At 40.0% G+C, this 72089-nt stretch overlaps 1 protein-coding gene and 1 non-coding gene across 3 annotated transcripts; both read left to right on the plus strand.

The window, feature by feature from the left end:
* Positions 1-882: 882 nt before the first annotated feature.
* Positions 883-46650, plus strand: olfm2a (olfactomedin 2a). Of its 2 annotated transcripts, XM_088007623.1 has the most exons (7): positions 24765-25294; positions 28690-28692; positions 34546-34695; positions 39930-40085; positions 42660-42879; positions 43865-43971; positions 45648-46650. In XM_088007623.1, exons 1-7 carry the CDS (start codon positions 25151-25153, stop codon positions 46320-46322), a joined length of 1455 nt encoding a protein of 484 aa, XP_087863749.1. In that variant the 5' UTR covers positions 24765-25150; the 3' UTR covers positions 46323-46650. The 2 variants fall into 2 exon arrangements, with proteins under 2 accessions (XP_014838879.1, XP_087863749.1); XM_014983393.2 differs by lacking the exons at positions 24765-25294; positions 28690-28692 and adding an exon at positions 883-1362.
* A 9440-nt stretch (positions 46651-56090) lies between these two features.
* trnav-uac (transfer RNA valine (anticodon UAC)) lies at positions 56091-56163 on the plus strand. The gene has a single exon. It is a non-coding gene; the product is annotated as a tRNA-Val (tRNA).
* The last annotated feature ends 15926 nt before the right edge of the window (positions 56164-72089 follow it).

Consider the following 72089-nt stretch of genomic DNA (forward strand, 5'->3'; position numbering starts at 1 on the left):
ATTTCACGTTTTTGAGCGTGAAACGGCTTAACACTCTTAAGTTGTCGGCCAGAAAACAGTTGTGAAATTAGGACAATCTGTTATTTATTATATTAATATAACGTGTTCGACAAATGCAAACTCTTTCAAGTTGGGAAGTTCATTGAAATTGTATGTACTAGTCCAACGGGAACTATAAAAAAAAAAAATACCACTGAGCTTAAAAGTCTCTTTTGCAAGAGAATCCTTGCCAAGACTTGCAGAAGCACAGACGGATTAGAAATGCATAAGTGTGAAGTAAAAGGGAAAGGATGGATGCTTTAAATTTATTTCACAAAAAAAAAACTGAAAAGTGTGGCTTGCTTATGCATCCATTGCCCCTCATTATGAAAATCTACTGCAACCAGCTGCCTTAAGAAATCCAAAGAGGTGGTGATAGCTTTATATACTCAAGAAGCTGCAGGAACAACCTGTAAAATATTCACGTAATTTGCCCACATAATAGGCTACTTATCAGAGCGCCGACTCTTTGTTTAATCAATTCTGATGGCCAGAAAGAGTTATTCTCCACTTAATCAACCCAAGGATAATTTTTGTAGTTTTAAGTTGTGGAGAATCTATCTTGGCATATTATACTTGGAAATGAGTCCTTGCTGAATTAGTTGTATTAATGCAAATGTGAGAGATGCAGTCACGATGCTTTTGAATTGGTATAATCCATTCTTGAGGTGTACCATTTTATGGAGCAAAAACGTCTATCTATCTATCTATCTATCTATCTATCTATCTATCTATATTTGTGTTTCTTTCTTTCTCTTTTCTCTAACTCTCTTGCACAAAGCTCGTCTGCATCAAACACCAGGACTTCTTTGAATCGGCTCTCTTGGCACATAGACGTGCTGCTCCTAGCGTCCGCACCTTGAAAGCACAGCAGTCACCTTTCAACCTCTGCGACTCTCCCCTCCTCTCCTTTTCTCTCTTCTCCTTTCTCAGTCGCAGTTATTCTGCGGGTCGGAGGGGACGGCTGTCTCTGCACAGATTACACCATTTTAATGAGTTCCCTCCCCTCCACACCCCCACACTCTGAGAGACAGGACCTTTTTGTATTTCGCCTATTTGCTTCCACAGTAGACCGACGGCTGAGATCGCTTCACCAAGCCACGGAGGGCTGCCTCGGCGTCCTGGTGATGAGGCTAGTGGCGCACAGCCGACACAGCTTTGAAGGAAACCCGTCGGGTCTGGAGAAACCGCCCCATTAAGGGACGACAAAAGACGGGAAGAGCTGCCGGAACTACTGCACGTTGGGACGCTATCATTTCTCCGACAATGCATCTCTTCAGTGCCATGTTTCTACTTGTGATGTTAGCTGGCATGCCCAGCGAGGTAAGGACGCCTGCATGCCTTGAAAAGGCACCGCGCAAAAGTTGCTGTAGTGGTAACTGCGTGTACATTCTTTGAGAAAACGTAAAGTGGAGGCGAAGGTTTTATAACAATTGTTGTCATTTATCATTTCGAAGTCGTGGTGCTTTGTGTCGCTTGGCGCGTTATAAAATAGGTTCTTCGGTATTGTATTATGATTATCGCCACTTACTGGGAAGAAAGTAAGTAGGAACTTTAAAAAAAAGAAAAAGAAAAAAAAAACAGCATGCGGAATAGACCACTCTAAATAGACAGATGAGACACCTTGTATGTTCAGAAAAGTAGAATAACTTTTTTTGATATATAATGTATGAGATAAACTAAATGTTTTAAGATGTTTGGTGGCTTTTGTGACCTACCAGTTATTGTTGTTGTTGTCGAGATCGTCCTGTCTACCTGCTGAACCTCACCTACAGAGAGGTCCAGGAGGCATCGCTGAGAATCACTGCGACTGCTTGTGCTAATTGATGAAAGAAGCTGGCAACCATGTGGGATTTATAGCTGTGAATAGAAACCGTGAGTAATTAGCGTGGAGTGGCAGACCAGCGCCAATGAGACGGCAGCGGGTCCCGGCGACGTGTGATGTGTCTCTGCATGGGTGGCGTGCTCCTGTGCATGACACTCCAGGAAAAGCCGTGTCCGTTTGGTGAAAGCTGACGAGCTTTGATGTGACAGTTGCAAATTGAAGTGAAGGACGGTAAATTATTTGACCCAGAAAAGCTTTTAGTCAGGGCAGGAGCATTTGGATTTGCAGAGTTCAGCTGGTCAGCAAATTCCCACTGTTGAGCATAACTAATGGCGGATTAGAAGGTGTAAGAAAGCCTCGGAAATTCGTCTGTTATTTAACAGTTTGCAGTATAATAAATAAATAAATAAAATACCCATTTGGCACTTTTATCTCCGTGCCGTAATTCATCCAGCACCGTGGAGAGCGCCGTGTCGCGCCTTTTGGTTAAAAGCAGCAATCCGATTTTATTTAGCACCACAGACAGCGCCTCCTTTTACGGAGGCGGTATCACTATATGTTGTAAAGAGCACCGGCCGTGGGGCTTTAAAAGCTCTGCAGCAACATCTTTGAAAAGCATAGCGCACTGTATTATGACACTTTCCACATTAAATACATTAAATATGAAAACAAACGTCAGGGGGATGTCGAGTGGCCTCTAACGAGCAATAAAATCACATCAAGATATATTATTTATTTTTCTTTTGGGATGTTCCCCTGAAGCCCCCCGAACAAAGCAATTTGTCACAGCTAATGAGCCTGGTAGACTTTTCGCACACTGGTGGTTTCACGGAGACATGGACGAATTTATTGGAACCCTGGGAAAAGATACATCAAAAGCCTTACAAAAGTACTTTTTTTGTGTGTTGCAGGGGAATAATCAGAAAATATTGAACAAACCAAACCTTACCTCGTGAATGTTTTTCCAATCAGGAAAAAAAACAAATGAGTTGTTGGGTAATAATTGCGTTTAACAAACATCCTTTTGCATTAAAATTTTGCGCCTGATTTCAATAATTCATAAACCCACAGTAGTAAAGAGGACGAGGTTGATTTGGAGTTTGGTGAACCATTTGATCACCTTTGAAAGATACTCTAATGCCTCGTTTAAATTTGTTGGCTACGTCCACTATAGTTTTAGTTAAAACATTCCAGTGTCACAATGAATTGTGGGCATTATTTTTGGAATATTTGAAATTAATTTTAACAAACATACTGAGGCACTCAGAAAGAAGATTAAAGCACCTTAAGAGCCTCATAGAGACTTCAATGCGATCTCAAATCTGACCAGTTTGCCTTCAAAGACTTCATCATAAATATCACTTTGTAATAGTGTGCTCTACAAAAATCTAATCTAAATAAAGCAGAAGTAAAACTAAACTTTGCTGCAAGCCAGTGAGCCACACATACAGGCAAATCCACCAAGGACAGACTAAGACTTTACAAATTGTATACATTTCCTCAGACTGATTTCCAAGACTGGTAGATGACTACAAGAAACAAATCACTAAACTTATGTCAGGCAAATAAAGCATGGCATTACTTTTTGGCCACTACCATCAGTTCACTGCGCCTGCTGAATACCTAGTTGCCTAAGGGAAACATTAACAGGGCCTCTGTGCCACATCGTGTTTCTACTCCAGGAAATCAGAAGGTCTTGGATCAAATTAAACGTTTCTAAAAACTCCGATCAACTTTAAAAGTAAAGCATAAACCCGAAAACAAAAAATAAAGCATAACTATACGTCTATTAGAAAAGAACTGCTGAAATTACCAATAACTGCGCCTCTGGTAATTTGGTTGCACAGTTAAAGCATCACACAATATTTGATAAAATACGAAGAGATTACTTGGTGCAAATGTGTTGCTTAAAAGGAAATTCACTCATGTCTAACATGTATAAATAGCAAAGGTCACATGTCACTGCATACATCCGTGCCTTCGAGGTCACAGCTACAACATGGGTAAACACTGTTGGTGACCTTTAAAAGGAGTACAAGATGTTTGTTTTACTGAACCAAATCCAGGCTCTATTGTAGAGAAAAATCTGCTGAGTTTTTTGTAACTTGAATGAAGCACGGCATAGGACCCGCTCACAGCCTCGTAGATCTGTGTTACATCAAATCACTCGGGTTCCACGATGCCCAACTGTAAATTAATCCACAAACCAAATCCAAATCCACCACGGATGTGCTCCAGCAAACGTTAAACGCCAACAATGTAGCTGGTGATGTACTACCGAGCAGTATCTTAACCACAGCTTCTGTGAATTCATGCAGTAACTGGCCTTAGGGGACAATTTGTTGTAAGTGTTTGCCATTAAATATTGAAAGGTCTGAAAGAAAATATGACACCATCCGTCTTTCTAAGGCTGCATGCAAACATAAAGAATTAATGAATTCTTGTAAATCAGCCTGTGAGAGTAGCTCTGCGATATCCGCATGCATTTTGTAAGTCACGGTTTTAGCAAATGCCACCGTGAAATTATGTAGAGGCCTTTATTGAGGCACTTGTTCATTAACAGCATGTTTTTGTTAAGTAACCATGAAGCCCTGGGCCGTTGGTGACACAGAGGATACCTGCTTGATTTTGGCAATGTGTTTCTTATTCATCAGTCCAGGTGAACCGGATGCAATGGCACAAGGGATGATAATTGTTTGTGTTTATTTACAATGCACGGTTTGAAGGAACTTGTGAAAGAATGGAGATATTTTCACATCAAACACCAGGACTTCTTTTTTTTTGTTTGTTTCAGATATCAAACTGATAGCTATGAAAGTATTTTGACTTAGACTCTCTCTGCCAGGCTCCAGACTCTGCTTCCCAGTGTTTTGGTCTCTTGTGTTACCTATGTGGTTCCTGTTATTAAGTAACAAATCCCTCGGGAAATTACAAAAGTTGGTTTACAGTTTGCCTGAAGTTTATACATTCATCCCCTATACGTCGCACTCAGCCTGTCACACCCTGTTGGCAACAGCTACAGGTGGACATTTTTGAGCAGATTTATCTTAAGGAGAGAGAGAAAGTTTATTCACTTTTTGAAAACTGGGAATTTAATGGAATGATTAACAATCATGGTTTAGGAAAGGGTTAGACAATAACACTGAGTTTTGTTGGCTGCTCTTGTCCTGAATCTCAAGGTTTAATACAGATCTCAGATCTGACCAGATCTGAGATCTGATCATTTGTGACCATGATATGTTCATGGTCACAAATGTAGTAGTGACCATGAACATATCAAATCTAAGCCTTCACATGCATTTCACTTTAAAAATGAATCTGCATCAAGGTCTTGATGCTCAGCTGTACTCTTAAGAGTTCATCATGACTTCAAATATGGTAAAGATGATCTCTTACTTCAAGCAGATTGAATCCCCGAGTCTTCAAGAATTTTTTATTTTTTTATAAACTTGCTATGCTTTTAAGATTTAAAGCTGATTTTATGCTTGTCAAAATAGGTCATTGTTTATATTAAGTTGTTTTAGAATTGAGAAACCCAGAAATACTTTAAACATGTTTCTCTCTGAATTCTCTCTGAGTTTTCTCTGAGACGAGCCTTTGAGCACTTAATGATACCTGAGATGCTCAACAACTTTAGCCAGAATAATCAACTGGTTTTTCCACATTTCTTCTCTCTGACAGTGAGTTTAAGCAAAGTGGTGAAAAATGCATATTGTGATGCAAGTTTCTCAAAGTCTACATCTGGTTTAGGTGAGCTCCTTGTAACTAGAGGGATAAGAAAAACAGATAGAAAGACAGAAGCAAGAAGAACCCTATCGATTTGCAGCAAGTCTGATCACCGTGGCAGATTTCTGTTGCAATATTAGGGGCGTTGAATGTTTTGTTACCTTAGTTTTGTCTAAAGTTTCCCACACGTCTTGATGTGCTCAACATCACTCGGTGACTTTTTCAAGAATTTTGTTTTCATCCGATTTGGAGTGATGCAATAACCTGGGACATTTAAGTGTGCTGCCACAGGACGGTCTGCAGGCCCATACAGCATCTGTTCTGAAGATATACCACTCTGAGCTGATCAGAGGAGCAGGGTGGCAAGAACCACGGGGTCAAACTACAGCGTGATGAGAGGTAATGCAACAAGATTAAATTTTCCTGAGGAGGTAGTCTCGAGCTGACAAACCGATGTGTCGAGGAGGACTTAAAATCCCTCTTCATTTTTCTTCAAAAAAAAAAACTTTTCCCCACAATTTCAGCTGGATGCCATAACTTAAAATTTGCCTGTGGATTTGAATTTCAAGAAAAAGGTATAAAGGTACATTTTTAATATTCTTAGATAATATTTTTAATCAGTAAATTCTCCCTTCTCAGAAGTGGTAGTAAGTTAATTTAGTGTCAGTGTTTTGCGTGTTTACCAATGCTTCTTTTTATTTAATAAATCATTAGCAATTAAACCTCAGTGTGACTGCTAATAAATATGATCCTAAGATGTTTTTTTTTCTTTTCGTAATACAGAAAATCTTTTCATTCCTGCTTTAAAATATGTCGTAAGATTCCTGATTAAGAAACATTTTCTCCTTCTGATTAATTTTAGACATCTCATTCTCAAACTGGATAATTTCTAATATAATTTCACACTGCTATTAATACTACAAAAATATTTCCATGTTTTATTTTAGCTGCACAAAGCAAAGGCTTTGTGGTAACTTTTAAAAATGGTGGCTGCTATCCTTGTGCAGCCCTAAAATAATGACCGATTCTACTATTTGGTTTAAGAGGTTTGATCTCAAATACTCCCAACCTTTCTTTGGTTGAGGATGATGAAACTGAACCTCTTCTGGTATTCTTCAGCTCAAACGTAAAGTGTTGTAAGAGAGAAAGTCTGATTGATTGACAGAAAACTCTTCTGTACTTTATACGAGTCTCATCAGGCATCCTGATCAACCAGGATGGATGTATAATTTTACTTTCAACCTTTTTCAATTGAATCCACTTGAAAATGTTAACTTAGCCATCCTGAATCATTTTATATCTGCTCTGCAAGCTCAGAAAACTAGAATTTGTAAAATCACGATGCACATAAAAGAAAACATTTAGCATATTTGCCTGCAGGAGTTTGTTTACACTATGCTACACTATTGTAAATCATATACAGCAAATTGCAGAACAAACAATGCGACAGACTAGCCATGGAGAACAACAGCTTTTTCATCCAGTCTGATATCAACAAATTCATCATATATGAGGTTTCAATGCTCTCTTTGTATGTTTGGTTTTCTTAAAGAGTAACTTTTCCTGGGCAAGGTGCTAATCAGCAGCTGGGATAAGCTCTAGTCTCCACATGCAGCTGAACACAAACTTAGAAAATAACTGAATTGATTTTCTTCTTCGAAGGACGTTTCTTACACCTACTGCTGTCCATAAACTTGGACTTTTCACTGTGAGGTGTGTGGAAAAGATTGATCGATATTGTTTTCAGAACACATGCAATTTATTCCTTAAGAATAAATCACATTGTCACAATCCTTTCATGAGGAGGGGCGAAAAACATTGCGCTCCAACTGCAGAAGCAAAAGTGTGCATGCGCTTTTACAAGCTCGATAAGTGATGTAAAGCTACACATTCATAAACGAGATTAGAGGAGACATTTGATGTTGCTGGACAAACAGCTGGAAAGATTAATGTCCAGCTGACACAGCTTTAAACCCTCCACTGCTGTGACCCTTTGGCCAAGAAATGTCTCCTCTTGGTGCCAGCTTCTTGAAAGCAAAGCAGTGCAATTTAAATAGCAATCTTGCCTCAAACATGAGTGAAACCAAACCCCCTCATTTTTGAATTTTTGACACTACAATGCCAAAATATACTCCTTCTGCTGAGATTGCCAGTGAGTCAAATGGATAAAAAAATAGTTCAAGTCCTACCTGGATGCTACGGAAGGAGACTTTGTAGTTTAATACTGTGAATCTATGTTTAACAACAACAACAACAAAAACAATAAGACAGTAGACTCAGCAGAGTTTGGTCTTTCAATCAATGCGCTTACCTCTACTCAGAGAATTAGACAAATGAAAAGCTGCATGAGCATGGCTGTAAATCTGTCTGTGAGGGCCGAACACACAACTCCTAAAATAACCTTGCCATGCCGTACAATGTCAGCACTTTGCAGAAGATCATTCTGTATGAAGTAAACACAGAATTAGTTATTTCTGCATGAATAAAGAGAATGTTTTCTTATACAGAAAAAAATATATATATATAAATCTATCATGTGAAATCTCACTGTAAAGTTTGTGCATCTCTGTCCTTGTAAATACAGTTCCACATAGACGCTCAAATACTCTTTATTCTGTTACGTCTCATTTAGTAACAATCCTGGAGCTCTACGGCATGTGGGCGAGTAAATGATGAGGCGGGGGGAGATGAGACACAATGCCTCCATCCACCTTCATGCATTCCCCATCAATATACAAAGGTGCCGCTTCACAATCAGCCGCAGATAATGAGGTTGCATTATGTTTGATTCTCTGCTGCTTGGAGAGATTGAATAGTATGTGCTAGTGTCATGGCAGATTAGAGTGGGGCTTGTACAAATGCACGATAATGACACCCCGTTGTGTGAGTGAGCCACTGTTGTGAAGATTTGTTTTATAGAAGAGGGGCTGCTTAAGAAAGAGGCTGCACCGGCGAGAGCTGCTGAGCCTTTGTGCTGTTCACTGTTCGCTCCCTCCCTCTTTAATGTTTGATGTGCTTTCATGTTGCCCGCCGCTGCATCTGGAGAGGTGCTTGTATATTTGTGTGTGTTTTTAGGAACAAATAACCCTCTAAACATGCAGGAGGCTCACATAATGGGGACGCATCTGTGATCTGAGAACTAAAAGAGAACACTGTTTTGTTTTTTCTTAATTTGCTTCAAAGTAAAAGTTAGAGTAATTGTGAAGCAAGAGGTTGACATGTATGATCATGCACGAACTACGTATTCTTGCTAGCCGCTTGGATTTTGATGAAAATCAATATACAAATCCCCTTCTCATCATTACCCCTGCCATATATTTTTCATCTTTCATCCTGGACTGAGGACAGCATGATGGCAGCAATCTTTTTAAGATGCACGTTAGTGGCAAATTGAAGTGCTTTATTGCTTTGGCTCTATGTTGCCAAAATTATAGGGTCCTTTGCCTTTGGACACGCACATTTTGATTACATTTAATTTGTAGTAGAAACGTTTTAATACAGGATTGGTCTACCCACCTGATTGTGGGCAGGAGTCTGTGCAGACGAGGCAAGTTGTTTTACACTGAACTGACTCATCCACATTTTTAAGGACCTTCTTTTAAGATCTGGTGCCTGGTCACTTTGGAAGGAAGGTCAGAGACTTTCAGTTCAAAGTTAGTAACATGAAATTGTCTAAATTGTCCCCTGTAGTCAACCCCATGTCCTGAGCGTCACACCTTAATGCCCCATGCACCGAACTTTACACCCGGCACAATGCAGTCACTCAACCAAACTTGGTTTGCCAGATAGAGAAGCGTAATTGTTCATTCCAGAGAGCATGTCTCACATCAGTCAATCAAATCAATCAATTCACTGGATTTAACAAATAGCATGATCAATTTAGAAACATTCTCTTACAATACTTACTCCACACAAGTGAAAAGGGAGCAAGAAGAACATTTTTGTAGAAATCTGACCCCCTCTCATGACTACGTACATGAAATTAATAATATAAATTGCAAACAGTATATCATCCTCCTCATTGTTAACTCAAAAGAGTACAAGACATAATCATTATTTACTTATAAAGTGTTGAATTGATTTAAAGTAGAACACTTGTTCAAATCCTCATCCAACCCACTCCATAATTTTACTCCATGAACCAAAGTGCACTCATGCACTAGAGTCCAACAGGGACACGTTTTACACCCCTGACTCCGCCACTTTACATTGCCCTTTGTGATGTAAGACTTGGATATAGCTGCTTGACTGTGGAAACCCTTTCTATGAATCTCTCTACACACTTTTTCTTCGGCTAATCTGAAGGTCAACTTTGGAGGCCTGTAGATATTGATTCTGGAGAAAGTTGGCAGACTTTGGAAACTGTTTGCATCAGCATGCGCTGAACCTGCTCTGTGGTTTGTGGCCCACCGCGATGCGAATGAGTTACTGTTATTCCCAGTCTCTTCAACTTGGTTATAATATCACTAGATGCTGGATTTTATATCGCTTCCGTCATGCAATGAATTTAGTGATTTGGAATTTAAATCATTGAATTCCAATGACCTAATTATTCTTTTTGCTGTGTAGTGTAACTATGGAGTGCAGTGATAGCTCGGATTAGAGCTTCTCTGGTTTGCGTGTATACTGGATACTTTCATTTGGATGGTTTTGGGTCACATCCCAATTGGGATGAGCCTGCTGGTGGGACTGTACATCCCCTCTTGGGATGCAGACAAATGAATTAGACAGGGTTGCTGAAGATGGGTATGTCTGACTATTCCTTGTAGACAAATCAAATGTAACCTTCTTTCAAATTGCTTAAAGAGATTTTTTTTTTCAAGCGATCAGGTGTTGATAATTTTGACCTAGTTCACAATTTCTCTCTTTTTTGGTTTCTGGTGCTTATAACCTGATTTTCAGTCATGAAACAGAGCTTTCAGACACAGAACTTTTTATACGGGCCAATATTCATTGTTTTCTTTTGGGGACATTTTGTAAAACCTATTCCCTAAGGAAATGTGCAAATGAATAAGTATTGATCTGGTACGATGGTTGTTCTTCTGGCTCACACAGAGTCAGAAGAATCCGACTTGGAGAAAATGAACTAAATAATAATATAAGTAATCATGCAAGAATAAGCAATAAAATTAAACTTTAGGAGACATATAAGCATGTTTTCAGATTTCTTCCAGTGAATCATCAAAATAGTGAACCACCAAAAGAATTAAAATGATATGCGTTGGTTAACTAAAAGGTTCATGCAGTGGATTGGGTATTTTTGACTATACACTAAAGTAATCCTGATGTCTTTTTCTGAAAGGATTTATATGACACTAAAAATTCCCTTAGGGTTTGGCTGAAAAGTGGGCAGACAAAATGTTGTCGTCGTTTACGACTCTTTTATCTATCTGAAGACACTAAAGATGGTGAGCCAAATGGCAAACCAAAGCATTAAAGCATTTGGTACATCCATCTTTTATGAGACTCAGCTCCTCTGATTTTCAAGCCAATGGATGGAGGTGCAAAAATCTCCACTTTCAGAACCTGACTCATTAGGGAGTAATTAGAGGCTTTATCCAACATGTTCGTTTTGTTGCTTTGTTTGATAGAGACTGCAGGGAGGAAACTCTCTCCCCACACACATGTAAATAGGAGCAAAGAGATTGTAACTTTTAATAAAAGATTAAGAAATCAAAAAAGGATAAATAAAAAAAACATTAAACTCCACAGATTTTTCATAGTGGACAGCAATTATTATGTGTAACAATCACATCTGTCCTAATGGATGGATTTGCTATGAACAGGGGATTCTTATGGAATTCAGCAGATTTTTTTTTCTTTTGAATCCTGATTTTCAGAATTACCCAGAATCTGGTTCTTTTTTAGCTCATCCTTTAAAAGCCCACTTACTCATTCTAAATCACACACTGGCCAATATTCGTGCTGCAGGCGTCTGTGGTCTCCAAATGACCTCTGTTGCTGTTTTCTGTCTTGATGAAAAGCCAGCAGCCTACTGTCCTAAAATGAATGGTGGCGTTCCCATGAAGCAAGCTCACCGACTCCAGGACAGCTGGCAATCGCCATTAGAAAGGTCTTTGAGGTCTTTGGGGGCCGAGAACAAAACATGATTGTTAGAGATTTTTCTTTTCTATCAGCATTGTTAACATGGCAGCTTGGCAGAAGCCATCTGTCCACTTTGGGACTGGTGATCATATTTTCCACATCCAGAGGGGAATAACTGTTGACCATTAATATGTTTCTTCCAAGTTTTATAAAAGTTAGAATGCACACAATTTCTTTAAACCCTTCACTTCTTATTTAATGCATGGCACATTATTTGTATGCTTACTGTCAGAGGTTGCATAGAGCAATCAGCTTGACTGGTGGAATGAATATCATCCCTGTATCGCATTCTCTCCCCGACTTTCTCATTCTCCTTCTGTGAGCTTGTGCTGCAGGGTACAGGACTCCCAGAGGTTTATGTCTGTGACTCTAAGCAAGAGTGACATTTCTCTGACAACACCCAGAACGCACACACACGCGCACACACACACAAGCTTTGTCTCTTACACACACATTGTCTTTGTCTCCTGTACTCCATAGTTCGCAAACATGTCAGCGATTGGATCCACTGCACACAAAGAATCAAACAATGTATGGAAACGATTCTAACAAGCCTAGCAGAGGCCATTACAGATATGATGGGAGTGACAGAGGAAATTAGTGCAGACATGCTTGATCTTCTGCTGACCAGACTCTGACCAGTCATGCTGTCAACAACCCATGTTACACAATTTGCTACAACCGGTAGACAAACCTAGTATACATGTGTGCGTGTGTGTGTGAGAGTTTTTTTTTTTTTTTTGCATTGCGGTAGACACCTCCGGACCAGTTTTCTGTACGACCTTGCTTTCCCCCGCTTGATGAATCTTTTATGAGTCTGGCGATGTGGGTTTCTGTGTAGAAGATTGGAATATAAATATGGCTGTTACGCCTAGAGCTCCTCTTCCTGCTCTGATACAAAAGCTTTCATGAGACTGAGCACATTGGGCAAGCTGCTGCACGAACGACGCTCTTCACGTCTCTCCACCTTTATCAGATGAAACACGTTAAGGTGCGATATGGGTCTGCTAACACCAGACATCAATGGAGCTTCCTCTGTCTCATTCGCCTTCCCGAACAGCATGCCACGTCTTTTGGAACGGTTCCAAATGTTTCCATAAATCTGATAGGATTAGGTTTTATGAAAGGCTCAGTGAGAGGTTATGCAAGAACTTAATGAGTTAAATGATGTACAATATCAGCCAGATGTTTACATACTCTCACATCATAGGCATAAATTTCACATGAATTTGGGGATGTAATAAAGCAGTAATTTTTGGGGAGTGATATAATTTTACAGGTTAAAATATTGTTTAAAATAACTGGGTGAACAAGTTAGAATTTTTTTTGCAGATTTTCTCAACAGGTTTAAAATCCTGACTATAACTTCATTAACCACACTTCTTGTCATTAAGGATAAATGCCTCAAACCTTTGTCTTCTCTGATCATGAATCTTTTCTGCAGCAGACATGTTGCTTGTCCGTGTGGAGAGTTGCACATTTCAGTCGTACTTGAAATTGCTTATCTTGGAAATGGGACTTATTTTTATTTCGGTCAGAAATCCATCGGATCCATTTTGATATTAAATTGCCTTTACCTTGACAGTGACTCTGGTGTTCAAACAGTTTCCAGATATTGTCAGGCTTCACTTTTGGTTTTCCAGGTTGTTCTTGGACAGCCAGTTTGCTTTCAACTCAGGGATAACGTTTGGGCCTGACAACACCGATGTAGGGGATAAAACAAGCGAATACCCAACTTCTGGAATGGTCACAACATCAACCTTATTCAAAATTCATCAACTATGCTTATAAAAGCTATTGTAGGTCAGGAAACTGAAATAAAAGTTCGACCATTTCTGACAAGTGTATGCAAACTTTTGCCCATCACTCTGGCACATAATAAAAATGATGACACAGTGAAAGATGAACTCTCATTTCACCCTATAAACTCATTTCCTTCCATCGATGTCCTTCATCTCATTTGTTTCCATATGCACGTCATATCATCATTGAGATGTCTGACCCATATGCACAAATGCTTTCAGGAAAATTATAGTATTTAAAAGGTTTATTTTAAAAACAATGACTATGAATGTGATCTTGATCTTGAGGACACAGGACATCAGGTTCACTGAAGGAGAGAGAGGGAGTTGAGGGGAGAATGTGATTAAGGAAATGTTTTGGTAGAGGATGAATTGCCAGGGGGACGCAAATGAAATCTGGGGTGAATGATCCGAGTGGTGGGTTGTCGTTGTTGGAGAAGGAGGGCGCAGGTGTTACTTGGAATCGGGTCAAAGGTGGACACACAGGGTGGACAGCGTACACGGAGGAGGTGAATAACAGGAACTTTGAGGCTGCCAGCCGTGGAAACAATGATCCAGAGGTTACTGGTCTTGATGAAAGTTTGTTGGATGGTAATCTGATGATTCACGGATAGGTTGTTCAGAGCTTTATTCAGCAGGAGAAGCCACTCTGGGAGTGTTGACAAGGGAGATTCAGGAGCTCATGAAGATCCAGCTGGAGGGTTTCTTCGAAAAGAGAACAGAGGATAATTAACTAAAGGTTTCACAAGAAGGTTCAGAAAAATGCGCAAGGAATACACAGAGGGGGTGGAGGAGCTTAGGTTTTACCACAAAGGTCAAAAGACTGGTAGCTAGTTCCCAATATACTCCAATTGGTGAACTGATGACTAACTGGTTTGCACACCTGCTGGACTCCACCCTCCCATGGTGCCCATGGAGATTTGAGAAACCCCACAGAGAAACCCAACCACACACACAGACTTCCCAGATCCCTGACAATGTGAGCGTGACGGTCTTTCCTCCCGTGTCGAAATGAGACCCAATTGCCTGACTTTGGTACTCGGTAAGAAAAGAAGAGAGCAAAGCGGCACAGTAGAAACGGACGCAAAAAGCAAGAGGAGCCATTTAATCGATGGTGTTTTTCCACGTGGCGCTGTCTTAGCCACTCAGTAGGCCTATTGATGAGGGAGGCTCTCACTGACTCCCCCAAAGCTTAAAGGCTCCAGTCAGGGAGGCGTGGGAGCCCAGCAGCCATCAGACACTGCTGCATATCAAGCAGGCTGGCAGAGCAGCTCTCTGCAGCACCACGGTGAGCAAGGTAGAGAGGTCCTTTGATAGAGACACTACATGCAGGACAGGGCGATAACAAGACGTTCCAGTGGCGGCAACTCCTGCTTTCATGACACCATTTTACCCAATTTTTCCCTGTTGGGATTCCTCAAATGTCTACATTTCACAAGTACACCACTGGAGTGAACATCGCATTTTGAAATGATAGTGCTTAGTTCAAATGTAACTACGGGGGAACTCATTATTTCAATTTTAAATGAGAAGCAAATGAAATTACGTGTGCAGAGTTGCATCATTTTACAGCCAAAAAAATGTTAATTCTGCTCTGCTCTAGCTTTGAACGTTAAAAAGAGTTTAAATGTATCACTAAGATGTGGAAATGGGAACACTTCATGCTAAACTTATTTAGTCACACGTCAACGGCACATTCCAGGACGCAGCAGACGCTGTGCTGACAGATGCTATGAGCGTTCCTCTCTGTGGTGTTCAGTGTAGGTGGGCAGTGACAGGATAAAGTGAGAGGATATGAACTGGGTTCAAATTAGTGGTTATTGGAGTGGCTGAAGATGACAGCATATCCGGGAGTGCGTGGGAGAGAGACAGAGGAAGAGGTGGTGTAGAGTTTGTGGAAATGAAAACTGGAGATAGCAGGAAGGCATGAAAGGGGAGAAACACTAAGAAAGAGCTTCACATCTGTGCCTGCAGGGAAATTATCTGCCCTATCCAAACCAGAAGGAGAATAATAATTAGAGGCCCATCACTCCGTCACTGATTTTGTTCCGCTCACTGGCAGCGACACTCCTTGCAGATTGTCTTTAATTAGCTCTACATCACTTAATCAATACAGCCATGACAAAACAGTGGCATGTGCATCCTGTCGCTCGGCCGACAGAGACACTGGAAGCAGCAGGAATAAAGGACTAGTGTTGACAGACGCGACGTGAGAGGGAAATGATCTAGAGTGGCATCTTTGTCAGAAGAGAAGGAGGCGGAGGTAAGGCGGCGGGGGGGCTGGGGGGAGCGACTAAGCAAGACGTCATGCTCTGATAAAACCCTGCTGCTATGACGACTTGAATTTTCACTTGTTTATTGTGTTTGTGTGTTTGAAGATGAAGAATGAGATATTTATGTGTACACGCCATGTTGCATAAGAAGGTGAACAGGTTGAAGACTTTGCTTCTTTTTTTTTTTTTAACTCTCCTATGAGATCAAACACTGTTGTATTTTTGAGTATCAGACCTGCGTGTTTCAGCTACACTATGGGCAAAGTGATGAGTAGGTATTCAGGATTACTTGCTCTCCTTAAGCCTTATTGCCTTTGGCAATGGGCCCTCTCCTTCCCTATTTTCAATTCCTGCTCTTCTCAACAAGAGGAGCAGCTCTACAATAAGTTGTTGCGGGATGCTTTAGAAAAGAGCACCTCTTACTTGTCAGGCACATTTTTCTCCTCGGTACGATATAGAATAGATCAATATCTCTTGCCATCAATAAATCTGTCCTGATCTCATCAAAAACATCCCACGCCAAGACCATTAAAAGTGTAGTTTAGGATTCATTTCAAAACAAAACTGATTTGTGTGTGTATACATATGTATACAGCTAGATTCTTTGGGGATTTTTGTTTTATTTTATCGCCAAACAGAGACCAATAAAATGTTTACACTTCAAGATCCACAGCATTTCCTTATTATTTCAACACAGTTGCTTGGAACCGCATCTTGTGTGTGTTGTTAAAAAAGATTGTGGGTTTCAGAAAGTTTCCCGTTTGCTCATTATTGCAGGGTATTTTATCCATTCATCCTTCATCCATATCCACTTTTTCCAGCAGAGGAGCTGGAAAAAGTGCTTATCTCCAGTGGTATGAGGTATTTTCTATTACAATTATTTTCCACACAAAACAGGTTGAATGTTTTCATATAGATTGTTGAACTGTGTTATGAAAGGCAGAGCGATAGCTTTCAATATGTTCCCAGAGGAAACAGCAGCTGTGTGAAAATCTGAAATTAAGCACTTTAATATGAGTGTCTATGAAAGGTACAAAATCCTTCATCGTTCTCTTTACTGAATGGAATATTAATATGAGGAATGACCTTTCTGATATTGTGGCTCTGATATTCAGATCCATGCAGTCCCAAACATCATCATTAAGCACTGTGGGTATGTGTAGTGTCGAGTGTGCAGGGCAGGCGTGCTGTCTTTGCTACATTTAAAAAAAATTTAAAAAAATAAATAAACAGAGCAATCTGTTTGCATGTTTACTGGAAAACTGAATAAAGCTTATTGTAGAAAAGTATGTTTGCATTTTACAATTCGATACTTTGCACCTGCTTAATGGTACATTAATACGTATCAAATTCCTTTTCGTTATCCAGCACGACTCCCATTAATGTAAAGCAGGACTCTAAGGTCCACTCTTTACCATGACAGCCTCTCTATCTGCCTCCCACTACCACTTTCTCAATCAGAACACTTCTCATCTCACACTTGGCTGATTCCACACCAGCCAACATTCATATGAAACCTCTCATTTCCCCTCTCTATACCAATTTGCTCCAGTTTGTTAATACTTTTCTCTCTGTTTGCCTTCATAATGACTGAATGGATCAGTTGCTCCTCATTTCTGACACAGACTTGGCAGATTACGGCGCTTAAATCAGCAGCTCGTGGGGAGGATGTAGAGAAAGACACGGTAATGCGAGGCTGTTGATTTGTTCCAAATAACCTTCCCTTTTCGCAAATGTTGCAAGACCCGAGAAAAGCACACAGTGACATGCTCGTTTGTCTGTCTAAAAGTTTCCGTTAACTATTTTGCCCAAAACTCCATTTGGCTGCAAATATAATATTCAGTTAGGGGCTGTTTTGGGATTTCTTTACACTGCACACTGTGCTTGTGTTGCACTAATAGTGTCTCCCTAATTAAATGTTCCTGCTTCTCTGAGCATTAATGACCTGCAGACAGAGGATGCAAATGGAGGTTACAGTGTAAAGCCACGGCGGCGAGGCTGGACACTGCAGGCTGGTTCTGTCCCCTCATTACTAATGTTCGGCTTGTAGCTGATGGCTTCTTGTCATTGTTTTCCCCTGACCATTTGCAGCAAATAGCATTATGCTGCAAACCCTTTGTGCAGCAGACTGTAATTGGCAGGATCTCGCCACTCCTCTCCGCTCCTGTTAGTATTGCTGTTGCAGACATGGCAGTAAACAGACAAGATGTAAACTCATCACCTCGGGGAGTTTCAAATACAACGTTCATGCTTTTTTTAGATGCCCTCGCTGTCTATCTCTCTGCCTCTCATGAACATCGTAGTCTCCTTCAGAATCGTCACTCGTAAATAGTGTTATTTTTTGACTTGTTTTTTCTTGTGTGACCTGCCGCCATGATCAGACTGTGACAGTCAACAGTGACTTTTTTTTTCTTTCCCCATCATGTATCAATACACCTAACAACAATCCAGATGCAGTGTTACAGACTGAACCAAAGCAGTTTTGAACAGCAATAATCGGGCATGAAAATAACAGTACAGAACATTTTTTTTTAACTGACTCTTCTGTGAAACTGTTCCCAGCTTTATGTGTCGTAAAGTGCAGCCTTTCGCCTCAGCTCTGTGTGTTTTCTGAGACTGAAGCCTCAGTGATTATTAATGATGTTGTCAAAACAGTAAATAATGAGGGAAGGATCTGGATGAAAATGAACTTACTCTGACCGGCACCCTAAAATTCAGCATTTTGAAGAAATTATAAATCTGTCCTGGAGCTTTACCTACTTTTTTTTCTTCCCTGTAAGTAATTATTACATTTACAGAAATAGCTTTGCCTGTGTAATAAGGAGAACGTTTGATTAGCTGGGCGGGAACAAAAGGTCACAAAGTGGCACCGGCTTATTTTTTTGTGTACGAAAATTGGTGACTTTTTCAGGTCATCATGAAGACAGAGAGAGATTATGGTAATTATTTGTGTGGAGCCAAATACATCTCCGCATGCCTTTATCTCCCATTGTGATGGCAATTGAGCCATGCATACATGTCTCAAGAGGAGCTGCAGCGAGTTGTCTTTAGCTGGCGCTTCTGGCACGAAAAGGGAGCAGAATGTGAAGCCGTGCTGTGCTGCAGAATGCATGGCAGCTGATTGGTGCATGCAGAACTTTTGTATTGCTTTGATCGGGTTTTTTTTTTTTTTCTATGACGAGCCCGAGGCGTGATGTGGTGCCTTGCTTGATGTCTGATTGAGCTATTCGAGACTGAAACATGTGCAATGTGTCATACAAAATATGCCACAAATAATACTGTATAAGTTGCCATGGAGTGATGAGATTGTAATCAAGGGAGCAATCAAGAGCAATCAGTTTTTGTATGAATGCGAGTTACAGTGAATATACTCAATATGCTTTTCTATGGACTGAACTGACTTTTCATATCTGTTCTGTTGGGTAAATACGCTCAATGAATGTGAATGTTTTGTTGTTTTTGCCTTTTTAATATAAAATGTCATTTGCCATGAGACTGCTGCAAAGACATTATTTTTAGGCACAAAGGATCACTGGAGGAAAATGTTATTTATTCATAATAAAACTTGTTGTTAATCTTTATGCAAAGAAATATGAACCGCAAACTGCATTTGAACATTTTACGAGAGAACAAAAGAGTTGGATCTGGACGTTTATGGCATGCTGTGAATGTGTCTTATTGTGTTCAGGATACAATGTGCTGCAGTCGTTACAGCTGGTGCATTCTTAAGCATTGATTCTTTTGTAGCCCCTTCCAACAGGAAGGAACACGTTTTACATGTGAAACACTAACAGCAGATAAGCACTGTTTGTATTCTAGCATTCCAGTTCCTTTTTTTTGTTGTTTTTCCATATTGATCAAGGCGCCATGACATGCGTAGCTCGGTCCAACTCAGGTCACTCACACAACACTGTGGTAGCCACCATTAGAGACTGCTGTAGACATTTCACAGCTCAGTGGAGGGAGAGAGAGCAATGATTTCCAAGTATTGATGCTACACACACACACACACACACACACACACAAACTCAGACACGTAAACATCACTTTTTTTTTTTTTTCTTTTTTTTTTAAGCCCAATGACTTTTTCTGCCACAGAAACGTTCAAAATATTTGACGGTATTTAACCTTACATAAAGAAATCCTAACATTTAATCTGTGAGCCTCATTCACAATGTCGTGTGTCAAATACTGTCAGTCACCTCTGGGCTCCGAGTGTGAAAGACATACTTCATTCGTGGTAATTGCACACAGCTGAATAATCTAGCAGGAATGTGTTCTCCCTTCATTATTCATGCATCCATTGATTACGTTATAGTCCTTCTGTGGCCTCACTGGCTGTGCACTGTGAGGGTTCAAATGAGTTTCTTCAGTATAAGGCCCACAGGAGCCATTAATAGATTCAACACTTCATGCTCAAAGCGCCATTGTGTCTTCTGATCTGAACCTGAGAACGCAGTTTATTTATGCCATTTAAATAGTTGCCATGGAAATGAGGTCACACTTTGTTTAGGACGGTTTTGATCTTAATGCATTGAGAAGGCCGTGGGCCTCCTTGTCCATCAGCTAATTAATTAATCATGACTCAGAAAAATACAACAAGACGACTGCGGCTTCTTCCAGCGCCGACACACTCCTCGTGTTTTTATGGCATTGCTTCCTCTATTGTAATAAAAATCAGCGTCAGGCTAGCTAACTTCTGTTATTAGCTGAGGTGTAATTTGCTACTTTATTATAGCTTTAAATTTGTAGACGCTTGTGCCTTTGTGCCCAGTGACAATGTGGTGAGTGCTTGGTATTTTCTGCTACCGAGTATTGCTTTCTCACCCAGAGCTTGTTCCTGTGGCCTCAGGGCTCTGCAGTGCTCTACTGCCATCCATGGGTGTGCACAAATGCTGCCTTTTCTATGGTTGGTGGGCATTTTCACCATTTGAACTGATTAAAAATGTCCTTTGCAGAGCACACCGCAGGCAATGAGCAAATCAGACGTTTTTAGATGTATGTATAGTGAAACACAACGATGCCTGCTTGCAGAACTGAACAGCTGCATTACACGGAAATATAAAGAAGTATGTAAAATTATGTGTGATGCAAATTCCTGTACAAGCACGAAGCTACAAAGTTAAATAATGTGTAAAAGAATATGAGCAAAAATGATCAACATAGATGTTAATAGAAAAGGTTCGAAATGCTGGTGATATTGTCATTGCTACAGGAGCCATGTCAAAAAATGTTCTATGCAGGCAGGAAGGGAAAGTAATTAAAAAAATAATAATAATAATAATTGAGGAGAACAAAGCAAAAGAGAAAAAAATGGAGTTCATAGAAAATGCAGTGTAGCAGAGAAAATTTAGATGGCCAATTATTAAAGCGAGGCTGAAAAATAGATTGGCTGGGAAAGATTAATCAAAACGTATTAACTGAATTCAGGTTAAATGGCTAGCTCCTTCTATGACTGGTATCTAATGATGGTGTGTTCTGCCAGCAGACTCAGTGATTAGTCAGTCGATGGGCAGAGCCTTGAATTCCTTGAGTTGTGACAGATTGTCCTCATCATACTTTCATTACGCTCATCCTTTCTTTTGTCTATCAGTCTGAAGGAGATGGCATCTGACCTACACTGTGTGAAGGGAATTTTAAAGAGGCCAGCAGCCCTAGTCAGGAAAAAGAGTCATCGACTTTAAAATGACAATAAAGTAGTACTTGTGAAAGCTCACATCACTTATAACGAATAGTTTATTTTCTTTTCCCTTTTGTCCCTTTTTTTCTAAATACTAGAAATATTCAAATATGATTTATCTGTTTTAAAGTCTGAATAATCATGCAATTTGGTTTATTCTGACTATGAAAATGTCAGTTCTAACTTTTTACTAAGAAATTGGGAAAGCTGTTCTGCTTACGTCAAACAGCAAATTGTCTGAAAACTGATGAATAATTCATTTCAGTACTTTACTTTTTTGTATAAAGAACAGATTACAGTTTAGGGTTGTACTAAATGGTAACTATAAAAATAGATTTCATTATTCTATATACCTGGTGTAAATCAATTAATGTAAGCACAAGTCTAGACAATGTTGAAGGTCTCTGATCAATAATGAGCATCAACCAGACTGAGTTTCTATGGTCAAAGCCGACCAAGTGAGTCAAAACACAGATTCGATGTTTAAGGAAGTTTTCATCCATGTGTAAATCTTTGCTGCCACCCAGTGAAATTAAAACACTATTACTACATTCTTTTTATATGCTGGGTTAAGAAAAATAACTGAAGTAAAGCCTTGTAAACCAAAACATTCAATGGTAGGTTGTAATTTTTTTTATTCCGTTTTTGCTTCTTCTTCTTTTTTTTTCTTTTTTTTATCAAACTTAAATGCTTCAGATAATTACATACATTTCATTCTTAGACCTAGATAACCTGAGTAAATCCAGTCTTTACTCCTCATAGTCTGACCTATATGAAGAAGTTATTTTCCCCCCACCTTAAAACTAATAGCCGGTCATGAGACCCTTGACTGCAACATCTGCTTTCAAGCTTATGTTTACGTTTATACATTTGGCAGAATATTTTATCCAAAGCAACTTTCAAATGATAGCATAGGAATGCAGCTGCAACACTTTTAGGCTCTTTTTCTTGAAATCTAGCAGCATTTTCTTGTTGAGTTCTTAGAGATTGACCAGCATGCTGGCATTGACAGAAGTGCAGAGGAGGTGGCAATAGGCTCCAGTGGGAGACGTTCTCTGAAGAGCTGGGTCTTCAAGACTTTTGTGAGAATTGACAGGAACAATGCTGTTCCGGGTACATTGACTCTTTAACCTGAGCTGAGCTTTAGATCCCAAACTGGTTTCTGAATAATTTTCCTTCTGCATTTTCTGGTAAACAGCAGAACTAATTGTCCCATTGTTATGTTCCGAAGCAGCAAACCACCCCAAGACTATCACACCACTCCACTATATTTGACCTATACTGAAATGCTATACAAGTTTCATGCCAGGCTAAAAGGGGATGCACATATACACATTTCTTACATGTTTAAGTTTATTTAGACCACAACATGGTGTGCTGCTTTTTAAAATATTTTAGGCTACCCTATTGCTGTCAGACAGGTTCTGATTAAGCTCATTGTTGATGCTGTTTAAGTATCAATCAGACTGGGGTACAATTAGTGACAGTGAAATAAAAACTGTAGGTAATCACATATAATTCCAGATTTAACAAGGATCAGATTTAGATTTATACTTTGTCATTGGCCAGGCTGTTTCTTCCCTTAATAAATAAAATATTCAGTAGAAAAGAGTTGTTGTCGTAGTCCAATATTAAATTTTGTCTGATGGTCTGTAAGTCTGTAACACATATACGCAAGTGGGAAAATAGTTTTTCACGAGATTGTACCTCAGTGTATACAGAAAACTGTGTAATTCAACAATTTCCATCAAAAATGCTATAACTTTGCAGTTACAATAACAACTCACTGGGAATTTGTGCAAATTGGCATAAATTTGATATTTTGTTGTGATTTTCAACACAATTATAACTCTTCTGTTCTCAGTAGTTCTGTTAAAAAAAAATTTAAATTGCCCCCTTTCAAGTTTTTCTGCAGTATTTTTGTAAAGTGAGAGATCTGTCTCTTGAAAATGATAATTTCTCGCTCAACTAAAGGCAGTAGTCATCTCAAATGTGGAGTTTTTATTTGCAATACTGTTGCCAACCACGAGGGGGCAGTGTTGAAGCAAAAATAGAAAAGCATTCGGCGGGAGCAAGCAAGTGAGCTGAAGTTTCCACTTTGAGCACCAAAAGGTTTCTCTGCTCAGAGGAACCCATATCAGTCACTCTGCAACGCTCTCTGCCCACCCATGACTGACAAAGTGAATAAGTCAGCAGACCCTGCAGAAAGCAAGAGAACAAGCTGACCTGCTGCTTTTGTCTTAGCATTTTGTCATCATTATGTGTGATTGTCTAGGTAGCATAAAATGACACAGCCAGAGGAAAGACTCCTGTCCAAGGATCTTAATTAGGAAAAGACCTCAAGGAAAAGACCCCAAGATATTTGAAACACACATTTCCAATTTGTCTTCTTATTTCAAATTTCCTCTCAGTGTGAACTTCAAAACAAATCTGATTTCTTTCCTGATTTAAGCCAAAAGGAACTTTTAAGTGTCAGCCTCAGAAGTGGCCTTTACCATATACAAAGTAGTCACATAATTTATAATGTGCCTGAACTGTACCTATACAGGCAAACACAAGAACGGAGGAACTGGTTGTAACGAAGTCATGCTGGTTTGTTTGGAAGTCAAACAGAGTGCATATATCATTCTGAACCCTACACATAAGTTTGGATTTATGGTAGATTTTTACACTTCAATCTGATTCCTTTTCTTTGATATATTAAAAAAAAAAATCAATATTTTTCAAGTACACTTTCATACTGTGAAAATACTGACTCGTGAGTGAATAAGGCTGTGTAATTTCCTCATGACATAGCGGAGCAAAGGCGTAAAGTGAATGGCTGGAATACGATTATGGTTCAGGCAGTGACTGTACCGACTGCAGGCTCGTCTAGACTGTCATGAAGCACAAAAGACAGATGAGCTGTCACAGGCAGCAGTAGGCAGAAGCACCTGGATCTCTCCCATTTTTAATACCATGCCAAACCAGCTGTTCAACTTTCATATCTATCACGCTGTATCCTTCATTCTGCACAGACGGGGTAATTAGACTGCAGGACAGTCTACTGTGAAAAGGATGGCACTTAGATGCCCTGGGCGCCCACATGTCACATAGCATAGAGAACAGATCAGCGCTCTGAAATCAGTCTCTCTCCAATCTACAGACACGCATATGCAAGCATGCACATACACACACACACACACACACACACGCCAAGACGTGAGTCATAAAACAACAGCCAAATGTCAGAGAAAAAGAGAGGGAAGGGAAAGACTGGATACACGCATGCAAAAGCAGAGCAGAGGCTGATTGGGAGGGGATGAGATGGAGAGGCAGCCAATGCGCAGCTCTGCATCTTGAGGAAGAGAGAGGGTGGAGAGAGAGAAAGAGGGAGGGAAGGCAGAGGCAGTCACTCTGAGAGGAAAGGCTCTCAATGTGATGGTGTTGGATGTGAACTGCTCTTCTCTGACCGGTGTCTGCCTCATCCGTTTCAATGAGCCGGGATGTGTGTGTAAATGAGATAGTAGTGCTTAACTTATTCTGAGGGATTTGCTGCCGTTTAACCTGGGCAAAGGCTGACTGGCTTGTTACCGTCCCCCAAGCTGTTTGCAGCAGAGGTGGAGTGGGGGGGGTGGGTTGACTGGATCTGAGGTCTAGGCTAGGGCAGGGCAGGGCTGGCTGTCAGGCTGTTTGTGCCAGGCCCCACAGGAAGAAAAAAATGACTGTTCCCATGCTCAAGATCGGAGCGGTGCTCAGCACTATGGCCATGGTGACCAACTGGATGTCTCAGACTCTGCCTTCTCTTGTGGGACTCAATGGGACAACCGTCTCCAGAGGGGGCACTTCAGAAAGGATTGTTAGTGTGAGTACGATTTAAATTCCTTCATGCAGCTGCATATGCATGCACTGAGAAATCCAAGCAAGACATTGAGAAGGTGATACAAATAAATGAGTGGCACAACAAACAGAAAAAAAAAAGAAGTTAAAAAGAGACTATTGACTGGCATGTTCAACTGAAGGAAATTAAAGAAGGGTTTTAGAGGTGAACTTTCCAGATTGAGCTTAAATCGAGAGTCTGACTCAAAGAGGTTTGTCATTTGAAAGGTAAGACAGGATGCAGTTAGACGTAAAATGCCAGAGCAACGTTTCAACCGAGCGCAACCGATGTACAAATATCATGAGGTTGAATTCGGCTTGTACTTGGTGAGCGATTTAGAATGCAACCATGTGGTAAATCATATGGCTATGTGGGGCCGATGGGAGGTGGAGAGCTCTCCTGAGTGATGTTCAGGCTGATCCTGTGTGTCAGTCAGCTCCAGGGTGGGAAAGAGGGTGCTCATATTCAAAGGTTGGGTGGCAAAGACTTGAGACAATTTTACAGATTTGAATGTGCTGCATTCCCTCACTTTCTACTTTGTCTCTCTATTTTTTAATGCATCTGTGTCCTACAATTAGGAACTTTTACAAATTTGATATCATCTCAGGATTCTACTAACAGGTTTTATGTTCAAATGTCTAACTTTGCTAATTCAGGACTGCAATGTTCCAGGGCTCATCTGGTGTTAATGAATGCATATTCCTCTATGCTGAGTGAGTTTTTATGGCATCTTAGCCATTAGGCAAATGCCCAGATCCGTTGAAATGACAGAAATTGAACATCCCAAGAGGTATATGACCATCTGGATATATGTCTATGCAGGCAATTGTTTGTAGGAGTACGTGTGTGTGTGTGTGCATTCAGATATATAATCTATCTCTCTGTGATGAGGCATTTGTGTCTCAAGGGTGAAAGTCCGTCTGTTTGATGAGATTTTTATTTTTTTTTATCCAAACACCCATCTGCTACTTTTATATCTCCTTATTCAGCCGTGAAATATTAGGTGGAACGGTTCCATCCCCAAAAATCCGACATCTCCCTTCTATCTTTGGAAAACAAAAGTTAATCTCACATATTTGTTCTTAGTTGTAGACGTACCTCAGATGTTTGGGGTGGGGGGGTTAGCAAAAAAAAAAAAAGAAAAAGAAAAACATCTTCCACAAACCTACTAAGCCCACACCTTCTCTGCAGCATCTTTATAGTCTGTCATTTGAGGCTGTTTTCTATGCACAATTTTCCATATAGAATGCAAATAATGTAGGCTTCGCAACCAAGGCTCAGAGGCCTTACCATTTGCATTTCAAAAGACATAACAAAGTTAATTATCATACATCATCACCAATGCATATTTTTGATTTGGAGAATATCCACAACACAACCAGTAGCAGAATAAAATTGCTCCTATGCAGTTCAAAGTTTCATTAACCCAAGAAAAGAGTTTGATGCAATTGCATTGGAAAACATAGCTGTGACTGAAAATGTGTTGGCTTTGCGACAGGAAGATTCTCCCCTTATACACAATGGCAGTGTATGAAACATTCATTTAAAGCCTCGTTTCAAATTTCCATCACTATTAATGAGACATTTGGCTGGGATGATCTAAGAAGCAGGATGAATCACAAAATGTTTAGAGCTACAATCAAAGATAATCGGGCTGCTTTCTTGTGAAGCTCTCTTCGTGGCATGCCAGTGGCTGTTGCATGGCTGCTCCCCGCCCTGGCACAAACATGCTCGCGTCTTTCTGCACTGTTCCTGCTAAGAGCTATTTTCAAAGTCTGCTGCACTTGATTGGCGTGCCTGTGTTTTAACCAGCTGATTCAAGAACACAGCTGACTGATTATTTAGTTGCCTTTCTGCAACGGCACTGAGAACAGCCAATGTCTGGATGCCCAGATGCTCTTTTGGATCGTGTAAACCCTCAGATTTCTACTGTTCTCTTCAAAGAGAGCATAAAGATAACCAAAACAAAGTTTCATTCATTAAGATACAGACTATTTGAATTTAATGCTAGCCTATATGTGATTATCCACACTCACACCACCACAATTATGGTGGTGGTAGCATGATGACCTTGGGCCAATTTTCTGCTTCAGAATGTGAATAACCTGTTGTAATTGATGGATCTATGAAGTCTGCTCTCCACTAGCAAATCCTCAATCAGAATGCCCAGCAATGAGTCCATGTGACCTTATGCACATGCTTTGGGATATGCAGTAAGCTAATGACCCAATTTGACCCAAGTACAACTTTGAATCACTGAAAAAAAAAAGAAACTAGCGCAAAATGGAGGCCCTAGTCAAAGTTCAGAAATTAATTTGATCTTTAAATAGACTCCTTGCCAGTGAATGCGAATGTTTGGTTGAACTTATCTGCGGTCGGTGACTCAAAACAGTTTAAGGGGCAATTACGTTTTTCAGTTCACCGGGTTAATTTGTCTAGCTTTTTTTTCTCTATAGATGAAACCTTTAAACATTTTTTTTTTTTTTAACATTTACTCATTACCTTGGTAAGAACAGAGTGTCAGTGGGTAAATACTTTTTCAGATTACCATTTTAAATTCATCATCAAATGAAGTTTATATGTCAACTTAGAATCAGCGGTGGGGTCATGCCCAAAATCACACCTCTAATTTCCCAAGCAGCGCATTTATACTTAATGCTTCAGGTTTTTGCTACTCCACCCTCCTTCATCCTTAGCCCTTTCACCTTATCCATATACCCTGTCTCCCTGTTTTGGGCTTAAATGTTGCTGCAGGTATTGAATGACTGACTCAAATGAGTAAGAAATGTAGGTTAAAGTTTTGCATCATTAGTGATCAAGAAGCAAGCAACTGATACTCTAAAACATATACAGCAGAGAAGAAAATTAGATCTGGCTGTGTTTACCACTCAGTTATAGTTTGTTTTGAAATAACTTCAGGAATGTGTGTGCTATGCAGTGATGAATAAATCACCATTGTGCCGTGGTTGGATCCCCAGAGCACTGCAACGACAGACAGCGGAGCAGTACGTCTTTGTTTGTTTCTATCCAGGGTAAAAACTCTTAGAGACACAAGGTTGTCTTAAGTATTCTCACCATGAACGAGGAGAAAGCAACAAATAATGGCAGTTTACAAAGAGCCAGGACTCTGAATCTGATTGGGGTCAGTCAGACGGTGTCTGTCTGGGTGTTAAAGCTATAAACTTTATCACACCAACCGAGCAATCTCATCAAGCAGATTGTTAAGAGTGATCCTTGGCTATGGATTAAAGATTAAACACTGGTTGCAGGGTTTTATTTGTGCATATTACTTTTACGCTTATGCTTTTAGCCGTGTATTTTTTTAATCCAGGTTCTGACAGATTTTTTTTTTTTTTTTTTAATGTCTACTTATTGCGAAGCAGGTTTCAGAGCCAGAACATTGGATAAAGCCAATGTGTATGATAGCGTTTTAAATAAGTCGGCTATGTTAACTATATGGAAACAACTAGGTTATTGGCAACATTATGTTATTATTTAATAATCAACATTTAACATCATTAAAACATTCTAAAATTAGCTATGAAGATTATTGCTCCATTGAGAAGCCATTTATTAACCAGTTTACACAATCCTGTAATCCATATTTACAGCAGTGACTGTAATTTCACAGTTTTTGTTGTGTTTTATCACACAAACCCTCGCCTCTGTCTTCCAGTTCAGCAGAAGGTGTGATAAAGCTGTCTTGTTCCCGTGCAACGCCACAGCAGATGCCAAACGCTTTTCACCGGGACACCTGGCATGCCGGCGTTGTGCTTTGAAACAGAGTGAAGCTGCTACTACTCTTTGGAAATTGCGGCGCAGTTGCGGGTGTCATTTTCTCCTATACCTCTCCAACTCTGCTGCCAACTTAGGAAAACAAAACACTTGGTGGACTTGATGCCCAGCGCTGCTGCCTTTCAGGTGTGATCTGGACTGGAACAAGTCAGATGCAGCAGATGGGAAGAAAGCAGGACGCCGTTCAGAGCGAAGGCAGTCGCAGGATTGATGGAGTGGGTGTAAATGTAAGGCGGGCGGGGGCACGATGAGTTTATGAGTCATATTATTGACTGGCAACCACGCTGCGCTGATTGTGGTAATCGGTTTTCCTTGGAAGCAGAGGAGACTAGGGACTCCGAAGAGAGACTTCATTGAGTTTTATTTTAAAGGCCGGCAGCTGGCTGGTGCATTGAAGACTGACGTATTGTTTGCTTCAAGTGGGGCTGTGTATTTTCATGTTTATTTAAATGTAGTCAATTCAGCAGTGAGCTGCAAATTAGAAAAATGAGATGTGATTGTTTGGCTGCAGCACAGACGCAATTGAGCTGTGTGTGGCAAAGACAGATGAGTCAGCTTTGTTGCCAACAAGTGCTGGGAGAAGTTAATGCTTCTGAAATTTGTAAAGAGTAAAAGACATAAAAGCTGCAGAGCGCGGATAAAAAAAAATGTTGGCAATGACAGATGGAAATGAAAGGAGGAGTGAGATTACACACTTCAGTTAGTAATTCTGAGTATCCTAGCCTTCAGTGTCTTTGATTCCTCTTGCATTCTCAGTATTCTGGTCCCTCTCCATGCTGAACATCTCATCCAACGCCCTTTTCCTAACAATGTCCCTCCTCTCTGGTGCGGCAATTCTTCAGATGTGATGCATTCGGTGTCACGGTCAGCTCTCTCTCATATCTCAGAACTTACTTCTAACATTTGCCCCTTCAGCCTAGTGCTCATGAAAGTTATAATAGACTTGCCGTCATGCTCATAAAGTAAGGATCTGCAGATTTATGATCTCATTTAACTCTGGCTTTGCAGCAGCTAGCTCCTGGGTCGGTCTAATGAAACGCCAGAGGAAGTCTATATTGCAAGTCGACAGCGATACCAGCGGCCTGAATGTCTAATTGGATAATCTCTCTGAACTTTTGTAGTCAGCAACAAAATAGGAATTTTTAAAGTTTCTGTCTGGAATTATTTCTCAGGTTAGGAAGTAACATGGGAACTGAATCTCTCAATGTTTTCTTCTAAAACTAGATTGTCACCAAAAGCAAATGACAATGTGAAATTAGATCCTTCTTTCTGGATCATAAGGAAAACAAGGGAGAAATGCTTGATATCATTTTAACCTTAAGTCAGCTGAAATTCACCTTAAATTGTCACTCAGCATCTTAACTTGGCAACGTTTAAATACAGCTGGGCGAAATACGATCTCTTTTTTTTTTTGTCCTCCCTGCCGGCTCCTCCTTTTCTGACTATATCAGTACCTCCTGCTTTACTCGGGTTTTCTCTTGGGAGCTTGAGGTTTGCCAGCAGTGGATGATAAGGCTTCATCCCAGAGCGTGTCTAGTTTGAAGCTCAAAAAGGGAATCCCAAGCCATAAATTTTAGGAGCCGTTTTAATTTATTTTTCACGTGTGGTTTTTGAATTTTAGTTTTCATTCCTTTGTCGCCTTTAATGCGCTGTCACACAGTCTCTCTAAGAGAGACCGCCTATACCTGTGAGAGGTTCTTTACCATCTCTCAGAGGTAGTGGTTGAATTTCTGGGACAATGAACTAGATGACAATTCTCTGCTGAAATAGTCTTTGTGTTTGATGAGATTATCCACCAAACTATTTACAACATAAATGCAGGTTAAATGGCATCATTGTAGTCAACATTTGGTTTGCAACATTATTTTCATGCCAGTTTACTCTTCATATCCTGAAAATATTTCTAATGCCAGTGGATATCGGAAATGCACTTTTGCAACATTAATGAGGTATGTTGCTGGCTGTAGGGAGCATGAATCTCCTAAATGAACAAACGCCAATGAGCCATTCATTGTTGCAAAGAGAGAACTTAATCAAATTTACATAAATGCAAAGCGAGTGTTGAAAATCAAGTTCATTTGTACAAGATTTCATATAGTGATCTACTTTTTAAAAAAAGCCACAAAGCATATAGGGACATTTGCATTTTAGAATTACCTCTTCCATCCTGCTTTCTAACCGCAATCAGAATGAGAAAGTTGGAGCAGAATGGATAGGTGGCTGGTAATGAAATTGGAAGTGATTCAAATAGGCTCTTAATTTCAGCCCAGCATTTATGAAATATTAATGATGGGGGGGGGAGATGAGTTACAGTGAAATCTCCCTTAAGTAAGAAGAGCAGAAACATGTTGGCAAGCAGAGTATCACAATTTAAGCTGAAATCCCTCCTGTTGATATAAGTACTACAAACCATTTATGCGGTGCAATTTTTAAATGCAAAGCCATTTCGACACAAACTTCTCCTCCCTCTGGGATTCAAAGAAATTAAAATGTGGCGCACACCCCTGCATCCATCCGGGCTCTTTTGAAGTGAAACTGGATATTTGAATAGATGGCCTTTACGTGCATGGACATAGGATTGTTTGCTTAACGACTGCACATGTGGACAGAATGAGTTGCCTTCGTGGTTTCTGCAATTTGAGTATGGTTAGCCTCCACCTGTTAACACTGCAGGATACAGTCTATAATGAGAGGCCATTGTGCTCCCTGCACCTCACAATCAGCAGCACATGAACAGCAGTCTAGCAGCCATTAACGGCACACTGCAGATCTGCAATGGAACGTATTACAACTGAAGGAATTTACTAACAAATGCTCCTGGGTTTTGATTGTTAATGTAGCTGCAATTCCATCTCTATGTGTTACTCTCCAATCAGGAATGCGTGTAAATTGATAAAGGGGCATATCTCCTGCATCTGCGTCTATGTATCTGTACACAGATACTGACAGGATTTGTTACAGAAATACGTTTTAAATCAAACAGTTCAAAAATGTTCCCATGTGCTCATTGAGTTCATTGATTTTTGACACATATTTGAATCTTAACCCCATCATCCAATAAGTTTCATCTTCAAAATACAACACAACAGTAACAAAAGGTTACTGCTTTGACCTGAGATTTTACCATATTACCAAATTCTAAACCTCAGTCACCTCAATAAATCATTATTTTTGTGATCAAACCTGAAAAAGGGTAAGTTCTGAACCATTTATTGCATGGTAATATCTACTTTATTTGTATTTTTTATGGTTTACAGGTTATTTTTCCACACCAGTATCAAATGGATCTTCTAGAAGGTCTTCTGGCAATGACCATGATGAGTATTAAGTAATAATATTTTAACAATTTCATAAAATGATGAAGAAGTGTAACCTCTTACACAAATAACCTGAAGAGCAAGGAGGGCTTAAACATGCCCATCACTTCACAGCTTATGCTCTGGTTTCATTTGTTTTCCAGACCCAAGAAATATAGTGAAACAAATGTGTATGTTTCCAGATATCTGACAGATTGAGTATGATGTGGAGAGGGAATCAGGTACAATAGAAAACGTTGTATCCCATCCCCCTGACAATAGCTGAATGAAATAGACTATCAGACCCAGAGGAAATAAACTGGGTGAGATTCAGCCTCTTTTGTCTTGGCTACCCCCTTCAGCTTTGGCTGCTGTAGGCCTCCGTTTTCCTCTACATGCGGCATCCCATTGATTACAACAAAGAAGAGGAAATAAGAACATTTGGAGCTGATTGGGGAAAAGAAATCCGTACAACTCATTATCGGTCTGATGACACGCAAATCTGCATCAATACCGAAATATTGCATTGGTTTATTTAAGCCTATGGTCCAAGAGTCTCACAATGACTTTTTCCTCATGGAATTAGACATTCAGTCACTCTGAAATATTACCAGCATAAATTTGTAATGCTGTGTGAATGGAATGTTACCCCTGATTAATTAAAACTAGAAACATTCACCTGGAAATGTCATAAGTCTACTTAGTATGCACCGGGCATTCTGAAGGTAATAAAGAATGAAAAGACGTACAAGCAAAATGCCATCGCTGCATGGTTTGGAGAAGATAAAGGTAACTCCGATATCTGCAACCACGGCTCACTTTAGAGCTTGTTAAATTTAAGATCAGCTTGTTCTTCGAGAGCGAAGAAGGGAGAAGGCGGGTAGAGAAGGTGGGGTGTCAGGGGATTAGTAGGAATGACACAATGTGTCAGTCAGCACATTTACTTCCAGGGTGGTTGGTACTTTAAACTCCAATCACACACAGCACCTGTTCTCCAAGACATTTTAATCTGAACCTGCCCGACCCAAAGAAACCGCGGCATAGCTCAATCCTGCTTGAAGAGAGAAAATGTGAGTGGCCTACAACCACAGAATGGCTTTTAGTTTCACTTATTCGGATGGGTTTTTAATTTTGCTACAAAAAAAAAAATACCCCGGATTGTTCTCTCTGTTATTACATTTAGCTACGTGCTGACTTCATGTCAAGGAGTCGGAATTTACTGTGAATGAACAATTGGCAGAGCCGAGCTTGTATGCATGTGCTGGTGTGCTTGTGACCGCAATGCACTACTTTTGATTGGATTAGTTTGAAAGAGACATCCATCCTTTTAGTCTCAAGCCTCCTCCCCTGGTAAGGGGCTGCATTATTGATCCTGAACAGCTCCATTTCCCTTCTCTGTCCAAACCTATTAGATGCTCAGCCTTTAACAGCCCGGCCTAATGCTTCTTTTTTATTCCTGTGTTTCCGTCTTGCCATATTTTTCAGTTTTTCTTATCCCTTTGTGCATCTTCTGTCAATCTGCTTGTCTTATCTTGATCTACACACAAATCTCTTTTTTCCCCCCTTTCTCTCTTATCTTCTTTATAACTCGTCCAGGCCCCAGTGCTCTCCTCTGGTGTTTCACTGCTGTGAGCAGCACCTCTGTCAATTTCTTTATTCGCTTCTTCTCTGTTGTTTTTTGATAAAAACTAACATTTGATATCAAGTGAATTCAAGTATTTAGGAAGAGTCGATTGCTATTCGCTCATTTTGTGTTTGGAAAAATTGTTTGTTTTATTGATTTTTCAAAGAAAGAAATACATCTGGCAAGATAGAACCTCCCAGTTTAGATGGTGACAGATTGAGCACAGCTAATCTTGAAATGAAGCATATCAAAGGTATTCTTCCTCCCCCCATCCCCCATAAGATTTCTACAAGACTTTCAAGTAATGAATAAACGTATTGCCTTGGAAATATTTTATAAGGGGGGCACACTTCAAATTTCTTTTGAATAATGCTAGCAGAATTAAATCATCTTGCCTACCCTTATACATTTTGAAATGTCTGCCAGCATAAATTTAAAACAAAAAGAAAGGAAAAAACAACAGAAGCAATCTCCCCCCCCCCTCTCTGGTTGGTCTCACATTTATGTGTGTGTTTCCGCAGGCTCTTTACCCCAGCCCAGAGGAAGGCTGGCAGATCTACAGCTCAGCACAGGACGCAGATGGGAAGTGTATCTGCACCGTGGTCGCACCAGCCCAGAACATGTGTAACCGCGACCCACGCAGCAGGCAGCTCCGCCAGCTCATGGAGAAGGTGACAGCTGTCAATAACACACTCACTCCAAGACCCAACTGTTGCCCACACAGACACACAAACACAAACTGACACTCTGCGCTTAATGTCTGACGCCGTCTGTCACATGCAGGCTGCTGGATTGTGCCACCTCCTTCACCATGCAACTCATTAGCCATTATTTGGAAGATTGAGAACTTTTCCAAGTGAAAGACAAATTAATAACTTCACTGGAATATGTAAATTGCCTTCCTAAAGTTCTCATACCCTTTTTAACTGTTTTATTCTTTAAATTACAACCTCAGACTTAGGATCATTATATGTAATTGCATAGGTAAGTCCTGATATAAAGTGTCTTACAAAAACCTTAACATCTCTTGAATTTTGTCGCATTTCACCACCACAAATCTCAGTTTATTTTCTTAGAGTTTTATGCTGAAAACCTACTTAAAGAAACATTATTGTGAAGCGAAAAGAAAATGATATATAGTTCTTCATATTCTTAGAAATACTGTATGCGCACAGTCTTGTTTTGTTCGTAAGGTTTGCAGTTGTGTCATATTCTTTCCATTTTAGAACGATGTGTAGAATGGTGTTTTGAGGACTTCAAAGCTTGAGATATTGTTTTATTTAAGTCTGCTTTTGAAGTCTCCACAGCTTCCTGTCTGTCAGCCAGGTCTCTTGGTCTTCGTGATGTTGATTGTTCATAAATGTTCCTTCACAGAACAGCTGTAAATATTTTAGGACAGAATTAAACACACGTGGACTTTATTTGCTCAGCAGGTCATTTCTGAAGGCAGATGGTTATACTAGGTTTTATTGACAGATGTCAGTATAAAGGGGGATGAATGTATGTTTTACATTTTTGTAGTGAAACAAAATGAAAACCAAATATTTTCCTGCACAAGCCTTTGCTACTTTATATTGATCTATCAGATAAAATTCAAATACCTTTAAGCATATAGTAATAATGCCACAAATGGGGAAGAAGTTCAGAGTGAATACTTTTGAAAGAAATTGCATGTCAGAATATTTACATGCAATGTGGAACAAAGATCCTAATTTGTATGCATTTCTGTTTTCATAAATGTTAATTAATTTTGACACAATTTAAAAATAGCTCTTTACAAATCAGTCAGAATGACAAATTTAGCTGAAAGTGTTGGTGTATATATTTATGCAGGCCTGTGTGGTTTAATATATGCATGCTGACCTACACGACAGAGTATGCAAATATTGCAGCCTATTAGGAATCCACTCATTCACAAGCTGACAGATCCAGCCATGAACTGTTGAGTCTCCAGACCTGGAGGCTGTACACCTACGCCTTTTCATTCTTTAGAAGTTAAATAATAGAAACCTGAGATGCCAAATACATTCAAACGGATTGGTAAGACGTGATTCACTCTGCCGGTCGCTGAGTGCAGGCACTTTGGACAATTACAACAGGTGCGCCTGTAGAAGAGACACTCCACAGGTTACTTACAACTAGAAGGAGAGCAGAGAAGTGGAGGAGGAGCTGAGGGGCTGCCAGTGACATTGATATCGTCCTGTGAGAAAAGATGGAGGTAAACTGAGATGCTGAAAAGGTTCCCAAGGCTCCCTGATGGATCAATGAGGCGCGTGCGTTCACATAATGCATTCATCCTCATTGAAGTTTGCCTCTTCCCCTCTGACAGTCTCTGTGTGCTGATGTTGAAAGCGCATGTTTACAGAGACAAAAATCCACTTGCTAACACACTTCACAAGCAACATATTCGAACCGAAAAAGCACATCATAGCACAGAAACAGACTGACTAGAGAAACCAGTCTCACCTCATTGCAGCTTGTGAAATTCACAGGAAAACGTACATTTCTGTAAACCTGGTTGAGAAAAGCTGAGGAATATAGCAGCGTTGATTCAGAAAAATACACAGCGTTTCTTTAAAGAGGAACGGAAGTGCTGGTGGATCACACAATTGTCATAGAAGATGTTTTTCAAATACTGCTATTTTTATTTATTTATGAACCTTTTAATAATATTCTAACTTTTTGAGCATGACGGTGCATATTCTGCTTGTGTTTTTTACCCATTCCATGAGTGTATGGAATGTTATTTGTTATATTAATAAGTTTTAAACTTACTCCAGATGTAAAATTACTGCAATGCCTCCCCTCTGAATATGGCACCATAAACCATTTAAAGTAAGCTTCAGAAAAAAAACCTCACAGCTATAAATAGGATAAGATATGCTCTATAATGTATTATTTATCACTGCATTGCATTTTGTTATAAAATGTGGGTGTTATTATTACTGTGTGGGTCTGTATGCTTTCCCTGCTTGCTCCTGCCTGAAGCAGACTTAATGAGGACACCTAGGGTCAGCACTATTTCAGCTTCACCCAAATGAAAACTGCAAATTAAAAGGCTCTGTGTGAGTCTGCGCAAATGTGCGGTCCCAACAGAGCAGCGTCCACCAAGACACCCACATTTGAACCCAGCGCATGAGTGGGAATTGTTTGAGTTCAGATCCACAAAAAAGCTTTTCCTGACTTGGAGAGCCAAGGGTATGTTAGCAATGTCAAAACTGCCCCCTGTTCAAAGAATGTAAAGTAGGCTTGTTGAAAATCTTTATTCAGCTCTCAGTAAAGCCAGATAAAGAGCCTGACCCTGAAGGATGGCAGCGAGGCAATACTCACCGCAAATCTTTGAACATCTCACCCCCTTTTGACCTCACGGTCTGGCTGGCTGAATTGAGATTAAATCAGATGAAATATGAGGCTGTGGTTAGACATACACACAAACAAGCTGATGCAGGATGAGTCATCACGCTGGGCATGAAGCAGACACACCTGCGACTGTAAATCTGGGACACTGACAATGAGGATTGTCTTTGTATGAGCGAGGATGAAGGAGTCCCGAATGCTACAGCAGGGAGTTGATAAAGAATTTGCTTAGACTCTAGGCTGCTGGAACATTTCTTATTATTACGGGACCTATGTACCACGTTGGAGAAAAAAAAAAAAAGTTTAATTGCTGTGGGAAATAACGTGTGACCAAATACTCCTCAGCCAGTTCACGATGCACGTGGGAGCAACACAGTACGGGAAACAGTGGGCTGGACATGAAGTAATCGAGTAGGCTGTCATGGATCAGGCAGGCGAGGCAGTGTGGTGCAAAACAGACTTTCATGCCAAACTGCGACCTTTGAATGTCGGGTCTGTTTTGTTTTTCTGAAATTCGTTTTGATTTTTTTTGCTGCTGGCCGTCTGCGTGGGCGTGCGTCTGTTCAAGTGGGCTGCTGGACATATGCACACGATAGTCTCCTATAGGCACGACAACCCTGCAACATTTGGTGGTGTTTGGATGATTTCTGGCCCGCTTTGTGCAATGTACAGGAGATGAGGGGGTGTGCGTGAAGCAGTAGGCTGGTTATGCAGCAGCAGAGTGGGCTGTCAAAGTATGAATAAGCTCCATACTTTGCAAAAAAAAAAAAAAATTAACCTAGTGCAAAACCGAATCCTCTGAGAACTTAGAGTCAATACATGCCTACTTAGAGGTGTTTACTTCAGTGTAAGATGCTTTCAGTTATAATTAGGATGTAACCATTAACTTGTACAAAATTAACTGAGCAGAATTTATAATATCTGTTTTAATTGCTCGGCATGAATACACTTAAAATACCAACTCTTTAATTTTAACTGTTTTAACACTAACATAACTTACATTTTTTATTGTGCTTCAGTCATTTTAAGGCAGGAAAAACATTGCATTTAGACCTTAAGAACTGCGTGATAAATTTCTAAGCCAATTAACAACCGTAACTTGCTGTGCATTCATTATTGGAGTTATGGATGATCAAATCCGTCTGACGCTATTTTAATGTTGATAATAAGTTGTCCTGTTAGGTATTGTTTGAGTGTATTAAGAGGAGTTACTGTCGTATTAATCTCACCCAGGCATCCCCCCACCCCCCAATTTTTGAATATGCAGTGTTTGCCAGGTTTTGTTTAATAAGCTGCACTTCAGCCTTAGAAAATAAAAAGCAACTGAAACTTACTGTAATCAATTGAACTCATATGACCATAGTTTACCTTGGTTACACAAGTCTCAGTGTAACCATAATGTATCATTTTTAGTGCTGTTGAAGTAATCTGACCACAATAATGGTAAAACATTCTGGTAAAATATAAGCAGTAATGCATCATCCTCATGAATAGGTGATTAATTATAATTTCCTCCCAACATGCTTCACCATTTTAAACAATCATATTGGTTGTTAGTTGATAATTGGATAATTGGTGTGACGTATGGTTTTTATAAGTTATACAGTAACTTCTTGTGAGATATTTCTCAAGTGCTTGGCATTTTTGGTTGACTGCCAGACTTATTTGAAATTATATCAACTACGAATGAGCAGTTATTTTGTTATACTTTAGGTCAGAGGTTCCCAAACTGTGGGCGCCGTGCCATTGCAGGGGTGGCGCGGGAAGCCGTCTGCATAAAAAATAAAAAAAAAAACACATGAACGCTGTATGCGCTGGATTTTTACTTTAGAATGGCCAACTCTGGTATTCCTGCTGCTGCTGGGCAGAGCTATGCAGGTGTGTTAGAATTATGGCAGCCAACCAGCAAAACGTATAGAACTTTTCACAGTTTTCCCCCCAAACTAATAGACTCAGTTGAGTAAAGCTGTTGGATGCAGGTAAAGTTAGCTAAAAGATGACTAGCTAATATCAATACAGCACCTTAAGCTTAACAAGTAGCCTGTAGGCTACTGATGTCTATGTTCAGCTACGTACATTCATTTTTGTCCCCAAAAAAGTCGATTTCCCACCCCCCACACTAACACAACAAAGTTTGGGAACCTCTGCTTTAGGTCATGATTTATCGAGATAATGAACTTTAAATAATTATTTTTACAAAGCCCAAAATGACTGACTATTATTTCACCACTGTGGGTTTATTGACAGCATCAATAAAAATCGATATAGTTAAAAATTTAAGTGAGTATGATTTTTGTGTGCCATTTAGCAGTACAGTTAGAATACTTAATGTTACTTGTGTGCAGGAGTAGCACATTTGACAATGGGTGACTTTTTATTTTTTTGTGTGACAGGATTTTAGAGTAATCTATTGCTAAAAGAACACTGGACTGCATTTTTAAATACTTTTTGCTGTCACTTGTATTATTCCAATAAATGCCATAATATATCATGATACAATTTTAAGTCCACATTGCCAACTCCATAAATGATTGTGTTTGCTCTGCAGGTTCAGAATATTAGCCAATCAATGGAGGTGCTAGATCTGAGAACCTTCCGGGATCTCCAGTACGTAAAGAACACAGAGGGTCTAATGAAAGTCGTCGATGGAAAGCTGAAGGTGGCCTCTGAAAATCCCCGGAGCCTCAATCCAAAGGGCTTTCAGGTAATTGGTTTTTTTGTCACCCTCCGTGCCTAGAGTTGCATTTGCTATCCATCATGTGAATGTACTTGATATGCAATTACTTGACAAACATTGAGAGATCCAATGCAATTTTTGAAGCTCTTCACAGACAATAAAATTTTATGTGACTTCTGGTGGACTGGCATATAAACATTGGAAGTGGTAATTCCATTACAGTGCGTTAAATGAGTTATTGGGTCATGGGCTAAGGTAGGCTGATCTACTGTGCATCAAGAGCTTCACATGCTCCAGGATGATTAAATCTGTAAACCACTAGGGGAGTTTTTTTTTTTTTTTTCCTGTCTGACTCACTGAACATCCCTTCCACTATTTTTGAGCTCAGCCTCTCTTACTCCTCCGTATAGTTAACTTTCTGGCATCTGAGGCAGATATATTCACATTTGTCTCCACCATATCCTGCTCCAAGATAAGTTAACTGCCATTATCAGCAGCCCTTTTTATTTTTCTGTCAGCAGGCCGTCTTGCCCAGCAGAATTCTCCATATTTCTCACACTCTTACAGATATTAGATGGGCCATAAAATTGTTTGATTAAAAGATGCTCTGATAAACACTAAGTGCATTTTGCCGCTGGGTTGATGCCTCAGCACAGAGACAAGCATGAATGGCTGTGTTTAGCTTTTCAGTGTGCTTTCTGAAAGCCATTCCAACAAAGGAAATGAAGATGCTTATGAAATTAATCTGTTCATCAGTAAAGCTTGAGATTGCCACTCAGATAGGAAAGAAAACCAAAGCGTTTGTCTGAATGCAAAACTAATGTTTTCATTCTTAAAAGACAGAAAAAACATAATAAAATTGACGGGCTTTGACCAAAGTGGGTTGGCTGATAAATGTGCGCAGTTTAAAGTTGCCAATGGCAGAGCGTGGGAGATTAACGAGAGTGAATTTTCTCAGCTTGAAAAAGTGAAAATTAGATTTATGATGTGGCGCCATGAGGCTGAGAGCTGCTCCATCACCAGATTTACGATAAACTCTAACAAGGAGGAAACAGCCCCTCCTGTGGTGGCCACACTTTATTGATAGACCTTTTTCCCTCTTGAGCCGTCCACCTTGTGTGAATTCAGCCCGACTCTCCTGCTGCTTCCTGCTCCCCTGCCTAAGGACAAGTTGTTTCTTTTCACTTCTAAAATTATAAACCCCATTATAGCACTAGCGGTGCATGTTCCTAGACTGAGGTAAGCTGCAAATAAATCAGAGTTAAACAATTTTTAACAAAGTAAAAGCAATGGCTTTCCAATTTATACATTTATATCTAAGCCACAATGATTCAACTGTTAACAGTCATTAAAAATCCTCTTCAAAGAGACGTTCGACAATTTACACAAAGAGGGATTTAGAGAGTTTTTAGAGGAATGTTGGGAGACTAAGTGAAGGGTTCAATTAGAAAAGAGCAAAATTGAATCAAAAATTGTCTGCAATACATATTAAGATAATAAGACGTTGTCTAAGTAGGGTGTTATGACCTGGCTAGGAATAACCACACCATAACATAAAGATGATTCATCCTCATCAGACCTCAAGCAGCCACAACATACAGTTTATTTCTTGACAAGGCCTTAATTTACATGAGATTTTAACACAGAAAGAAGAGTTGGCTGTAGCGTCTGAGTGAACTTTGCGCCTAAAACAATAAACAAAAAGAGACAAACAATTTGAATATTAGCCAAGCTTAACTATTCAAAAATAAATAAACAAAATGATAAAAACCTACCCCCCCAACTAAAGATACAAAGGAGAAAAGTGGGATAAAAAATAAATAAATAAAGGCAATTCAGCTCTACAAACTTGTAGTGTTGATGAGGTACAGCAGATTCAAAGTAGAAGCTGGTTGGGATGAGCAGAGGATGAATGACAGAGTCTGCAGCAGCATCTTCTTACATGTTATTACTGCTTAGGTCAGTAATCCATATTCTACATCTTCTGAATCCATCAATCAGGGAAGACCGTCCACATAATCAAATTTTTACATATTGGAATACAAACAGAGGCCTTACAACAGCAGAGATAACAGGGGGTGAAAAAACATCAACCAGACAAGTGAAGATTAAAAAGAAAAGATACATTCTTAAAACTGCTGAGTTAAAAAAAAGCAATTTCTGTTCCATCGTCAAAAATTATATTTCTAACATTAAAGTATGTTTCTAAAGATTCCCATCTCATTTCCTATTATACATTAACTTCTTGAATATAATTTAAACCCAACTTACCCATGATAATACTAGCTCTACTTTATATTAACCATTTTTTGTGGGTAAAAGACTAATTCCATCTTAAGTGAACAAAGTCATTGTGAACCAAAAGTCAGTAAAGTAACTTCAACTTCTCCAGTGTCTTATTTCATCTGTGGAAGTCTGATGAGGTTGCTGAATTGTCAAATGTTTCCTCTTTGATTGTTGACGAGGCTCCGTCTACTTTATTCCCTCCTTTAAAAAGATGCATCAAAGTTTCCCAACAATGAGAAATTCCCCTCCATATTCTCAAGTTCCTGTTGTCTTTTCCTTCGCATCTTCCCCGGTTATGTCTTTTTTTTTTTTTAGGAGGTAAAAGACAAGGTAAACCAACTGCTCCCCCTGCTGCCAGTGTTGGAACAGTACAAGGCAGATGCTAAGATGATCCTGCGTCTCCGAGAGGAGGTGAGAAACCTTTCCCTGGTGCTTATGGCCATCCAGGAGGAAATGGGAGCCTATGACTATGAGGAGCTGAGGCAGAGAGTCCTGCTACTGGAGACCAGACTACACTCTTGCATGCAGAAACTAGGTATGAAACATGCTTGTTGTGAGATGGGGGGCTGGGGGGGAGAGAGGGGGGTTATTTTGCCACATAATTTTAATTAAGTGTATTTTACGAAATAAAACAAACCTTAATTGCAGTCTTGCCAAAATAAAATCAGATACTGAAAAAGAAAGCTACGTTTCCAGACAAGTGCTGGGCTTTCTCTCCAATTTGCTTACATAAAAATCGCAGTGTTGTTTCCTCATAATACCAATGTGCAATTTGACTATTAATCATTTTTACCAGCAATTTATTCACCGTAAAATAACTACTGGGAATGGTTGAGAGTTTGTTGGCAAGGCAAGAGTAACAAATCCAGGTAATAACACAATATTACTCTGTTGAACCCAATTTTGTATGAGTTATGGAGTTTACGAGTGGTACTTGAATTCTGCTTCATCGGCTGCAGGCAGCACTGCAGGAGCAACGAAGCACAGAGAAACTGAAGAATTAAACTGAATAAAAGACAAAATCTCTAAAATTTTAAACATTACCACTTTACATAATGTAAAGAAACCTGTTTTCTTCTTCTACTTTAGATATTTTTTTTTTTATTTATAACAAGCCACTGAAAAATATTGATATTTTTTAATGGATGCTCTTAGCTTCCACAGGTGTTAAAGCAATATTTCTAAAAGTAGTGGTTCAAGTCTTGAGGTTATATACATTCTGCATGCTGCCAACAGTTTCCTTTTGTTCCTGTTGAGCTCCAATAATCAACCTAAGGAGAGGAAACACTTTTCAAGAGACTAACTGAATAATTGATTGTGTTTTTATGTAACAAATTAACTTGATCATTTTACTGATAAAGACATTTACTAAATTAGTCGTTGATTACTAAAAATGAACAATGTTTTGTTTAGTTATTTGCTACTTTCTTTAGTATTATGTTTTCTTGAGCTGCTGTGCTCTGTCTTAGTTCATAAACGATTGTGCTTTTACTTCCTTTGCTTTTTTTTTGGACTCAAAGGTTGTGGAAAGCTCACCGGTGTCAGCAATCCGATCACAGTGCGTGCATCTGGATCAAGATTCGGCTCCTGGATGACGGACACCATGATACCCAGCTCAGACAACAGAGTGAGTCTCTCAGATCCTCTCCAGTTTGAGGCTCAAGAAACACATGATGATATACTCAGACCCGGAGGATAAACAGAGTCATCTGAGCTCTTTCAGCTGCTCAGTATAAAAGAGTATCCATCACAGCGGCGCTGCCATTGTTTGTCAGTGAGTGATTGATCGTTTTGTCCAAGTTGCACTTCTCAGGAATGCCACAATACGACAGACACAAAGAGAATTGAGAATTCAAAGCTGAGCCACTGATGAATTGCATCTTATTTTTGCTCTCCCTCCCGTCCTCCGCATTCATTTCAAACTGCAGCTTATTAATCAAAAGAACAAACACAAAATCTGTTTGGGATAAAGTTTTCTAAAATCACTTGGCTCGTTTTCAGAGGGCTGCTGGGAATTTATGCGAAAAGCCATGGTGTTTTAAATTTGAGATGTCATGTTGGTATGTATGACTAGGAAAGCTGGTATGAACGCAGCAAGGCAAAAGGTAGAAAGAAAATGAGTGGAAGCAGGAACAGTGGATTATTAGCTATTTTTAGCAAGGAACAGAAGCTGATCAAATTTAATAGGGAAGATTATATTGGCCTTTCTGCTAACTGCAATAAATCATAACAGGATAAATAGGTTATGCTTTCAGTAAAGGGCAATTTTCAACATGTAATGTGTTGATTATCTTTGTGTTTAATCTCCTAATTTGCTGAGATGATGTTACCCCTCTATGTCTATGAGTCAGTCTGGTGTAATAAAAGCATCAACATTCACAGGAATAATTTTACTCCTATGCAAAAATGTTGTTAGGCAGCCAAATAAACAAAAAGTATAGAGGTAGTTAGAATGTGCCAGAGTTTTAGCCTGGCTCAGCCTCTTTCTGCTGCTCAGCTCGAGGGACACATTCAGTAAACATAGACGAAACCAAGCTTAATGGTTTATAATAAACTCTGCTCCATAATTCATCTGATGTACCACTCGAACTCAGCTACTTCCCATTCCTCTCTCCTTTACCGCAGAGCAAATGTGGTTATTCTGCACATAAGAAAGATGGAGAATAGGACGAGAGAGAATCAGAGAAGACAACCAGAACACACATCCGTCTTTCCAGAGGTGTCTTAGTTCCATCAGGGACAAAATGAATAATTAAAAAAATATTTAATCCAGCAATAGCTTAATTAAATCTATCATATACTTGATTGTTGCTCCTTCTTGAGGGAATGAAAAGGGGGATTCAACCACAGAAGCACAATGACAGTGGAGAGATCCGCTGAGGATGCTCAGGCAAAAAATAGAGTTGCTAAATGCATTGATTTTCTGTAAATGTGGACTGGAAAGGGCAGAGAGCGCCAGCAGTGGTTCCCTGCAAAGCACAGGCAACATCTCCCCCCGCATGCAGGCAAGATCAATAGATTTGAACACACACGTTTCTGTATGCACAACTGCATGGAGAAATACACTTACTCTCATACAAGCAGATCCACAGCACACACTCATCCTTACTTTGCCCGAGGCATTGCCTCAAGCTCTAATGAAACATAAGAGAGTTCCTGCAGATAGGTGTATCAGGTAAAACATACCAATAATCTCTGATAACACTTAGATATTTACATTTGGATGTCTTTACTCAGTAGCTCCTCAGAGTGGGATCCTTTTGTTCAATGTTTTCCATTTGGTTTGCTCTTTGTTTTGGACAGGTGTGGTCCATGGATGGATACTTCAAGGGGCGGCGCGTCCTAGAATACCGCACAATGAGCGATTTCATGAAGGGGCAAAACTTTGTTCAGCACCTGCTGCCGCATCCGTGGGCCGGCACTGGCCACGTGGTCTATAACGGCTCGCTGTACTACAACAAGTACCAGAGCAACATCATCATCAAATACCACTTTCGGTCTCGAAGCGTGCTGGTGCAGCGCAGCCTCAGCGGAGCCGGCTATAACAACACCTTCCCATACTCCTGGGGTGGCTCCTCTGATATTGACCTCATGGCGGACGAGAACGGTCTCTGGGCTGTTTACACCACCATTAACAATGCTGGGAACATTGTCATCAGTCGCCTGGAGCCCCAGAGTCTGGAGATTCTTCAAACCTGGGACACGGGCTTCCCAAAGCGCAGTGCCGGAGAGTCTTTTATGATCTGTGGCACACTCTACGTCACAAACTCTCACCTCGCCGGTGCCAAGATCTACTTTGCCTACTATACCAACACATCAAGTTATGAGTACACAGATATCCCCTTCCACAATCAGTACTCCCACATCTCCATGATGGACTATAACCCCAGAGAGAGGGTCCTGTACACCTGGAACAATGGACACCAGGTCCTCTATAACGTCACACTTTTCCAGGTCATTAAGACTTCTGGAGACTGAGGGCTCAAAGAAAAGACCCACTCAAAAAAAATGCTGTGATCATTGTTCTAAAAGGACAAAGGAGCAGGGTAGAGATGGGTACTGTCTGAAGAAGAGGATTTGGGGGGCAGAGGGTGTCGAGGTTTTAATCTGTGGGTACAGGCTTGGGTGTTTTTTTTAAGAATTTCAATCTTCATAGAGTGCTATTATTCACATTCTCCAAAAAAAATGTCCAACAAAAGGTTCATAAAGACCTAAAGACTGAGCGCCTTTCTGTTTTTCTTTATGTGATGAGTAAGCATGGTTCTTTTTATCTGTGATGACAAATAAACATCCACTTTAACATTAATGACGTGGAATTTTTATTATTGCTTTGTGTCAAAGCAGGACTGAATGCTTTAAAAGATCAAAATGAGCAAACTAAGAAATCAAAAAAATCAGACAACAGCTAACTAGCAAATTCATTCAGCTTAAATTCTGTGAGGACTGAGGGGATACGTAACAGTTTAAAAACTGATTAAAAAAAGTTAACAGATATATACTGGGAAGGAAGAGAAGAAGGACGGCGAGAGCACAAAGACAAAAGGGTAGGAAGGAGACAAGGTAGCAAGGTCACAAAGAAGGAAGTAGGACATTCAGTGGAAGGATATAAGAAAATAACGACTAAAATATGGTTTCCACTTGAACAGCAGCTATGTTAATTATTATGTTTGATGCTAATTCACATAACAATAAGGTTACAGCATCTGAGCGATAAGATTATCTCTAGATAAGCATGAACCGTAGAGATAATTTATTTGGAAAAAGCCGTGGCAAAGCCTTTCGGGAATTGTGGGCAGTAAAAGTGCTGTTCCACTGACACAAATGTGGTTAAATTTAACAGCAACAGCCACCACTTACATCTCATTTCACCAAGGTGAACTCAAAGTGAAAGCTGAACATCTGGTAAAAGGTGCAGGTGCAGGTGGCGGTGCGATGGGCTGAGAAGAACACCGGGAGTTAAGAGGCAAAATGTAAAATGTGTTTACAGCTGAGCTGAGAAATGACACATCACAGTTAGTGTTCCTTGTCAAGCTCCAATCTGCTTTAATCTTGTTAGGCGCATAGTGTTTTTTTTTTTCTTCTTCCCTAGAGCTGTTTGCAGGGAAATACTCAAACACAAGGCACGCAGTGAGACACTGTTGGCATTAAAAGTCTGAACCGCAGACCTTTCATTGCATATTCTTTATTATTTATCATGGGAAATCCAGTAAGAGGAAACATTGGTACTCCCTGCTGTAAATAGAAGAGAGCAGGCAGCTGGCCCACTTCGCTGTCTTTTTATTACTTTCATGTTTCAAGCCTGTGAGGATGCAGTGGCCACGGTGGACCAAAAAGACGTAAATGTCATAGGAGGTCCCGCTTTTCTCATCCTTTGTAACCATGGTGATCCTATTTATCCTGGCTGACCTTTCTTTCAATAAGGGTTTTACTGAGGAGAAGTTAGGACTTCATACACCTTAGTGGGTGACATTTAAGGTATGACAATGCGGAGGGATAAAGCGCCATCAGCAAACAAATAATTAAAATGAAAATGTTTGGTTGAATTTAGCTTTTAGGGCACAGATTCTTAGGGAAAAAGCCATCCTAAACAAGTAAGAAATCACTTCAAAATAGTTCATTGAAATGGATTTATATTGAGTCAAACTCCAATTACCATTTAAGCTTTAGCCAATAATACCACAGTGATAATCAGTTGATCAGGAAAACAGCATTAGATATTTTCTTCGATACATTGCTTCTTCTGGACCTTTACCAGAGCCAATTCAGGGTGAGCAGTCACACACTGTTTAAACTAATATGCAAAGGGAGAAATAGATGCACATATAAAAGTATGCCTATGCTGGGTAAAAGTTTTAGTTTCTTTAAGCCACCACTCTTTTCTGTTACATAGCTAACATAGTAAAGTAGACCAAGTAAAACTAGCACAGCCAATTTAATTTACAGTCAATTAAAACATGTTCTTCACCATGACAACAACTTGTGTTTTTTTTCAACCAATTTAATCTGATTCACATCAACAACCACGCCATAGTTCTCTGTGTGTGTGTGTGTGTGTGTGTGTAATAACCCAGTGTAGTCCAGTGACAAAACCAACAAACTTTCAAACTTAAATTGAGGAGCAGAAAAAATTAACTACATTTATTTGAAAATCTTGTTCTTGGTGTGTAAGAATATAATTAGGTCAAGTTTTGTTGTTTGACATGCTTCATAAAAAAAAGGCATTTCAAATAGCTTTACACGATAAACACACCACACAATAACCAATTACAAAACATTAAGCAACAAAAAGGACATGCCGTCATCAAAATCCGCAAGATTAATCATAATTCTTGAATGATGCATCAATCATTAGATTAATCAATGTTCAAGTTATTCAAGTTATTAATCAAAGAAAACTTATCGTTCCTTTGTGCTGGGCTTCTCAGTTCTTTCCTGAGTCCTGGCTTTTGTGCATTTGGTTTAGACTCTGATTCTGGTCTTGTTCCTCGTTTTAACTAGAAGAATAATTTTCTTGTTCTGTTCACTTGCCTTTGCGTTCATTTTGTTTTTATTAGCAGAGGTGGATAGAGGCGCCAAAGGTTGTACTCAATTAAGAATTGCATTAAATAATTTGTATTTATTTATTTTTCCCATTGAAGAGTAAGAATAAAAACATATTTGGACCAAAGATTACTCAAGTACTGAGTAACTGAACATGGCATTTGATTTTATTTGTTCAAAATTATGTAATCAGGCAACACAATATAAAGTTTTGTGCAAACTCAGGTAATAAAAAAGAATACGTAAAAATCGTCAACATTGTTACAAATCTGAAAATATGAGCAGAAGATACAAACATTTCCAATCAATTTTTTTCAGAATCTAAAGCTTCTGAAGCAAACACATGCAGTAAGTAAATTACATATATTACATATACATTGCATCCACTCGACCCTCAAATTTAACAGCAGGCTCAACAGATAGAAAATTACATTAGAAAAACAAAGCATGTTTAATCCCCAAACTCTACTGTGCTGTTTTCATCCATCCTCAGCTTTCAGCTAGAATTTTTTTTCTTACCCACAGGCATTCTTATATATTGAATCTGGAGCCAAAAGCATACTCTCAGATCACATTTCTGATGCCTAAGATCTTAAACCAGATTCTTACACAATCCCTATTAGAGCCCCTCACTTCCTGAATAATTTACAACTATCCCACTGCTAAAAAAAGGCTCCTATCAGTGGTGGTGACACCAGTCATCACCAAGTGCTTTGAGAAACAGGCTCGGCAGCACTCCCACTAGTCTGTGCACACAACAAAATGAGCACAGGTTGTGCTATACACACATTTTTTTTTTTACCACGCTGCACCCTCTGGAATAAATAACAACAAAAGAAAGGGGGGAAAAAACAGGCGAGGCTACCCTTTGTGAATATTAGCTCAGCAATTATAATAATTATCCTAAATGATTTGATCAGGAAATTACTGAACTTGAATTTCTCAGTCATTATCCACCACTGGATTTTGAACTTTCTGACTTCTCTCAGCAGCTATCAGTCTAAACATTTGTCTGCATATGGATAATAAGACACAATCCCAATGGTGACTTCCACTGCACATAAGCTAATGGCTTGAAAAAGAGGGCCTCAAGAGATTCTGCAGATCACTCAGTAGCTCATTTTATTCTCAAAAGTCCTTTGTCAACAGTGTGCATCTTGGAAAAAATGTTGTCCAATGGCCTAACAACAACTTCTATGTCATAATTGCATGTTATTTTGATGCTGCACTGTTTAGGGGACTGCAAAGGCAATAAGTCCTTCATACATTCCTCAGCCTTAGCAGACCTCATTAATGCAAAGCAGAATCCCAAAAGAAACAAGTGTCTGCAGAGTGTCTTTGTCAGCTTGATTTACTCAAAGTGGCCATGCACATGCATTATAAGTTCAAAACAACCGATTGAGTGCAGGTGGCAGCAATATAACTGCTTTAATGGGGTTCACAGGCTGCATGTAAGAGTAGTAGAGATGTAGATCAAATCTTGAGCACTAAGAAGTAAACCCAGTCCACATTTTAATCCTGGAGCCGTCCTCGTGAGGAGGTTTATTGTGAGGGACATGTCAGCACAGCTGCAGTCCTTCATGTGATACTTTTGGATGCCGACTGCTGCATAAATTAAAAAAAAAAAATAATAATTTAAGCATCTCAATTTTGATTAAAAAATATCCATTGTCTTGGATTCTATCCATCCAATCATCCAAACGACGGGCCCCAGGATGGGGCTGGTGCCCAAATGCTGCTATGATTTCATATCTGCTATTTTTTTGTTTTTCTTCTCTGCACCTTCCTCGTTAATTGTGCCCTCCCAGCACTTATTTGCATTGTACTTTGCCTCTTTCAGATTCCCAATAAAGCAGCTTTTCTTCAACTTCCTGCCTCTTGAGGTGACATAACCCTCCAAGCTAGGCTTTGAAGAATCGCTTCCTCATGGTTAAACAAACCTTACCTTTTTTTTCTCTCAGATAATTGATATTCACGTTTAAACTCGGAAACGCTGTGAAGGATGCATATATAGAATGACATGTTTCCAAGACGGAAAGCAAATTAACTCAGCTTTTCTGGAAACCTTGCTTATCAACCGCCTGCTTAATTATTTTCTAAACCATTATTCAGCTCGTGCATCTGTAATCTCTTTACTGCTTAGAGTCGGACAATAGACCTACTCTTGGCTGCAGTGATGGGAGATGCCATTTTGTAACCCTCGTGTCCAGAAATTGCACACTTCACTGATGCAGTAATGATTTACCAGGAAGCTTTAAACTGAGTGCTTTCTTGGATCCATCGTCTGTTTCTTCAATTGCAGTATAATGCTGGTCAAGTGAAGGGATCAGTGGTAATGTGGCTGCAGTAAAAAAGTTTCCAGAAACGCGTACAAACATTATAGTAAATCCACCTGCAGAAACAAGTGGTCATCTGTGCCACTTTAATCAAACATCACTCTCTCATATTACAGTATTGTAATATGAGGTATACTGTTGATATTGTATATTCCTTTTCCACCATGAAAGTTGTCTGGAACCAAAAACTGACTTTATTTTCTTCTTTTGGTGAAGTTTGCATTTACATTGTGCTTTTTGTTTTTACGATTACAATGCAATCATTGCGTGCCGTAGTAGCCTTAGCAACACAGAGGGGCTTGTAGTTACCATGATGGCCAGTAACAGTGGCTTGAGAAGTCCAAAAAGACATTTTTCTGTAGCTGGTTCAGATCAAGGTCAGTCTGTATTCAAAGCAGAAGCAAACTGCACCAGAGTTAATTTAGAAGCGAAGAGTTAATTAGTTGCTTGGTCAACACCACTGTTCGCTTCAATGTATTCACCACTGCATAAAAAGTCTGGACCAACAGAGGAAGCGAACTCTGGTCCTTTTAAACCAAATGTGTCAGGTGTAAATACGCCCTAAAATGCTGAGTTAGTATTGAAATAGAAATGAGGTATGTCACAACTTACCTCATATCTATTTGCCATTTTTGCCCAGTCTCTGTCTTGCTGTTGAAACATGAACTGAACTCTACTGGCTTATATTTCTTTAGATGTTCTGAGATGAGTCATGGAGGCACTTTTGATCAACTTTTTGAAGGCCTTTCACTCCTGAAAATTTTCACTCCTGTTCTTCGTTTTCGCCTTTTGTGGATAATGACTCTTACTGTGGTTCACTGGCATGCCAACATCTTAGAAAAGGCTTTTAAACCTTTCCAGACTGATGGATGTCAATTACCATTTCTCCACTTTTATTTAATTTTATTAGATCGGAGGACAATTTGTTGGTTTTAGGAGCTTTTTCAGTCATTTTAAGTAAAGTTTTGATTCTACTAGTCTGGCAGCAATTGGGCTTGAAGGTCACTTTTCCTCATTGATAAATAAATAGCATAATTTAAAAACCGCATTTTGTCTTTACTCTGGTTATCTTCGTTCATAGCAGTGAGGACATATATTAATGTTCTAGGAACCTGCCTTATTCTGACTCGGTTACTTTGCAATAGAAAAGGTTTGACTCAAAATGTCAGCATGTCAAACCAAACATTACTGTTTGGTTTGAGATCATCACATCTACTCATCTAGTATTTCAGAAATCTATGCGAGTAGATCTTCAGAAATAGATACTTTACTATTCAGGGTGTGATGTCTGATTAATCATCAACTTCAAAACCTCCAGGTTACTTACATATAAATTTAAAAGACATGAAATTACCTTATATTCCACCTCCCACTCAAAGATCCTCAAGTTTAAGGTCAAGTACATTTAGCAATTCCTTTGTGAGCACAGTCTCTGCAAATGTCCGGAGGGAGGGACCTGCGCACAATCAATAAAACGCTTTACTGCCAAGCGTAATTCCTCTAAATCAGAGTCTGCTGAGTCTATGATGACCACAGTCTACTGACAGCAGTGAATCTGAATGACTAACTCAGACTTCAAGCCAAATTAACATAAAGTGCTAATTTCTTAAAAGGAGCAAACTATATAAAGATGACTCAAACTGACCAAAATCGGTTTCCTAACACAGATTTGGTAGTAAGCTTAGGAAAATATTGGATCATCCTTCAGATTAAACAGCCTTACAGAAAGATCTGGCAAGAAAAACACTTGCTTGTAAATATGCACAGACAATGTGAGGACCACCCATGAGTACCAAAATCCAAAAATTGCATATCTGTGATGGAGACTTCATAATTGCATTGGTGTTCAAAGTTTCTTGCAGTTCTACAACAAACTGAGATTTTTCCTTACCTTTCGTTTCTTGCCAGAGTCTGTCATTGTCCTGCTAGGTCAGGACTCTGTGGTTTACTCTTGTGTTCCTAATTGGTTTGATTTCCTCTTGGTGTCCTGAAACATGTTCAATAAGATTTGTCACCTTCTGTTAAAGAAATCATCAGACTCATGAGACTGCCCTTCTCCTGTCTGCACTCCCACTCCACGACAATGGATTATGCTTTCATTATTGCTTCGTCTGTAGATGTGAGCAAGTTTAGCCAAATAGATTTTTTTCTCGTACCCATTTCCCGATTCATAAAGATCAACAGAAATCCGATATACTTCTATGGCATGTCTGTCTGTTTCCTATTTAAAGAGTGCCCAAGAGCGATGCTACTCTGCATCATGTCAAAGGCAGGGTAGGAACTCCATGATAAAAATGCAAATATACAAATTTTCAGCTTAATTTTAGAGGGATTCTTTAAGGTACCAATAATTGTGTTACCTGGTGAGTTTATTCAAGAAAATGTTTTAAATTATGGGATTTTTCCACTCGTTGAATGGATGTCCTCAAACAGAGATATATTTTTGGTGCTGTTGCTTTACTCAGCTTTAACTGAGGTGCCAGTATTAAGAACATGTTTGTGTGCATTTTAAACTCTGTTTTCCATTTACCACTGCCAGAAGAAAAATCATACAGGGTAAATATTTAAAGTGAAAACACTAACTGCTCTCAAAAGACAAATTAAGTCATTTGTTGGTCAGTCATCCTGTAGTTTCTACATTTTCTATTCAGTCACTCTAGTGCACGTGTCAAACTCGTGGCCCGCCATGTCATTTCACGTGGCCCGCCCCAGCATTTTATAGGCCGATGATTGACTTAAAATAGGTTTTGAGCACGAATTGACTACAAACTACATCTCCCATAATGCATTCCGATTGTTACCAGCCAACATTACGGCTTCTCGCCACTAGAGAGCAGCAGAGTCACCTCAAGCTGCTTATTGATTTTCCCAGCGAATAAAACTGAGACATCGACAAGCTAACATCAAAACATCCAAGAAAAGAAAAATCGATTTACAAGTAAGACTGTGACTGAAGATGTGTGTGAGTTAGTGTCAGGGCGGCAGGTCGAGCTAGACTTTTTTTGTTATCCGTTATCTTGACCGACAACATAAAAAAAAATAAAAAATCGGTCATGTACTATTTTTATCCGTGAAATTACAATCATATTAACATAGGCTATTTAGTCGCATTTTATGCGGTTTAGTTAATATTCACCGTGAATCCAGATCCCATCACAGATTAAGCAGATAAATGTATCTACATTTTTCTTGTAGTGACATAAACCACTGACTGAGGCCCCAATAACTTAATAAATTGAATTAAGCAACTTCACTTAAATTAGCATCACTTCACCTGCTGGGGTCTGAACGCACTTCCTCCTGGTTCCCATCTGCAGAAAAATCTGCGCTAATTCATCAGTCAGTTGGATCTGTCTGGTCCAAACAGATCAACTGAACTCTGAGTGTTTTACCCTGTGCGGTCCAGTGGTACCAGCTTCTACCAGGATTTTGTTTTTGTTTTTTTTGCGTGGTTTCGCTTCTCCGAAACGGACAGATGTTGTTACGTCTGCAGCTCCTCCAGAGCGCCGCTCTCCTGGGTAACAAGCACCAAGAAGGCTCCATTTGTTAAATCTGCTGGATGAGTTACTTCCAGCGGTTTCTTTCTAATTCCGCAGTGGTTGAGCAGTGGACTGCACATGTTACAGTCTAATTAACTTTGGCATCATCATTTATTTCCTCAAGATAAATGCAACATTCTCTTTAGTTTTCTCTGGTCTGTAATGAAGACTTGAATTTAACGTGCCATTTCAACAAAAGGTTTGTAAGTATTGATTTTATGGACTGAACAGACAGAAACAGTTACCATTATACATTTTGAAGTGTTGATTTTATTTTTGAACCATTTTTAATTTTGAAGTGTTGATTTTATTTTTGAACCATTTTTAATTTTGAAGTGTTGATTTTATTTTTGAACCATTGTTAATTTTGAAGTGTTGATTTTATTTTTGAACCATTTTTAATTTTGAAGTGTTGATTTTATTTTTGAACCATTTTTTAATTGTGAAGTGTTGATTTTATTTTTGAAACCTTATTTATTTTGAACTGTTGATTGTCTGAAAGACCTTAGACATGAATTGCCCCATTTGGGGTTTGAACTGACGACCTCAGCATTACCAGCACCGTGCTCTAACCTGCTGAGCTAACCTACCTTACAAACTGTTGAGTTTCCATGGATTTAAGAAGAACTTACATGATCTTACCACAATGAAGATTTGATAAAGATTTGATATTCTAATGTTTTTCAAAACATACATATTTTATTTTCCAGAGATTTTGTATTTTTAAGTGTTGATATTATTTTTGAACCATTTTTAATTTTCAAGTGTTGATTGTATTTCACAGATATTTATTTTAATATGTTAATTTTATTTTTGAACCATTTTTTATTTGTAAGTATTGATTTTATTTTATAGCCAAGTCTCTGTAGAACCATTTGTCTCTGCTAATGACATTTTCAATACAATTTGTTGATCCCGGGCTTAGTTTATGGACTGTAATGTGAAATTAGGCACAAGTATAAGTTTGACAGTTTGTTCACCAAGTTACTGTGCTCTCTGAGACGATCTGTGGTATAAGTATTTGACATTAGTCTCTAACAAAATGTGGTTCATCTACCAGGAACACTGCAAGGAGTATGAGTTTCTGTAGTGTAGTGGTTATCACGTTCGCTTCACATGCAAAAGGTCTCTGGTTCGAAACCAGACAGAAACAGAGTTAGTTTGTTCTATACATCACATGTGTTTACTAAAGGTCAACAAGGGTTCTGTGGTATCATGGTCTGTACTCTGAATCCAGGCATCTGAGTGCAAGCCTCAGTTGAAATGTTCATGTGTTGCATCTCACATCATCAACTCTGGAACCTCAAACTGAAACGAAGCAGAGAAGTTCAGTTTCTGTAGTGTAGTGGTTATCACGTTTGCTTTACACGCAAAAGGTCTCTGGTTCGAAACCAGACAGAAACAGATTTTGTAGGTTATGCATCTCTTGGGGTGCAGTGAGACAAGAGCCTTCCTCTTTCATGACGGTTCATTTGCCAATCGACTTCAATGTCGGCTTCTTTGAAATCGAAGCTACTTTACTTCAATTACCAATTGGCAGTTCTATGGCGTAATGCACATGTGTCAAACTCGTGGCCCCCCAGCATTTTATAGGCCATGGAAACTCAAATGCAATATTTAAAACTTCAATACATAAAATCAGTTATTTAACAATATGAGGTGGTGTTTAATGTATTTTTAACATTGTATTTTTTATACATTTATGCTAGAGGTGCCCAAGTCTAGTTTTCCAGAGCTCCCATCTGCAACTTTAGTGCATTCCTTCTCTAACACACCTGGACCATTGACTCATTATAAGCCTTTACAGAACTGAATGAGGGAAGTCAACCTTTTGTCTGGGATGTGTTTTAGCAGGGATGCACTCCTGATCTGTACCGTCAATGTAGCCCGTTGAGGGGGGCCAATATGCTGAAGTGGCCCTCGGTGAAATTGAGTTTGACACCCCTGCTCTAGTGTTTGTTGGACTCTTCAGCACCTTTAGATTTTTGCTTCAGTTAAGGTTTTGTGCTATCTATTCTTCTTATTTTTCTATTTTTGTTGTTCTACCAACACCTCTATATATACAGGTGCTGGTCATAAAATTAGAATATTGTGATAAAGTTAATTATTTTCCATAATGTCATGATAAAAATTAAATTGTCATATATTTTAGATTCATTGCACACCAACTGAAATATTTCAGGTCTTTTATTGTTTTAATTTTGATGATTTTGGCAAACAGCTCTTGAAAACCCAAAATCCCTGTCTCAAAAAATTAGAATATTATGAAAAGGTTCTCTGAACGAGCAATAAAAATAATCATCTGAATCAACAAAGTAACTCTAAACACCTGAAAAAGATTCCTGAGGCCTTTAAAAACTCCCAGCCTGGTTCATTACTCAAAACCGCAATCATGGGTCAGATTGCTGACCTGACTGCTGTCCAGAAGGCCATCACTGACATCCTCAAGCAAGAGGGTGAGAAACGGAAAGAAATTTCTGAACGAATCGGCTGTTTGCAGAGTGTTATATCAAGGCACCTCAGTGGGAAGTCAGTAGGAAGGAAAAAGTGTGGCAGAAAACGCTGCACAACGAGAAGAGGTGACCGGACCCTGAGGAAGATTGTGGAGAAGGGCCGATTCCAGACCTTGGGGGAAGCAGTGGACTGAGTCTGGAGTAGAAACATCCAGAGCCACTGTGCACAGGCGAGTGCAGGAAATGGGCTACAGGTGCCGCATTCCCCAGGTCAAAGGTCAAGCCACTTTTGAACCAGAAACAGCAGCAGAAGCGCCTGACCTGGGCTACAGAGAAGCAGCACTTTGGACCACTGCTGTTCAGTGGTCCAAAGTACTTTTTTCGGATGAAAGCAAACTTTGCATGTCATTCGGAAATGAAAGTGCCAGACTCTGGAGGAAGACTGGGGAGAAGGAAATGCCAAAATGCCAGAAGTCCAGTGTCAAGTACCCACAGTCAGTGATGGTCTGGGTGCCATGTCAGCTGCTGGTGTTGGTCCACTGGGTTTTATCAAGGGCAGGATCAATGCAGCAGCTATCAGAAGATTTTGGAGCACTTCATGCTTCCATCTGCTGAAAAGTTTTATGGAGATGAAAATTTAATTTGGTCTGGAATTGGCCCTTCTCCACAATCTTCCTCAGGGTCCGGTCACCTCTTCTCGTTGTGTAGCGTTTTCTGCCACACTTTTTCCTTCCTACTGACTTCCCACTGAGGTGCCTTGATATAACACTCTGCAAACAGCCGATTCGTTCAGAAATTTCTTTCCGTTTCTCACCCTCTTGCTTGAGGATGTCAGTGATGGCCTTCTGGACAGCAGTCAGGTCAGCAGTCTGACCCATGACTGCGGTTTTGAGTAATGAACCAGGCTGGGAGTTTTTAAAGGCCTCAGGAATCTTTTTCAGGTGTTTAGAGTTACTTTGTTGATTCAGATGATTATTTTTATTGCTCGTTCAGAGAACCTTTTCATAATATTCTAATTTTTTGAGACAGGGATTTTGGGTTTTCATGAGCTGTTTGCCAAAATCATCAAAATTAAAACAATAAAAGACCTGAAATATTTCAGTTGGTGTGCAATGAATCTAAAATATATGACAATTTAATTTTTATCATGACATTATGGAAAATAATGAACTTTATCACAATATTCTAATTTTATGACCAGCACCTGTATATATATATATATATATATATATATATATATATATATATATAAAAAAAATTCCCCTCTCACCCTCCGTGGGTGGTCTCTTTCATCCTCTGAGCTCGGGTCCTCTACCAGAGGCCTGGGAGCTTGAGGGTTCTGCGCAGTATCTTGGCTGTGCCTAGAACTGCACATTTCTGGACTGAGATGTCTGATGTTGTTCCTGGGATCTGTTTGAGCCACTGCTCCAGTTTGGGGGTGACTGCCCCGAGGGCCCCGATGACCACAGGCACCACTGTGGTCTTCACCTTCCAGGCCTTCTCCAGTTCCTCTCTGAGGCCCTGGTATTTCTCCAGTTTCTCATGCTCCTTTTTCCTGATGTTGTGGTCACTTGGTATTGCTACATCCACCACAACGGCTTTCCTCTGTTCTTTATCCACCACCACAATGTCCGGTTGGTTCGACATTACCATCTTGTCTGTCTGGATCTGGAAGTCCCACAGGATCTTAGCTCGGTCATTCTCCACCACCTTTGGGGGTGTCCCCCATTTTGACCTCGGGGCTTCCAGTCCATATTCTGCACAGATGTTCCTGTACACTATGCCCGCCACTTGGTTATGTCGTTCCATGTACGCTTTCCCTGCCAGCATCTTGCACCCTGCTGTTATGTGCTGGACTGTCTCAGAGGCCTCCTTGCACAACCTACACCTTGGGTCTTGTCTGGTGTGGTAGATCTGAGCTTCTATTGCTCTGGTGTTTAGGGCCTGTTCCTGGGCGGCCAGGATGAGGGCCTCCGTGCTGTCCTTGAGTCCAGCTTTCTCCAGCCATTGGTAGGATTTCCTGATATCAGCCACTTCAGTTATTTGTCGGTGGTACATCCCATGTAGGGGCTTGTCTTCCCATGATGGTTCCTCCAGCACCTCGTCCTCTGTTCCCCATTGCCTGAGACATTCGCTGAGCACATCGTCCGTTGAGGCTTTGTCCTTGATGTATTTATGGATCTTAGATGTTTCATCCTGGACAGTGGCTCTCACACTCACTAGTCCTCTGCCTCCTTCCTTACGGCTCGTGTACAGTCTCAGGGTGCTGGATTTGGGGTGGAACCCTCCATGCATGGTTAGTAGCTTCCGAGTCTTAACATCCGTGGCCTTCATCTCTTCCATTGGCCAGCTAATTATTCCGGCAGGGTATCTGATTACTGGTAAGGCATAGCTGTTTATTGCACGGATCTTGTTCTTGCCATTGAGCTGGCTTCTCAGGACTTGCCTTATTCGTTGGAGGTATTTGGCTGTGGCTCCTTTCCTTGTGACCTCATCGAGGTTGCCATTTGCTTGTGGTATTCCCAGGTACTTGTAGCTGTGCTCTATGTCTGCTATCGTTCCCTCTGGGAGTGAGACCCCTTCTGTGCGGACGACCTTCCCTCTCTTTGTAACCATCCGGCCACACTTCTCTAGTCCGAATGACATCCCAATGTCAGTGCTGTAGATCCTGGTGGTGTGGATCAGTGAGTCGATGTCTCGCTCGCTCTTGGCGTACAGCTTGATGTCATCCATGTAGAGGAGGTGACTGATTGTGGCCCCATTCTTAAGTCGGTATCCGTAGCCAGTCTTGTTGATGATTTGGCTGAGGGGGTTCAGGCCTATGCAGAACAGCAGTGGGGACAGAGCATCTCCTTGGTATATGCCACATTTGATGGACACTTGTGCAAGCGGTTTGCAGTTGGCTTCAAGGGTGGTTTTCCACAGCCCCATCGAGTTTGCAATGAAGGCTCTTAGAGTCCTATTGATGTTGTCTCTCTACAACATGGAAGCTCATGTCAGGCATCATAGCGGCTAAGATAAGCGGACACATGGCCAATGGAAGAGATGAAGGCCACGGATGTTAAGACTCGGAAGCTACTAACCATGCATGGAGGGTTCCACCCCAAATCCAGCACCCTGAGACTGTACACGAGCCGTAAGGAAGGAGGCAGAGGACTAGTGAGTGTGAGAGCCACTGTCCAGGATGAAACATCTAAGATCCATAAATACATCAAGGACAAAGCCTCAACGGACGATGTGCTCAGCGAATGTCTCAGGCAATGGGGAACAGAGGACGAGGTGCTGGAGGAACCATCATGGGAAGACAAGCCCCTACATGGGATGTACCACCGACAAATAACTGAAGTGGCTGATATCAGGAAATCCTACCAATGGCTGGAGAAAGCTGGACTCAAGGACAGCACGGAGGCCCTCATCCTGGCCGCCCAGGAACAGGCCCTAAACACCAGAGCAATAGAAGCTCAGATCTACCACACCAGACAAGACCCAAGGTGTAGGTTGTGCAAGGAGGCCTCTGAGACAGTCCAGCACATAACAGCAGGGTGCAAGATGCTGGCAGGGAAAGCGTACATGGAACGACATAACCAAGTGGCGGGCATAGTGTACAGGAACATCTGTGCAGAATATGGACTGGAAGCCCCGAGGTCAAAATGGGGGACACCCCCAAAGGTGGTGGAGAATGACCGAGCTAAGATCCTGTGGGACTTCCAGATCCAGACAGACAAGATGGTAATGTCGAACCAACCGGACATTGTGGTGGTGGATAAAGAACAGAGGAAAGCCGTTGTGGTGGATGTAGCAATACCAAGTGACCACAACATCAGGAAAAAGGAGCATGAGAAACTGGAGAAATACCAGGGCCTCAGAGAGGAACTGGAGAAGGCCTGGAAGGTGAAGACCACAGTGGTGCCTGTGGTCATCGGGGCCCTCGGGGCAGTCACCCCCAAACTGGAGCAGTGGCTCAAACAGATCCCAGGAACAACATCAGACATCTCAGTCCAGAAATGTGCAGTTCTAGGCACAGCCAAGATACTGCGCAGAGCCCTCAAGCTCCCAGGCCTCTGGTAGAGGACCCGAGCTCAGAGGATGAAAGAGACCACCCACGGAGGGTGAGAGGGGAATTTTTTTTTTTTTTTTTTATATATCGGCTTTTTTTCTAAAATATGTTTAATGATCCCTGCAGTGTTGCCTGATTTCATATTAAAAATGTCTCAAAAATTTGATCCGACTTAACAAATTTGTCTCTTGCCAGTCCCCACGCGCTCTTCGTGTTGTGCTTGTTGTGACTCACTGCTGTTTAGTTTCCAGTTTCAACAGAACTTTATGATTAAGGGATATATTTTTACTCTTTTTAGAATCTGAGCTCTGATGGTGTTGTACCCTGAGCGTATCGAATTCTTCTGACGTTGATCCTGGCAAAGTACACATCATGATCTGTTACAAATGAATACGTTGTCATAGACCATGAATCATTTGATAATTTTTGACATTTTCAAGGATAAAACACTGCTTATGCTGCTTAACTAGTGGAAACCACCAGACTTGGAATATGACTTCAGTTTATTGTAATGCTTCAAATAAGTAGCTCTTGCATGACAAAGTTTTTGTAAATAAGCAGACTGAAACATTGAAATGTCTAAGGAAAAAAACTAAAACTATTAATCATGTTTTAAAGTTGTTTAGAAGCTCTGTTTTCATGAGATGCAGGCAAGTATATCGATTCATCAGAGCTTGATAGAAACATTTATAAAAAAGTTCTCCCTCTAAAAATGCCAGTTAAATCAAGATAAAATACAAAGATAGAATCCACAGAATTTCAATCTCAGAATCATAAGTAGGAGAATAACAGCAAGAGAAGTGATTTGCTGAAAGAAGAAAGACAGAATGTCAGAGAAACTGCGATGCCAGCGCAATGCAAGTGTTGAAGGGATTTCTGTGTTGTGGGGCATTTAAAGACAAGACGCTGTCGTTTGCTGGAGAAAATCAAAAAGGGTAAAGCAGATAGACAGAGCCTTTGCTTAAAGATGCCTTTGTTTGAGTTTTCTATGACAAAACTTCCTGTCGTGTCTGTACAAAAAGAAATAAGAAGCCTTTAAAAGAAAACAAAAGACAACTCCAAAGGATCTATTTATAGGAATGGGAGAATTCTTCTCACATGATGACAAAAATCCAACTCCACCAACTTCTGATGTATGCATTCAAAAAAGCATTTCTATAATATATAGCCTGCTATATATTGTGCACGTGTTTAGAGCTGCAAATCCTGTGCTGCTCTAAAAGGGATAAGTATCTACATATGCATTAGTTGAGGATAAAGTTTAGGTTTTCTTTGTTAGACAAGAGAATGACCTTCAGGTCAGTTAGAAAAAAAGTCACACTCTGTTCTACAATTCAGAGTATCTGATTGGGCGAATGACTGGGGAGGCAATTAATTGGCTTTATTCATGTGTTGCATGACATGGAAATCGGAAAGAGTGATTAGGAGCAAAGGTTCTCCCCACCAGAACCCACAGGGAGTTAAACTAATAGTATCTGTGCTTGAATTTTGTTAATAATTGTTGTACGCAACATTCTTCAGCTTTTACTCTTGTTTCCTGATTTTGAAGTCGCTAAAAAAAAGTTGCCGAATGGTTGATGTGGTCATCAATATTTATTTGTGTTAGTTATTAGGGTTGTCTCAGTAGTAAAATTTCATGTAAACAATGTTTTCCAATGGGTATCCTGCAGGGGGCCATCGGCTGAGAGGAACAACTAAACGTTCCTGCTATTAACTTTTTACTTTTCATTAAAGAAATTGCTCCTACATCAACCCTTCTGTTACTGTTATACGTTTCCAAACTTCCCAGTTGACGCAATATAAATGAACTTAATTGAATTGAATTAAAGTTAATTTCATCTGAATTTGACCTTTCTATAGTTTTAAACTGTGCTTACAAAGAAGATATTTAAATTTTTATATTTATTTTGAAATATCCTTTCTAAAATTAACCAATATCTACTTCTTACTAATTAAAATAAAAATGCCGACTCCAAGTACCTACAAAGACGATAAACATAACTAAAACTACACATCACTTGTGGCCTGGTGGTCACGACTGAGGCTTTTTATGGGACGGGAGCTGATTACAACTCTAAAACTGATGAAGTTTCTTCTGTTTAATTCTCCAAAGTCATGCAGAAGATAATTCTTTTAATTGTCTAATTAGGAGTTTTATTGGCCAACAGTGATTTTGAAGAAAGGAAAATTTGGGCGAGCAAGTCAAATAAGTTGCTCGAGGTTTAGCTGCCGAACATGCAAACTTTACACACCGAGAATCTATTTTATACCTGCTGCAGGTGTGTTTTGTTGTTCGAGTTCTTATATATAATGGAGGAAATATTAAAGCCTATACCCAACTGTTTTGTCCAGTGACTAAAAAATATATTACTTCTATTTTGTGTATTTCTAGCATTACACTCAAAATGCATAGATATATATTTTTTTGTTTGTTTGTGATGACATGCCGATGCTGCAGCGTTAGATATCTAATAATAGGCCCCACATTTTTCTAACCTTCTTCTTAATGCCCTCCTCACTGGATTTCATATTGCTTCGGCTGTGACTCGGAAACCTTTCAAAGTACAGACAATTGTTTGTTTTCCCTCTTTGTTGAATCTGCTTCTTTCTTCCTTCCTACAACGTGAGTGAATTTTGCTCCAAGTTGAGGAGAGCATGCCTAGAATGCTACCTGCTCCATTATTCATGCCTTAAGAACATATATTCAACTTTAAGCGTTGCATTCATCTTCATCAAGCTAACACTTTCACAGAACGCTTACCTCATACCTCACACATATCTTAAAATATAGAGACCTTGACAATAATAAGTGTTTAGCTATTCATTTATGGGGAAAAGAACAAAGCACAAGAAGCTCACAATGAAAATGTTTGAAAAACAAATCAATAAACGTAGGCCCTTATTGCGTTTATTTCATTTCAACATACAGAAAAAAATCTTTCAAACAGGTTTTTTTTTTGTTTTTTTTTTAATGAAACGCAAAGAAATGTTCCAAAAGTAAACTCTGGTATTTCCAGGCTCAGCAACAAGATTGAGGGAGAGGAAAAAGGGGCCCGCCCCGACTCTTCCTGAGATAATTTTAAAAAAACAGACGCCTCAGCCCCACCAGTCCATAAACATTGAAAGCCGTGCACACCGTGCTGCATTAACATGCAAATTGGAGCAAGTGCTGTGATCAGGGCACCTCACACATCCAGTTATTAAATTAATTTTCCCCAAAACAAGCAGCAGGAGCTGCTGAGGTAGTCAATAGATTTTTCCCTCTGTCTGTGCATATTAATAGGTCTTTATCAATTTTGAATTCATCACAGCAAGGGAGACGGAGGTGGGGGGGAGGAGAGTAGGGGGTGTAGTGGGCGGGGTGCTTGATGACACCGGCTCCCCTGTGGCAGGCCACCCCGCTCCGCAGTCACAGGGTCATCCATCACCACAGCAGCGCCGGCACGCAGGGGAGCCAGGATCTTTATATCACCCCTCTCCCTTGCTGTCGCAATGTGTCTGAAGCTTCACACCGAGACGTTATGATTGAGTTTCACAGTGAAGGCAACAGGTGATGTCACACAGCAGCCCGGTGCTGCAGTCTCAGAGGAGCAGCTCTGTCACAGCACTAAATTTCCTAATAGCGGCAGGCGGGTGTGTGGTTTATGCGCAGCTCGCTGTATGTGAGAGGACACTGACGCACACTCAAGAGGAAAGGAGGTCTCAGAACAGGGACGCACTGCTAAAGAAAATGAAAAAAGACAGGCTGCTGCTGTAGTTTGTTGTTTTTTCTGGCACGTACGTGCAAAGGAGACACTCGCAGAAACGCTTCCATCAAAACACTTCTCTTCAAAATGACAACAAATTTTTTATTTTTTTTTCCTACCAATTAAATAAGCAAAGAGGAGAACAGTCAAAACAAAGGTGTCCTCTGGAGAGACGAGCGAGAACACCTCACTTGTTTATTTATTTGCTTCCTTTTGTTTTGGATCCAAAATAACCTTGGGCACAGACTCAAAAACAGGGGACATTAGTAAACCAGCTAGCATCATCATAGCAATTACTTGGAAATCGAAGGGCCACAGGGAGCAATTATGAGTTTTATGTTTACAATCGAGCATGGAAGAGGAATGGAGGGAAAAAAAGATGAGGAACGGGGCAGTGGAGAAAATGAGCCGCAGGCAAGTTGGAGGAAGTAGACAGAGTGTTGGATAAGGAGACAATAAGAGAGCAGAAGCAGGAGATGAACAGACCAACAGTCAGGTGTGTGAAAAGATGAGAGGAGAGTGGGATAGAAGTGGCTTTGAAAGGCGGAGAAGAGGAGTCAAGTGTAATCAAGTGAACAGTGAGAAACCACGGTGGAGGAAAAAAAGAAAAAAAAAACATAGCCCAAGTCTGTATGCAAAAACGTTGAACTAATGCTTCGTTCTGGTTCTCTGAAGGCATCCGTTTAAAATGTCTTTATGTCCGTAACATTCCTGTCCAGACCGGGACATGAAGACGGAGACAAACTGACCTGGCAGCATGGCCGGACTGAGTCTGGGGCTCGGCTGATAAGAGGGAGGTGACAGAGTTCAGCGAACTGACTGCTTCGAGACACAACCGCTGGTCAATTCAATTTCCTTAAGGACACAGATGTCCAAACCGCAATCAAGACATGTCATATTACCGGGAGGCTCCTTTTGACCTTTTTCAAATCCCCAGCAGATGAAAGAAAGCAGTAGTAAGGTTGGCAAATGAGAGGAGGAAAAAAAAAAGAGAGAGAGAGGGAAACTAGTGACAGACAAGTGTGATCAGGGTTGAAAACTATACGGGCTGCTGCAGCAATGCAGAAAACCTTAATTTTCTGTCAGAGCCATTGTGTGGAGTGATTTAAGCCGAAGTTGATCTCTAGGGAAGGAAGATGAGAGAAAGCATATGATGGAATCAGTAAAGCTGTGGCGCTCAGACAAACCGGCTATCGCTACTGGGACGTCGGATTCAGTACAAGGGAAGAATCAGTATCTCTGCGGCTCTTCAATTATTCATATCAGTCTGTTCTTGACTTTCACATAAGACGAGGAGCGGTATACATACAGGCCACACAAAAGATCAAACACAGCCACAAGTGCAAAGGAAAACTCCAAAATAGAGACACCAAAACGCCTTCTGACGCAGGGGGGGAGATACTGGCGAAACGACAGAGTAAACAACATGAGAATCAAAGCTGCGGATGAAGATGTAAAGATGTTCAACTGTAGGCAAAAAAAAATAAAATTCTCTGCTCGGAGTTGTTTGAAGACGGTAATCCCCTACTGACGGCCATATTAGTTGCTCAAAAGCTTGACATTCAAATTTGGTAAAGCATTCTTCAAAAACATCACCTGAAGTCATTGCAAACAATAAACAAACAAGCAGAAAATGACAGCCTCAGAGTGTGGAAAATGGAACTGGACTCTCCAATGAATGACTTGGAGTCCTGTGGCGTGACCTTAAACAGACCATTCAACACTAAAACCCTCCAATGTGGTTGAATGACAACAATGCATTAGCCAAAAAGTCCTCTGAGCAAACAGAAATCACTTAATTTGAGTTATCACAAATGCTAAATAATGCTTGTTGCTGCCATGAAAACACGATCCAGTTATGTGGTTTATTCTGAAATCTCTTTGTTCACAGGTTCGGTTCCTCTAATGATTCTTTAGATGAGCTTACCTTCTCGAGTGTTACGACCAGTCTAGGGGGGGCCAGGTCGCAACATGAAGGATCCATCCTCCTCTGATCTCAGCAACCGACACACACAAAATTGAACAGTTGATAATTATTTATTTTAAAAAGATGTATTTGATAAAGATGTTACCACTGGAGTACTTGACTTCAGAGTCAGCTATCGCCAAAAACAACAAACAAAAGGAAACTACCTAAATAGTAACAGAAACTTACCTAATCGAAAGCAAATAAACCAAAGGACAAAAACTTACCTTCCTAACTAAGAAAAACATGAGAAAACTAAGGAAACAAATGGCAGCTCACTCCTACACTCCAGAACTCTAACACAGACGAAAAGGGGTGTGGCCGGTGGAGATAAGTCGAGGATGGAACCCAGGAAGTCCGCTTCAGCGGCCTTTATATTCGTCACCTCCGGGAAGCAGCCAATTAGACGTTCCGTCGTCTTCTGGGAAACCAATCAGGGACGGGTACCTGCACACTCATGTTATTCTAATTAACCTTACGATGCCAGTCGTAACAAGAGTCACGACTCAATTAATACAAAAAGTTTAGCAGCTGGGGGTGTAAAGCCGTTGTGAAACGACTCAGAATTTGGCTTTACAGAAGTGCTGACTAAATTAAACATCGGAGGTGCAGATCTTGCCAACAGATATTGATGCCATATGGCCTTCGCGTTTAAGGATTTTGATTTACTGTCAGCCAAGACTGAGCCAAAGCAGTCTCTGCTAAAGCCATCGGACAAAACAAGTCAGGAGATTTTGTCAGGATTTTAATAATCTACAGGATAAAAAAAAAAAAAAAAAACTAAAACTAAAACTCAAAGTAAGAATTAACTGAACTATTTCAATTTGATTTCATTTCACTTTCTTAGACTTGATTAATTCATACATGAGCCCCTTTTTCCATTAGTGTTTCCTAAAAAGATAAAAAAGAAAAGTAATACGTTTACTGCGAGTTACATGCACGGGAATAAATTAAAATCCACCGGGTAAATATCCTGGCAACATCTGTCATCCCAGCAAAAAGGGGAATTTTATTAAGAACAGCATTAGCTGAATCATAAATCACATTGCAAAAATTAAATTGGAGCGTGTGAAAATGGACAGATTGCGGGATTTTGTCAGGCAGTGCAAATGAGCTGTTCTCGAAAGTGGGTGGCTCAAAATTAAAGTTGCAATAAAGAAAACAGATGCTGTGAGCGACGTGTAAACACGGCCTTTGTTGCAGCAGAGAATTCATCAGCAATGGAAATGTAGAGATAAATATGAGAGGTGAAAGAAGAGGTTCTAACGAGCAGCTGAGCAAAAGAAGGGAGGCTGATGAAATGATTAAGAGTATTCAAAGGGATAAAAAGACAAGAAATTAGGTCATTATCTAACCCCAAGAGCCAAATGTGCATTTATTTAAAATTCCTGCACATTCATTTTTATTTTACTCAGATTCTGGTGGGAAAATTGTACAACTTGTTCCTATTCATGAATAATGTTACAACTAACCTCTGTCTTACCTCTGTCTTCAACAGACATTTTCCCATAAAACACTGCAGTGACATTTACTACCAAAACCAGTCAAGGTGAAAAAAAAAAAGCAGAATGATTCAGAGATGTACAGACATATCACAAAGAAAACATGCCCAAGAAACACCAGTAAGATAAAAAAAAAATAAGTTTTTACTTGTATTGCCTCCTTCAAAGTATATAGCACAGCAAATGAGTGTGATTTTATTGAGTAATGTTTCTAGGCTTCTGTCAGATGAAAGAAGGGGAAAGTGAGAGATGAAGACAAACTGAGGCAGTCATGCAACTCTAATATTGTCACTGCGAAGCAAATCTCTGGAGCTCTATTACGAAACTCCAAAAGCAACAACTCACCTACATGGAAACAACCAGGCTGTGCAGGCTTTTCCCATCAAATTTCCTTCCTCCCATCTGATCATACTACCTGCTCTATTCCTTATGTTATGCTATATTCATGGTTTTCTTCAAGCTGTTTCATCCCTGCTTTGCAAACCCTATGTGTGACAGCCTTATTTGTTCTCCAGTGTTGTCAGCAAAGCAGCAACCCCCGTGTGGGTCACAGCTTTGTGTTTGAACTCGTGCCTCCCTGTCTGACAGTCTGAAAAAAAAGGGGCCAAAACAGAAAGCAGAGAAAGAAATGGTGGTCTTTTTTATGTTCAACAGGAAGAAAGCCTGTGAATGCACATGGGGGGCACAGAGGCAGAATAACTGGAGGAAATCTCACAGCCCTTTGCCGTCTACAAGAAGGAAGCCGGTTCAGCCAGCTGCAGAATGCTCATCCACTTCCACAGCAGGTTCCACAGCAGCTCTTTTCCAACCGTCAGTCTCACTAAGACACAGAACCTGACAGCAGCTGACAGTTTCTGCAACAGGAAGCCGTGCAAAGGAACACAGAGCATATGTTTTCTGTGCACAGGTCTGGCATGTGCACATCCATGCATAAAACAAGGCTGACAGCTATAAACTGATGTGCTAGAGGAGTGTATAATTAAAGTCCTGCTACAGCTGAAGATAAAACTGCATTCGTGTCCGTTTAACTCGAGCTCCAAACAGACAGTGCGTGCAAACCTTAGCACTTCCCTTTGTGTTACTTAAAAGGGCCGATGTAAACAGCGTCCTATGCACCACATAGGTGCATAGTTAAGAATATAACTATAGGATGCAGAGGCTTTAGTGTGAACCGGAATGCTTTTGTGATGGAGCAAGAGCCTGAGGTCATCCTGTATCCTGATCTTTATTACAGATGGAGGATGTCTCTCTAAAGGCTCCAGCTTCATAAAATGAGACAAGTTGTTTAATCATCCCTTTCTCTTCTACATCTAATCAAAAACAACTGACAACATCAGAATGGAAAAAAAAAACAGGCATCTAAGATTTTCCATATTAATACTATAAAGCAGTTGTTCTTTTCTGGCTAAAATGTACAAATGGTCACTAGCCTTGGTCTTGGCAAAAGTGGCCGAGACAAATATTACACTCCTTTTGGTAAATTGTGATGAAGTCAATCACACCCATTGTTTCACACTACAGAAGAAGACAGGGAAGGTTTGTTTGCATATATGCTAATGGTTGTGGTAAACTGGACTTATGAAAGAACTTATGAGTTGCTATAATCCTGAGAAACGAAAAAGGACGATGACCGAATCCGTGACCTTGTCTGAATAAACATGGAAATGGTTGTGTTGCCTAGCAACCAAAAGTAGTCAACCAGCGGGGCTATCATGTGACCCCATGCTGAAATTTGCAGAGGCAAAAACTCTCTCAGTTTTACCTCTGGTGCAGCACTGTGATGAATGAGGATTCTTCCCTTGCTGCTTGAGCTGCTTGCATTCCTTACTTTTGGGAATATGGCTTCTCTGCTCCGGTTCAGCAAATACAAAAACTGCCAAGACATTAAGCAGTCCAAGTTGCTTAAACTGTAACTCCAGACTGAGGCTGTCATCAGGAGCAAAACATACTCAGTTCTCCCTTCATTTCCACTGAATTCAGCCTTACGAAGAAAGTGTACAGACTGCAACACCTAGATGTGCGTAGTTACAGAAAGAAAATCAGAAGAAAACTTGTAAATGAGAATGTTTTTGAATTTCATTTTTTTTCTCTTTCTTTCAACCCAAGAGGCATTTATATATTTATAAATGTAATGCGTATTCTTTGAACAATGTATCAAATACGTAAAAATTACATAACTTTGATTTTTAATAATACTTGGCAATATTTGCCATTTATTATTTATCTTTATTACTTAATGTAGCGTGTATATCAACATAGTTATGCTCTTATGCTTCCTTGAACAAGCTATAGGATAGGTCTGTGGGCTGTACAAAACATGTTTATTAAATTTTTTTTCAGCCGATCAGTTCTGCCTGTTTTGAGCTCATTAAAAAGTGAGCTATTTTAGGGCTACATCCCATTTAATGCAAATACGCTGCTGCTACCCAAATCCTCCCAACTTAATGTTTACATTAGATCCTCAGACAAGTGAAAATGGCTACACGCATAGTGGTACCATACATCTTTCGCCCTGAAGCAGACCCAAAACACAATAATTCAGTACAAAAACGTTTTTGTTTTGTTTTGTTTTTGTTCCACAAATGCTATTTAAAATTTACGAGGTTACCACTTCTCTCCACATGTAAAAAATAAATAAATAAAAGGGACAATGTCAGTAATATCCAGGTGTTTGACATGCTTTCACAAGCACACTGCATCTTCTCAGTCACTTCCAGCTTACTACAAGGACAAGTAGAGACCTCATTTAGCTACAGTGTTAGCTTGTGCTGCATGACACAAGCAAACGCCGTTAGCTTGTGTTACACAAAACACAAAACACATTATGTACTTACATCGTCACCATCTATGGTTGCCACCCGTCCCGTAAAATACGTCGCCTCCGCCGACGGCGACTCTGGGCGCGCGCCGGGCCCTTCCTGCGGATAGTGCCCGTAAAACATTTTCCTTTTCCGGTAGCCATTGCAGTGGTATCTTAGCGTCGTGAATGAAGTGGGTGGAGCTCCACTTGGGCTGGATTTGGCTTTAGGTTGCTAGGTAACAAATTGTGAGACAACAACTTAGAGGTTTTTGAAACAGTCTGTTTTGCAGACACCAGAAGAACATATTGGGTGTGTCCGAATTCAGGGTCTGCATCCTTCGAGGGACGGATTTGTAGGCCTATTACGTCATAGCGTGGCGATAAGGCCTGTCCGAAGACTCCTTCAAATGCACAGTTATTCCAAAAAAAATGGCTGTGGATCCCAAACACTGAACATTTGAAATAAAACACAATGCAGTCAGAAGCTGACCAATAAATCATGGTCACAATGAAAAGTATGTAAAGGTTTTTTTTTATTATTATTATTTTTGAAAGCTTCTTTTAATCTGATTAGTGGACCCCATTTCAAGGCATACTCTAATTTATTAATGATTTCATTGTTTTTCAAAGTAGCTGTTATTTTTAAAATGACCTTTTCACAACAAAATGTGCCTTTGTACTCATGCTTTCCCTCAAAAAAAGAAAGAAAAGTAAATCCTTGTATGGATGATATCTGAAATCTCAACGTCTAATTGACTTTTGTTGTACAAAAGACGCACAACAAAAAAAGTTTTTCTCTTTTTTCC

This window comes from Poecilia mexicana, unplaced genomic scaffold, assembly GCF_051168715.1.
Source record: "Poecilia mexicana isolate PSO_F unplaced genomic scaffold, ASM5116871v1 scaffold_8, whole genome shotgun sequence".
In the NCBI taxonomy this organism is placed as follows: Eukaryota; Metazoa; Chordata; class Actinopteri; order Cyprinodontiformes; family Poeciliidae; genus Poecilia; species Poecilia mexicana.

What these genes read in the sequence shown, in the direction of transcription:
- olfm2a (XM_088007623.1), top strand. Translation starts at nt 25,151, where the DNA reads ATGACTGTTCCCATGCTCAAGATCGGAGCGGTGCTCAGCACTATGGCC. An exon ending in TCAATCCAAAGGGCTTTCAG is followed by an intron (nt 40,086 to 42,659) that starts GTAATTGGTTTT and finishes TTTTTTTTTTAG; the next exon opens with GAGGTAAAAGACAAGGTAAA. An exon ending in TACCCAGCTCAGACAACAGA is followed by an intron (nt 43,972 to 45,647) that starts GTGAGTCTCTCA and finishes TGTTTTGGACAG; the next exon opens with GTGTGGTCCATGGATGGATA.